Source organism: Moschus berezovskii, chromosome 6 (genome assembly GCF_049115385.1).
Source record: "Moschus berezovskii isolate FMDL1 chromosome 6, NW_MosBer_1.0, whole genome shotgun sequence".
Classification (NCBI taxonomy): domain Eukaryota; kingdom Metazoa; phylum Chordata; class Mammalia; order Artiodactyla; family Moschidae; genus Moschus; species Moschus berezovskii.
This window is the reverse complement of record NC_142465.1, coordinates 18,363,691-18,435,779: the sequence shown is the minus strand read 5'-3', so window position 1 is coordinate 18,435,779 and position 72,089 is coordinate 18,363,691. Positions and strand designations below refer to the sequence as shown.

Here is a 72,089-nt window from a genome sequence, read left to right as displayed (position 1 = left end):
ACAGCTAGTGGGTTTCTGCGCCTCCAGGAACTGGAGAGGGTGTTGGCGAGGGTGTCGGTGCTGGGATTTAAAGGAGCGGATGGGAGAGATGGGAAAGCCAGACCGTTTCTACGTCTCACGAGCTCGGCGGGTTTGTGCGTGCCTGGGCAAGAGGACCGTTCTGAGACTTTCCGCCGGAACGCGCCTTGCAAATACGGAGGGATCACAACGTCCGACCTTTCCGGGGGACAGGTGTGACCCAGCCGCTCTCAGAGGCCCCAGCGGCGGGAGTCCCTTTCCGTTGAGCGGAGGAGCGGCGTGTGTGGCGCGTCCCCAGCGAGCGCGGACCCCGGGCTCCGTCCCCTCACCTCCGGGAGAAACCGTGGAGTGGGACGCGGCGGGGTCCGCGCTAGGCGCGGTGACGTCAGCAGTGTTTGGGTGCTTATGCAAATGAGGCTGCGACCGCTCTCCGCGGGCCGGCCGTTCCCCCTCCAGGTCTTAAAGGTACACCCGGGCTCGGGCTGCGCCGTTTGTTTGCTTCACTGCCCAGCAACTCGAGAGGACCGGAGGGGTTGCGTTCTGTGCTCCGTTTGGGCTTTTTGTCTCCCAGCTTTTAAAGCAGTCTTATACCTGTCATTGTCTGGTTGTCGTCCCGGAACATAGGGAACAATGTGTTTGCTTTAAGAAATATCATTTTCTGACGAATAACCCAATCACCTAGTCTCAGTTCTGCAAGAACCACTCTCCAGCTTAAGTCTTCAACGCCTAGTATTGGGTTGGACTTGTAGTAGGTGTTTAATAAATACTTGTTGATGGACTCGAGGGTGTGTGGATTTCTCATTAAATCTGGAATATTCAACCAGCAAAATTTTTTTTTTTTTTTGCGAGTATGAGTGACTTTTGCATGATCAATGATCCATCTATATTGGTTAGCGTAAAATATATTATCAATATATTACTGAGTTCTTTGACTTTGCCAACAAGTGAAAAGAACATCGTGCGCTTTTATTTTTTTTCCCCAGAAAGACAGAAATTAAGTGTTTTAAAAGGAAGACAACCTCATCGTTTGTTGACAAATTTTCTTTTTCTGATTGCACGTTATATACTTGATTTGAGAATTACTTTGGTGATTCAGATGGTAAAGAATCTGCCTGCAGTGCAGGAGACTTGAGTTCAATCCCTGGATTGGAAGAGCGCTTGGAGAAGGGAATGAAAACACACTCCAGTATTCTTGCCTGGAGGATTCCATGGACAGAGGAGCCAGGCGGGTACAGTCGATGGGGTGGCAAACAGTCTAACACGACTGAGCGACTTTCACTATATATTTCAATATATGTAACTCGATACTGCATTTTAATGGTATTAAGAAAGATATTTAAGTTTTTAGGAAATAAGTGCTATGCCATCCAATAAATGAAGTAAATCAGAAATACTGTCAGTCTAGTTCAAGTTGCTATAACAAATTACCATAAACTGGATGGCTTATAAATAAAAGAAAGTTATTTATCACAGTTCTAGAGGCTGGTTCAAGATCAAGGTGCATCAGATTCCATGTCTGGTGGGAGCCTGCTTCCTGGTACGCAGAGGATGCTTTCTCACTGTGTTCTCACATGGTGGGAGGGGCTAGTTAGTTCTCTAGAGGCTGATATTAACCCCTAAAGGCTTCACCTCTTAATACCATCACATTGAGGTTAGAATTTCAACATATATAGGATGAGGGGAGGACACAAACATTCAAATCATAGCAAATAGTAAAGAATTTGTAAATTGGATGATAGCTATTTGAGATACCAGTAATCAGGTGAGATGCCTTAGTTATTGAAATGTTAAATTAAGTTAAAATAATTATTAAAACCTAAACTTCTTAAGTATTAGTTTACCCAGTGATCACAGTTCAAATTTCGCTGTGTACGTTAGAAAATAGGCTTCCCCTGTCATAACATAAGACTTTTGTTTGAGATGACAATAAATTTGCATTCCTTTGAACTCTGGGGTTATCATACAGGTAATTAAAAAATCATTGACTTAGAATGATAGACCTGAGACATTTGGTGATGAAAAGCACCACAAACTTTCACTTCTTAATTTACTTCTCAACTTCTTTTGAAGAGTTCTTTAACCCCTTTATTACTGCATACATATACATGATGGGCTGTGTTAATATATTCCTATGCAAAGTCGATTTTAAAATAGTTTCTGAGCAGATGGCATTATTAAAATAATCCATGAGCACAGTTTCATGTGTGCAAACATTCAAGGTTACATAGCAGGAATCCTTAGGTTTATTTCCAGTTTTGCCTGTAACTTAAGTCCTAACTACTCATGTGGATATATTGAGTAAATTTTTAATAAACAAATTTATCTGCTTATACATTAACTTTGACGAATAATAATTGTCTCATATTTCTTTCTGAACAGCAAGCCCTAGATACTGTGGTACAAGGTAGTTTTAAATGCACAGTACTGCTTGACATACTGGGCTTTCCAAGTGGCTTAGTGGTAAAGAATCCACCTGCCATTGCAGGAGACGCAGGAGACGGAGGTTCAATCCCTGGGTTGAAAAGATCCCTTGGAGGAGGGCATGGCAACCCACTTCAGTATTCTTGACTAGAAAATCCCGTGGATAGAGGAGTCTGTCAGTCTAAAGTCTGTAAGGTAAAAAGAATTGGACACAACTTAGGGACTGAGCATGCACACAAGCGTACTACTTGATATAGGATAGAACTGTTTTCAGTTTTGAAGGTCAGTTTATTTACTTGTGGTTAATGTGCCCTTATATCCTTTCATATAAGATTAATTGATGGCCATCTTAGAATGGAATGTTTAACTTGGATGCTTTTTCACCTATCAGATTGACAAAGATCGAAAAGATTAGTCATGCTACTGAAGAAGACAGAGGGAACCAGGCACTATGATACTTTGCTTTTGGTAGTGCAAATTGAGACAGCTTTTATAAACAGTAGATTGTCAATTTTTATTAAAATGATAAAAGCACATACCTTTTGATCAAGCAGTTCCACTTTTAGGAATTTATTCTACAGATACGTAAATATTATATGCATAAAGTGAGTTGCTTGACCATTTGAAGCAAACTTTCAGAAATAACCTGTATATGACATTCTCACCCCATGATCTATCATATAATCATTAAAACACACACACACACACAATAAGCTATTGTATTGAGAGCAAAAGTTTTAAAAGATCTTTAACGTGAAACATCAAGATGCAGAATAATACATATAGTATACAATAATAATGATGTAAAAAGAAAAAGAAGGGTAGGTGGAAAGAAAACACATAGTAGCCTGAATGTACATATTTATTATATACCAAATATCTGTGGAAGAATTTGGTGACATAGAAAGATAGGGGTGGGGCTAGATGTGCTGGGAAGAAAGAGTAGGAAGACATTTTTCACTCTATGCATACCATTTTACTGTGTTCAGTCAGTTCAGTTCAGTTCAGTTGCTCAGTCGTGTTCAACTCTTTGCAACCCCATGGACTGCAGCACACCAGGCTTCCCTGTCCATCACCAACTCCTGGAGCTTGCTCAAACTCATCTCCATTGAGTCGGTGAGGCCATCCAGCCACTCATCCTCTGTCTTCCCTTTCACCTATGGAGTTCAATCATTCCTAGCATCAGGGTCTTTTCAAATGAGTCAGCTGTTCACATCAGATGGTCAAAGTACTGGAGTTTCAGCTTCAGAATCAGTCCTTCCAATGAATATTCAGGACTGATTTCCTTGAAGATGGACTGGTTGGACCTCCTTGTGGTCCAAGGAACTCTCAAGAGTCTTCTCCAACACCACAGTTCAAAAGCATCAATTCTTCGGCGCTCAGCTTTCTTTATAGTCCAACTCTCATATCCATACATGACTACTGGAAAAACCATGGCTTTGACTAGATGGACCTTTGTTGGCAAAGTAATGTCTCTGTTTTTTAATATGCTGTCTAGGTTGGTCATAACTTTTCTTCCAAGCAGCAAGCGTCTTTTAATTTCATGGCTGCAATCACCATCTGCAGTGATTTTCAACACCCCCCCCCCCAAAATAAAGTCTCTCACTGTTTCCATTGTTTCTCCATCTATTTGCCATGAAGTGATGGAACCAGTTGCCATGATCTTAGTTTTCTGAATGTTGAGCTTCAAGCCAACTTTTTCACTCTCCTCTTTCACTTTCATCAAAAAACTCTTTAGTTCTTTGCTTTCTGCCATAAGTGTGGTGTCATCTGCATATCTGAGGTTATTGATATTTCTCCCGGCAATCTTGATTCCAGCTTGTGCTTCATCCAGCTAAGCATTTCTTATGATATACTCTGCATACAAGTTAAATAAGAAGGTTGACAATATATAGCCTTAATGTACTCCTTTCCCAAATTTGAACCAGTCTGTTGTTCCATGTCCAGTTCTGGTGCTTCTTGACCTGCATACAGATTTCTCAGGAGGCAGGTCAGGTGGTCTGTTATTCCCATTTCTTTAAGAATTTTTCAGTTTGTTGTGATCCACACAGTTAGGCTTTGGAATAGTAAATAGGATTATACATTGGAAGTGACAAACAGATTCAAGGGATTAGACCTGATAGAATGCCTGTAGAAGTATGGACAGAGGTTTGTGACATTGTACAGGAGGCAGTGATCAAGACCATCCCCAAGAAAAAGAAATTCAAAAAGGCAAAATGGTTTACTGTGTTACTTATTCTAAATATAGATTTTAAAATATTCTTAAAGTGAAGTGAAAGTTGCTCAGTCGTATCCGACTCTTTGCGACCCCATGGACTACAGAGTCCATGGAATTCTCTAGGCCAGAATACTGGAGTGGGTAGCCCGAAGCCAGTAGCAAATAAAAGATACTCTTGGGAAAACAGTATCTAGGCATCAGATACCATCAAATGAGTAAGGTATAAAAGTCAATGGTTATTTTAACTCTGATTTTTGTCATTTCTAAATTTAAAGAAGTTTCCTATATTCAGTATCCTTAGTAATAAAATTGTATTAGGGAAGCATATGGGAATTAATGGATTCACTAAAATTAACCAGTTATATCAGCATAAAAATGCATATTTTAGTGAGTTGACAGAAATTTTTAAGGAAAAAATTGAGATGGTTATAGATTCATATGTAGTTGTTAAGAAATAATTACATAAGATAATATATGATTGTAAGAAATAATACAGAGAGTCCTTGTGTGCCCTTTATACAGTTTTATGCAAGTGTAACATTTTGCAAAACTATACTATAAATCAAAATTAGAATATTGACATTGATAAAGCATCATGAAGAATAGTTCCATCACTGTAAGGATCCCTGTGTGGCCCTTTCATAAGCACAACCACTTCTTTCCTGTCCCCAATCTCTCCTTAAATTGTGGTAATCACAATCTATTATTCCTTTTTGCTGTCTTGTCTTTTCAAGAATGTTGTGTAAGTAGAATCATATAGTATGCAACCTTTTGGGATTGGCTTCTTCCACTCAGCATAATTGTCTATAGATTCATCTAAGCTGTTGTAAGTATTGGTAGGTTTTTTTTTTTTTTCTGAGTAGTATTCCATGGTATGGATTTACCAGAGTTTCTTTAATCATTCACTCTTTGAAAGACATCTGAGTTGCAGTTTAGGGCTGTTATGAATAAAGCTGCTATAGACAGTTGTTTATAGATTTTATGGAACCTAACTTTTCCTTTCTGCAGGATAAATGCCCAGGAGGGCAACTGCTGGGTTATATGATAGTTGCGTACATTGTTTTCTGGAAAGCTGCACCATGTTACATTCTCACTCCCCAGGTATGAATGATCCATTTGCTCTGTATCCTTGTCAGAATTTGGCTGTCACTCTATTTTAGTCATCCCGATCTGTTTATTGACATTGCATTGTGGTTTTAGTTACCATTTCCTAATGGTAACTAATAATGGCAAACCACATTTCATGTATTCATTTGCCATCCATACATAATATTCAGTGAAATATCCCTTCATACATCATATTCAGTGAAATGTTCCTTCATGTCCCTTGTATGTTTTCGAAATAATTTTTAATTGATGAGTTTTATGAGTTCTTATAGACCCTAAATACTTTTTTCCCCCCTTGGGGTCATGGTTTGCAAATATTTGCAAAATAAGTCTTTAGCTAATTTTTTCATCCAGTTAATAGGATGATTAAAAAATGAGCAGATTAAAAAATTTGAACCAGTCCATTTTACTAAATGCTTTGATGGAGTCTGCTTTTGGTGTCATGTCTAAGAACTCTTTGCTTAGCTCTATACTTCAGACATTTTCTCTGATGATATTTTTTTTAAAGTTTTATAGTTTGATGTTTTACATTTAAGTCCATGATTCACTTTGAGCTAGTTTTTATATTAGGGTATTAGGGTAACTAAAATGCGTCTTTCAAGGCTAATATTTAAATTGTGGTTAAAAGAAAATCACTGCATGGGTTTAAAAACCTAAACTACACCCTTTTTACACAGGTGTAAGATCAGTCTTGGGTGTTCATTGGAAGGACTGATGCTAAAGCTGAAACTCCAATACTTTGGCCACCTCATGCGAAAAGTTGACTCACTGGAAAAGACTCTGATGCTGGGAGGGATTGGGGGCAGGAGGAGAAGGGGACGAGAGAGAATGAGATGGCTGGATGGCATCACCAACTCAAGCCCAGCCCAGAATTAAAAGAAGGAAATAGATTCCATCTTTTAACAGGATGAGTTACAGGGATAATACAGCATTGGGAGGAATTGATAATGTTTGTTTTTGTTTTCTATTATAGGAAATATCTAAGATCATACTTGAAATTCTAGGATGATGGCAATAAAACATGTTAAATGCTTTCAAATTCATTTTTTTCCATAAAGCACAAAAATACAAATATATAAATAAATGTTGTACAATAATATATGCCTATTGTTTTTGTTCAGTTGCCAAGTCATGTCCGACTCTTTGCAACCCCTCTTTCCAGCATGCCAGTTTCCCCTGTCCTTCACTATTTCCCAGAGTTTGCTCAGATTCATGTCCATTGAGTCAGTGATGCTATTTAACTGTCTCATCCTCTCCTGCCCCTTTCTCCTATTGCCTTCAATCTTTCCCAGCATTAGGGTCTTCCAGTGAGTCAGCTCTGCATCAGGTGGTCAAATTATTTGAGCTTCAGCTTCAACATCAGTCCTTCCAGTGAATATTCAGGGTTGATTTCTTTTAGGGTTGACTGTGTGAAAGCTGTCCAGTTGTGTCCAACTTTTTATGACCCAATGGACTGTAGCCCGCCAGACTTCTCTGTGCCTGGGATTCTCCAGGCAAGAATACTAAAGTGGGTTGCCATTTCCTTCTCTAGTTAGGATTGACTGGTATGTGCCTATAATAGGCTACTGCTGCTGCTAAGTTGCTTCAGTCATGTCCGACTCTGTGCGACCCCATAGACGGCAGCCCACCAGGCTCCCCTGTCCCTGGGATTCTCCAGGCAAGAACACTGGAGTGGGTTGGCATTTCCTTCTCCAATGCCTTAAAGTGAAAAGTGAAAGTGAAGTAGCCCAGTTGTGTCCGACTGTTAGCGACCGCATGGACTGCAGCCTACCAGGCTCCTCCATCCATGGGATTTTCCAGGCTACTAATAACTCCTAAAAATATGTCTACCTCTTAATTCCTGGCACTTGTGAATGTTACCATAACTGAAAAAAAGTCATTGCAGAAATTATCTTCAGATGAAAAGATTATCCTAATATGTCTAGATGGGCCCTACATGCCTTGCCATTACAAATGTCCTTATAATGAAAGAAGCAGAAGGAGATTAGACACACACAGAAGAGGAGGAGAGACTGTGAACATGAAGGTATAGATTGGAGTGGTGTGGCTATGAGTGAAGTAACACTGACAGCCCCGGGAGTTAGAAGAGGCCAGGCACAGATTTTCACCTAGAGCCTCCTGAGGGAGCGCAGACCTGCCAACACCTTGATTTTGGTTCATTGAAGCTGATTTTGAATCTCTGGCTTCCAAGAGTTTTGAAAAATTAGATTTCTGTTGTTTCTTTTCTTTTCTTTTTTAAAATGTATTTATTTTAATTGGAGGCTAATTACTTTTCATTATTGTATTGGTTTTGCCATACATTGACATGAATCTGCCCTGGATGTATATGTGTTCCTCATCTTCAAGTCACGAAATTTGAATTTGTTACAGAAGCCTCAGGAAATGAATACAGTGTCTAAATCTGAGGTGTCCTGAATATGTTAATAGAAGCTTACATGTTCAAAAGAGTTTTGTGTATTTTTAAAATGTTTAAAAGACTTTTTGAAAGAGTTCAGTAAGATACATGATCTGTGCTTGGTTCATGGAAGTCAACAGAAATACATTTCAGTTTCTAGAAATCACTTTACAATTAACTTTGAAATAATTGCAGGCTCACGGGAAGGTGCAAAGGGGAGTCCTGTGTATTCTTCTCCTGGCCTCCCCGCTTTATAATCTTATATTAAAGTAGAGTACGATATCAAAACAGCATGTTGATACTGGTATAATTCACAGAGCTTTTCTAGATTGCACAATAATTTTTTTCTATATGTGTGTGTATGTGTCGTTCTTTGCAATTTTATCACATGTATATCCTCATGTAACCCTTATCACAATGAAGACACTAAATGGTGCCATCTTACAAGAGTCCCTTGTGCTACTCTTCTATAGCACACCCACCTGTCCTTCCCTGCTGTAATTCCTCAGAACCACTGTGGTTCATCTCTGTCATAATTCAATTTTACAAATGCTTTATAAGTTGAATCATGAAATATGCATCCTTTTCAAATTGGCTCCCCCCACGATTTTACCCACTTCAGTATTCTCACCTGGAGAATTCCATGGACAGAAGAGCCTGGCAGGCTACAGTCCAGGGGTCACAAAGAGTCGGACATGACTGAGAGAAAAATACTTTCACCACGCCCCTCATTAAGCATCATTTGCTGGAAGTTCATCCAGGGCTTTGCATGTATCAATAGTTCTTTCGTTTTTATGGCTGATATTTCATGATGTGGATGCACTCTGGTTTGTTTAACCACTCATCCATTGAAGGACACTGGGGTAGTTTTCAGTTTGGGGCCATTACGAGTAAAGATTTTTATGTGGTGTTGGAGAAGACTCTTGAGAGTCCCTTGGACTGCAAGGAGATCCAACCAGTCCATTCTAAAGGAGATCAGTCCTGGGTGTTCATTGGAAGGACTAATGCTAAAGCTGAAACTCCAATACTTTGGCCACCTCATGCGAAGAGTTGACTCATTGGAAAAGACCCTGATGGTGGGAAGAACTGGGGGCAGGAGGAGAAGGGGACGACAGAGGATGAGATGGCTGGATGGCATCACCGACTCGATGGACATGAGTTTGAGTGAACTGCGGGAGTTGGTGATGGACAGGGAGGCCTGGCGTGCTGTGATTCATGGGGTCGCAAAGAGCTGAGCAACTGAACTGAACTGAACTGAACTGATGTATAAGTTTCTGCTTGAAAATAAATTTTTATTTCTCTGGGATATACGCCTAAGAATACAAAATGGTAGTCACCCTGGTAATGCTGTTATTAGTGCTAAAAGGAACTGGCAACTATTTTTTTAGAGTTCAGTTCAGTTCAGTCGCTCAGTCGTGTCTGACCCTCCACGACCCCATGAATCACAGCACGCCAGGCCTCCCTGTCCATCACCAACTCCTGGAGTACACTCAAACTCATGTCCACAGAGTCGGTGATGCCATCCAGCCATCTCATTCTCCGTCGTCCCCTTCTCCTCCCGCCCCCAACCTTTCCCAGCATCAGAGTCTTTTCCAGTGAGTCAACTCGTCGCATGAGGTGGCCAAAGTATTGCAGTTTCAGCTTTAGCATCAGTCCCTCCAATGAACATCCAGGATTGATCTCCTTTAGAATGGACTGGTTGGATCTGTAGCTGTACAATTTTACATTTCTATTAGCAACATTGACTGATCTAATTTCTTTACATCCTCACCAATTGTTGGTGTCATCATGTATTTATTTATTTATGCCATGCTGATAGATATGTTATAGCTTTTTTGGGTAAAACATACATTAACAGGTTTAAGTTGTTACTTTGTATTTCACTTGTAAAAGTATTCTCCTTTTGATTTGTTCTGTGATTTTTTGGTCATCTTTTTGTTTAATGCATATGTCAGATGCAAGTGCCTTCCTCCTACTTTAGGATTTTGCATATTTTCACTGGAAATATTAATTAGTGTCTACTATAATTTCAAAAGATTTTGTAACAACAGTAGTTAAAAAGTCTTAAAAGATGAAGCAAAAATTGTGTTGATTGTATAGTGAATTATATCTGCTGCTGCTGCTGCTAAGTCACTTCAGTCGTGTCCGACTCTGTGTGACCCCATAGATGGAAGCCCCCCACGCTCCCCTGTCCCTGGGATTCTCCAAGCAAGAACACTGGAGTGGGTTGCCATTTCCTTCTCCAATGTGTGAAAGTGAAAATTGAAAGTGAAGTCGCTCAGTGGTGTCCGACCCTTAGCGACCCCACGGACTGCAGCCTACCAGGCTGCTCCATCCATGGGATTTTCTAGGCAAGAGTACTGGAGTGGCTTGCCATTGCCTTCTCCGAATTATATCTATTTTGAGTTAATTCTACAGTGATATTTTTAGCAAGACTAATAAAGACGAAGGCAGAGAAAATACCTATTATCTATAATAGGGATGCAAATGATATAAGACTACAAATCCTATAGATGTTAAATAATCTAGGGAATATTTTGAATCACTCTGTGCTGCCAATAAATTTGACAATTTAGATAATATAGATTCTTTGAAAAACACAACCAACTGAAACTAAAACAGTGAAAGAAGAAAAGAAAACCTAAGTAGCTGTATATCAATAAAATAAATTAAATTTTTGATTTCAAATATTGCAAAAAGGAAAACTCGAGGCCTAGATTGTTTTATTGGTGAGTGCTGCAAACGTTTTAGGAAGAAGTGAAACTGATCCTACATATATTCTCTCAGAAAATAAAAACTCTATTTCAAAACTCTTCTTTAGGGGTCCACGAAAAACAGAAGGAAAATATATTGCATATGAAAAAAAAATTTTACAGATCCACTTTCCCATGAATATAGTTGAAAAATATCCTTACCTAAACATTAACAATTTAATTCATTAATATATTAAAAAGGGTAATAAATCTAGACCAAGTGTGGTTTATCCCATAATGAAAGGGATCAATCAATACAATACTTTACATGAACAGATTAAGAAGTTATGTGATTATCTTAATAAAAGCAGAAAATTATATAACAAAAGTCAACAGTTATGCATGATTCAAAAAAAAAATCACTAAACTATGAATAAAAGAAACTTCCAAACAGTTAAAAGACCCAATTGGGGGGAAAAAAAAATCCATCACTAACAGTGTACCTAACAGTAAAATATTGAGTACTTCCCCACTAACATCAGGGCATAGATGAAGTCTGCTCTTAGCACTTCTGTTCAAAATTGTGGTAGATGTCCTAGCCAGAAAATAAGACAAAGAAATTAAGATAAGCAATGAGAGAAAAACTATCTTTATTTACCAATGACATGTATGTAAAAATCCTAAATGATCTTCAAAAAATAAAAACTTGATTAGCATTATTGCAGCAAAGAAAGGGCTTCCCCGGTGACTCAGCAGCAAAGAATTTGCCTGCAATGCAGGAGCTGCAGGAAATGTGGGTTCCCTCGCTAGGTGGGAAGATACCCTGGAGGGGGGCATGGCAACCCACTCCAGTATTCTTGCCTAGAGAATCCTGTGGACAGAGGAGCCTGGTGGGCTACAGAGTCAGACACTACTGAAGTGACTTAGCAGCAGCAGCAGCAGGATAGAAACCCTGTATTAAAAAATCATTGTTTTTTCCTGGATAGAATTTAAAGCAGATACAAATAAATGGAATGATATAATAGGTTCATAGACTGGAAAACTCAATCTTTTAAGATATCACTGTTACCCAAATGGTTATGTAGACTCAGTTAATGTAAACCCATTCAAAATTCCAGCAGACTGTTTTTTGGGGTAGAAATTGACAAGCTGATTTCAGAATTTATGTGGAGGGGCAATGAAACAATCTTAAAAAAGGGAAAACATATTTAAAATGGTTAGGGTTGAGAACCACAAATTAAACATTTATTATGTTGATTTTAAAAGGTTTTGAATCTTGTTTTAAGTGTTTAAAATATAGTTTTTTTTCTGAAGTTACACATGAATATATTAATACAAAAACAGGAGAATGAGAAAAATGTAAAGATAAGTCCAAATTAAATAATGTAACATTTCAAACATTTTAATGTATAAGTCTTTACATAGAATAGATAAATGGTAATGACACACCCATTACATTTATAATGGGTGTGTTATTTTAATAGGTATATTATTTACATTTATGATAGTGTCTAATGAGGTTTTTTGTTTGCAAGCTACAGAAACTGATGCTGGCTAAGAAAGAAAAAAAAGAAATATCAACAGGGTCACAGGGACTCAAAGAAACAATGGGGTGCTTGGCAATAAGAAAGGAAAGGGCAAGAATGAAAAAAGTTCTGAAAACCAGGAAGCGGGATCCATGACTACTGTAGTAGTTACAGCCTGGGCATAATGCCTTTGGAATTAAGAGAGATGCCAACTTTTTGATCTCTTTGTTCCTGTCATCAAGATTCAAAATCCAGGGAAGGGAAATCTAAGTGGATAAATGCAGATTATTTTCCAAGTGATAGTAGTACTTCTGTCTTCCCTATACTCATACCTACTTTAGCGAATTCACTTTATTGCTCCTTTCATCAAAATCTGGAGTTTATTTACTCTCAAGTCATCCAGACTTAGCTGTGTAACTTGCTTTGGGCAGTAAGACATCAGCAATTATGACTCAAACAGGCTTTACTCGTGCTTGTGTGTTGAGCTTACCCCTTTTGGCTAGAGTTGGATTTCTGAGCTTGTCATGGGAACATGTTGAAGCTCCACACATTGGAGAGACTGTGTGTAGGATGACCAAAGTGCTCTGACTTATAGGCAGTTCTTAGTGGCTCAGTCATGTCTGACCTTTTGTGATCCCATGGACTGTAGCCCACCAGGCTCCTCTTGTCTATGGGGATTCTCCAGTCAAAATACTGGAGTGGGTTGTGATGCCCTTCTCTAGGGGGTCTTCCCAACCCAGGGATCGAACCCAGGTCTCCCACATTGAAGTCGTATTTTTTACCATCTTAGTCACCAGGGAAGCTGGACTTACAGGATTCATTCTGCCTCCTGCCAGAATGTGATTTCTACCCTATTAGACCATCCTCCTCCACTTGAGTTGAGAGGTGACTACGATGCAGAAGTGATCCAAGTCAAGTGAAGCAAAGCAACTGATCATCTAAGCCTAATGTAAATTGCTAACCCACAAAATCATGAGCAAATACAGTTTTTGTTTGTTAAGCTATTAATTCTTGAGATAATTTACTATGCAGAGAGAGAAAACTGTTTATGTGTGTGTGTGTGTTTTAAGGGGGTGTAAAAATACCTGAAACATATTGCATTTGCTTTGAATTCACATTAGCCTTAATAGAATAATAGAATAAACTTGTAATATAATACAAACATAAGAGGACTATTATCATAGTAATAAAAGAAAACATACTGAGTACTCTCAATGTGTTGGCATTTATCCAAGCTCTTTGTTATTAGTTAACTCAGTATTTCAGCCAAGGTCATAAAACAATTAGTGATAGAGTTTGGATTTAAATTCAGTCTATTTCTATATCCTAGATGTAAATATTTGGCACCAATACATGGCTTCTCATACCAGTAAAAATTAATTCCTACAAGATCCCATTAAAAGTAGTAAATAAGAAGGATATGAAAACATGAAGAGGTGTGGTCATTATCCAGTTTTGGACCATGAATTTCATATTTACATTTTCATTTTTTTCTGGCCATGACACACAGCATATGGGATCTTAGTTCCCCGAGCAGGGATGGAACCGGTGTTCTCTGCATTAGAAGTGCAGAGTCTTAACCACTGGACCACCAGTGAAGTCCCTCACATCTAGACAGTATCCTAACTTGCTTTCTGCCATGAAAGATGAAGACATTTCCATACCTTTCTTTCTTTCCTTCTCCCATTTAAATTCCTGATTTTGTTAGATTATTTTTGGATTTTAATTTTTATTATACTTATATTTTTCTCCCTATATACTATGTTTGAACCTTATTTCCTTGTTTAAGTTAATGTTTACTCCCATTATTTAACATGGGTATCTGTCCTGGTTGGCTAAGCTTCAAGATCATGTAGCCTGTTCCTCTCCCTCCCCGTAGGGCTCATCAGATCTCTCATGGATTAGACAATTTGCCTGTGACATTTATAATTGAAATATAAAATACTTGAGTATGAAAACTGGAGATCAAGTATTTTTTCTCTTCACTTTTATAGAAGTGACTGAATATCCTGAGAAGTCTGTTTATTTCTCCTTTCTACTTCTGCTTGAAATCCCTAGGAGTTTTTATCTCAGTACCTTCTCGGTGTTGACACTTCTGTATTACATTTTGAAATTATTATTATCTGAATATCTGTTATTTCATCTTTTATTTTGTGTTTCATTAATTTTGTTTCTTGATATACTACATTTATTTTTTGCTTTTGTTTCCCTCTCAACTATTACCCCTGTACCCTCAACTACATCACCCTGTTTCTCTGTAAAACTCATTCATTCTTAGCAGCTCATCTCATAATTACTTAGTAAATAATCTTACCTTTGAATAGGGCGATTTCTATCTTATCATACTATGTGATAAAAAACTTAGTGTCATGAAAATGACGCATATATGCAGTGACTTGGAGCACTCTGCATCTTCAATTCAGATTTAATTTCTGGAAGAGTGGTTGTCAGGCTTCCCAGGTGGCACTAGTGGTAAAGAGCCAATGCAGGAGATGCAAAGGACTTGGGTTCTATCCCTGGGTTGGGATGATCCCCTGGAGGAGGACATGGGAACCCACTCCAGTAATATTGCCTGGAAATTTCCATGGACAGAGGAGCCTGGTGGGCTACAGTCCATGGGGCTGCAAAGAATCGGACAGGTCTGAGCATACACAGTTGTTATTAAATTTTTTCAATGGTAAATATTTCAAGCTTTGCAATGCATTCGAAGTGATTCAGCTGTTGCAGCACAAAATTAGCCATAGGAGATATGGGCATGACTGTGCCAATAAAATTCTCTCTACGAAATCAGACAGTGGGCTGCATTGGACCCACGGGCAATGTTTTTGACCCAGCTCTTGACTATCTGTTGCTCCATTGTAGATAGGAGGCTTTTTGCCTGGTAATGATGACAGATAATGCAGCTCCTTGGTACAGACAAAGAGCAGTCATGACAGCTTGTTGCCCAGTTGACTCTCACAGGAGTAATGATGCTAACGTGGGAGAGACTGTGCAGTTACTTGATTCTGATGATCCTACTGCTCGTGTGACCTGTAGAATACCAATACTTTATCACTCACTACTTCATGTCCTTCCTGGATATTCCTGTTTTGAAGTGACAGTAATACACTTTTGGAGATAGTCAATTATATTTTCAAACCTTCATCTCTGCCATACTTTTATGGACTAAGTTCTTCAGGCAAGCTTTTGGCATCCATAAAAATTTTCTCTTTCAAAAAAGTTGGGTCTTAAAATTTTGAAATTTATTTGATTTACAAATTGTTGTCTCATATACTAAGGTTTTATAATTCCACTCAGAAACTCAATTTATATTTGTTGGCTATATGCAGGCTCTGTATAAGAAAGGAATGCCTCTGACTCAGTAAATACAGGGCCTTGGGGCGAAAGGAAAAAAAACAAAAAACACATGAAACCAAATGTGTAATAATGCAAAATACTTGTAGTTATTATACAATGTAATTCGCCATACTTTCAGTTCATACAGTTGACAGAGTTAAACATTGAGAATGTGAGATTGGTAAAATAAAGTCATTCTCCAAGGAGAGATTATGGCCTATTGAAGAAGAGATATACTTTTCCCCAAAAAAACTCACTTGTTATTGTGGAAGTTTCAATGTTAACTGCAACCCCACCCCATAGTATCCTATAGTGATCCCGTCCCACATTATCCTGTAGCAGTCCCTAAGAGGAGGAGGTGGGTAAGAAACAGTGAGAAAAGAGAGTATAAATTATTTCACTTTGACATTATTAATGTACTCTCACTTTTGTTTTTGCTTATAATGGAAAAGGAACTGTAAGTGCATGCAAAAAGATATATAATATTCCTTTTTAAGTTTTAAATTTTATAAAGTTTGCTAAGATTATTGCATTATAAATCTGTATATGTAGTTAAGTGTACTTTAGGAATTTAAAATATAAAATTGTGTTTAAATTTTGTTTCTGTTAGACACTGATTTTTTTCATAGAAAATATGAACTTTGGGTTGTTGTGTAGGAATTTTCAAGTTCAGTTCAGTTCAGTCGCTCAGTCGTGTCCGACTCTTTGCGACCCCATGAATCACAGCATGCCAGGCCTCCTTGTCCATCACCAACTCCCGGAGTTCACTCAAACTCATGTCCATTGAGTCGGTGATGCCATCCAGCCATCTCATCCTCTGTCGTCCCCTTCTCCTCCCGCCCCCAATCCTTCCCAGCATCAGAGTCTTTCCCAGTGAGTCAACTTGTCGCATGAAGTGGCCAAAGTATTGGAGTTTCAGCTTTAGCATCAGTCCAACTTTGCCAAAAGATATACTATGTAAAGCTGGTATGATTATCTGTTGGATATGTACAAAACATACAATAGTGTCTAATTATGTTGTTTTGTTTTTTCCTGCAAAGATGAGAAATATATAGAAGAAATACAGTTCTGAGATAACTAATTTGGGGGAGACTCATGAGTAACACTTTTTAATTTTTTTTTCTTTCTGAAGAAGAGTTTTAGTGTAATAGGACTTTACACTTCAATACATTCCTTTCTATTTTATAGAAAAAAGCAAAAGGAATAACAGATAAATGTTTACTGAGGAAACTGAATCACGTAACTGTGAGAAGTTATATAACTAAGTAAAAAGGTTAGGACACAACTCCAAACTTGTCAAATTAAAACAAATGCCCTTATCCTTGTATCAGTAAAGTTATTATGCAAACGGTGTATCATTAGATGATCCCCAAAATGTAGACTGTTAGATAATTTATGTCTCACAAATCACGCTTTCTTATGTCAGATTGTTTTCTTCCAGCAAAAAATATTTGGAAACAGCTTTTTTCAGCTTTCAGTGATTATATGTTTTCATTTATTGAACTAATACTTACTGAGCTTTAGAGGGAAATAATGCAAATTAAACAGACATAATCCCTAACTTCATGAAACTATTTCCTTATTCAAACCTTGTTGGCCTCTTTAAAATAGTTAGCTTTAGAAGTTTTTCACTTATGCTAGAGATGTTTCTATTATTCAGAATATTTTGGGAATGCTTCTTCAAGAATTTCCTTCACAGTCTGTCTCTTAATATTCACCATGTCCTAAATTAGTGTTTTTCCTTGAGGTACATTTTAATTTTGTAATCAATGAAACACCTCCAAATCTAAAATGACAAATAGATGATCAAGTTAAAGAATTTTTTTTTCTATTGGTTACCCAGTACTCTTTTTATTAAGGTTATAAGATAAAGTATGACAGAATGTTTCTCTGACTTTTTTAATGTAAATCTAACAGCAGTTCCATTAAAGAATTCCATTCTTTTTCCAGCAGTGAATTGCAGAATCCTTTTGGATATCACTTTTCAAGCTTCCTGATCTAGTTTTGAGGAGAAACTCTCATACATTTAGTTACTTTTTAAAACAGATAATTTCACACTGGTCAGAATGGCTACCATCAAAAAGTCTATAAATAAGTTCTGGAGAAGGTGTGGAAAAATGGGAACCTTTATACACTGTTGGTGGGAATGTAGATTTGTACAGCAACTATGGAAAACAGTTTCAACGTTCCTTCAAAAAACCAAAAAAGAGAACTACCATATGATCCAGCAGTTCCACTTGTAGGTATATATTTGGAAAGATGGAAAACTTTACTTCAAAAGGATGCATAAACCCCACTGTTCAATGCAGTACTATCTACAATAGCTAAGGCTTGGAGGCAGCCCATCAGCAGGCATTTGGCTTATGAAGATGTGGTGTATACATATACACACAATGGAATATTACTGAGCCATAAAAAGAATGAAATATTGCCATTTGTAGCAAGATGGATGAACCTAGAGAATATTATGCTTAGTGAAGTAAGACAAAGAAAGACAAATACCAAATGATATCACTTATATATGGAATCTGAAAAATAACACAAATGAATACAAAACAGAAATAGGCTCACAAACATAGAAAACACTTATTCGCTACCAAAGGGTGTTAAGAGAGGAAAGGAGAAATTTCCCTTCCTGAAGTATATCCCTTAATGACTTTTCCCTTAATAGCAAATGAATGGGTAGATGAATATGCTAACAGAAGAAATTATATATAAGACACATTTAGAGGGATGGCATGCAATTGTTTATGTAATTTTATAAGTGATAAAATTAGAATGTACTTTAGTCAGAGAGGGAAGAAGGAATTAAGAAAAGGTTTCAAAATTCTACTTACAAATGAACTGAGTATACATTATGCAATGGGGTATATCTGAGGCTGAAGTAGATTTTTGCAAGAAGGAAGAAGTTAGCTAAAGGAAAATGTGTGTGAAGCTCTTGTGTACTTTACAATTCTTATACTTCTGTGAATATTAAGCTTTGAAAGGTCAAGGACAAGCATATATTTTATACTATGCAAAAAGAATTTGCATCGCAAAAATTAAGAAGACTGAGTCTTTGGTATTTTAAATATTTTCCTCATTAAATATTGTTTTTCAACTTAAAATTTTACAGATTCCTACAGAATATTGAACAAACAGATCCAAGATCCATCAGACTTTATCACCTTGAATCAAAGATTTCTTTGATATCCTCCTCCATCTTTTATTCATATCAACTAACATATTTTTAAAAATAATTAAGCAGTTTGCCAAAAGGAAAGTAAAAAAAAAAAAGTTACTACTACCCACACTTTCCAATGCCGAAGAATAGCAAGGTGGTAAAAAGAGAATTAGACGATGAGGTTATTGAGTCTGTCAAAGACCTTCTTTCCAATGAAGACTCAGCTGATGATGCTTTTAAGAAAAGTGAACTAATTGTTGATGTCCAAGAAGAGAAAGACACAGATGTTGAAGAAAGATCTGAAGTCAAAGATCAAAGACCGGCTTGGAACAGCAAGCTACAATACATCCTGGCCCAGGTTGGATTTTCTGTAGGATTAGGGAACGTGTGGCGGTTCCCATACCTCTGTCAGAAGAACGGGGGCGGTAAGTTTCTGTTTTCTGCCTTTTTTTTTTTTTTTTGAGTGATACATTGCTGAGTAAATTGCAGTTGATTATGTCAAATAGCAATCATTGTTGCTGCAGTCTCAGTATTTTAGAAACTATGAATTCCGTTGTAAAACCAGGGAGACGCCTTTGTTGAAAGTGAGTTGAGCTCTGTTTTCAGATTAGGTTTCCATAGGAGCCGATGACTTGCTGTGAACACACAGGGATTGCTTAAGGTCATAGTCTCAAATTCTTTCTGTGGATCCTGTTAACATCTCTAAATTACTGCCTTTTCTAACCATCGATCCATTCCTTGTTCCTGTCAGCTATTCACTTTGGAGAAAATCCTCAAGTTTCTGATAAAATAGATATTGCTGAACAAGAGAGAGAATGTTCTATCCACAGTGCATTAACTCTGAATTTTAAGTTGTTTCATTCTTCAATGAAACAAAGTTACATATAATTTAGAATGATTATAGTCTTCAGTTGCCAACCAGAACTTTGTAGATCCCAGTAGAAGGAATTTAACCGGATAATTAGTATAATACCAGATAGTCTTCATCCTTAGATATCAGCACCCTTAAGATGCTGTAAAGAAATTAGCATTTTTTATTTCAAACAAATTATCTCCATCAGCATATTTAGCTATTTGTATTTGTGCATATAATTGCAAGGGTTATTTAGTGAAAACTGTCTTAAAATCAAGAAAAAAAAACATATACAAAAGAATAGATAGTTCCTATAGGAAACAGGCTCAATAATACACTTGAGAAAAACTGAATATTACCTAACATTAGGGTTATTAAATTAAAATAACTTTAATATTTGCTTTACTTTCTTTACCTTTACTATTTTTACTATATGCATATATGGAAGCTGTTAAAACAAGTGTGTTTAAATACTGAATATTCTGTTATGTGGCATTTCAGCACATAAAGGAAAGAATGACTATTTTGGTATTTGATCCCAGTTTGTGATAGGTTTGGTGACAGGACAAAAACATGGTTTTATTTTATTTTTGATTTAATTACCAACCTATAGATCAGTTGAAGTAATAAAACCATTCACATGTGAAGTGGTTTCTTTTAGTCACTAAGATAAAAAGCTAAGGTGTCAGGTGGCAAAATACGTTTAATGTCTTGCTTAGTTAATTCAACCAGGGGAAGACTAACAGGTTTGGGGAAAAGCCCATGTGTGATGGGCTTCCCAGGTGGCGCTAGTGGTAAAGAACCTGCCTGCCAATGCAGGAGACATAAGACATGTGGGTTCTAATCCCTGGCTTGGGAAGATCCCTGGAGAAGGAAATGGCAACCTCCTCCAGTATTCTTGCTTGGAGAATCCCATGGACAGGAGTCTGGCGGGTTATAGTCCATGGGGTTGCCGAGAGTAGGACATGACTGAAGCAACTTAGCCCAGCACACATAGCCTGTGTGATAAATCTGCCTGAGAGGTAAGAATCAATACCTGGAGTTGGTGGTACACTACCCATCACTCCACTGAACCTGCAAGCTCCTTAGCTAGTCTTTAACATCACAAGTGAATTGTTTACCAAATCAGCCACAAGCAACTAAGTACTACCCTGCTTTATATTTCACAACAAATTATCCCATTTGCAAGATGGGCAGAAGATGAATTCTGAATTTCAGACCTTTTGCCTTATGCACTTTGTTGACCATACTATTAAGGAACAGGCTATCTGGGCTGAAAACTCAGGTTGCTTTCTGTTTAATACAGTATTAGTCTTGGTGGAAAACTCTAAAGGATTTCATAGTTATCTGTTAGCAAAAATGGCTCTTACTCCTTACTTTTATATGTAAAGAAAATCAAGATGCCTTTCCAAGAATTGTGTGCTCTCTTCTAATTACAAGTGCTAGAGAAAGATATTATAAAACACCAATGGACTTCATCATTTTGAGATTGCTGTTGGAGTTCAAAAGGTGGTACTAAGCATGCGGTATAGCTTTGAGCATCTAGGTATTTAACTAGTTAAACAGTTAAATCTCAACTTGCGTAAATCTTATTCATCATTTGAGGTACTTTATGAATAATAGAATAAAAGTAATAGACCAATATAAGTTGATCTGTCTGAAGATATTACTTAAAGCACAATGATTAAGCTTGAGAGTGAAAGGGAAAATGTTAGTTGCTCAGTCATGTCTGACTCTTTGCTGCCCAGTGGACTGTAGCCTGCCAGTTTCCTCTGTCCATGGGATTTCCCAGGCAAGAGTTCTGAAGTGGGTAGCCATTCCCTTCTCCAGAGGATATTCCCAGCGCAGGGATCAGACCCAGCTCTCCCGCGTTGCAGGCAGATTCTTTACCATCTGAGAGACCAGGGTAGCTCTGATTAAGTTTAGTAAGTGTTATAATATAGAAACTACCAGCTCAGGTTTTGAAGCCAATTTGGCTGTTAAGCCTGGATACAGGTGACTTTTCACAGATTAACTTACTATTTCTGGCTTCATTTCCACACCTGTAAAATGAGGATAGTAATTGTGCTTAACACACTGGATTCTTGTAAAGAATAAATGAGCGACTACATATAACATGGATAGAAGTATGCCCGGCAAGTATTAAGTGCTCAGTTGTATTTAAACTAGGACTATTTTTATTTCCAGAACTGTAGAGTAATTTGAGTCCAAAGAAATGGCTAGGTATCTAATAACATGTCATGTGCACGTAACTGAGAAAATGTTCCCAATGAGTCCAGTCTTCACTCATTCTCTTTTTTATCTCCTAGTCGCTCACACACACATAAACCTATTCACACCCCAGGATTTCATGCAGCTGTTAAAGTGCATTTTCAGTCCTTCAGGAAACATTCTCAGGTCATTAGTGCCTGAATGCTATTAGTCATCTTAGGGTTTGAATTTTTATAATTCTGTTTTATAATCTCATGCATCGATGCTTTACATTATATACTCCTTTGTAGAATCAACTCATGTCTCAAAGTCTGAAAATCAGCTGTAAGAGAGTAGAGATTTTCTACCAACCACCATATTAAAGGAAATTCTTACACATGGAAATTATTTAAGAGGCGTATAGACACAGAGATAAATGACTTGAAAAAACAAATCATTAATATTTACTTCTTCAACAGAAAAGGTACCAGAAAAATTTGAACAGTTTCCGAAATCTATTCAATACCATTAAACATTTTCTTTTTAATGAGAGAAATATAATGAATGGCCTCCTCTTTAAAAAGGGCATTAGTCCCCACTTGGTAGTATCTGGTTGGAAAAAACTAGGTTTTAAGACTTTGTGTTTTTGTTATCTTTCTGTAATGATCTTATTTTTAAATGCCATGTACTCAGTGAGTGATATAAACACATTGTAAATTTGTTTTCTAATAAAATATTTTGAAAAAAAAACATGAAGTTTGAATGTAGCAAGTCCATTTTAAAGGTTATCTAATGAATAATTTGCATATGTATTCTCATTTAGAAATGAGTACAGGTTTCATATTTGACTTTATCAATAATAGAGTCTAATATTAACATTGTCAATTGATTTAGTACATTTTTAAGTCACTGGGCATATGTGTTGAGATTTAGCTGTAAAATAATACATATATATATTTAAGTATGAAAACTTTACTATGAAAAAATAGCACATATATTTTATCCGTTCCGTTCCGTCGCTCAGTCGTGTCCGACTCTTTGCGACCCCGTGGAATGTAGCCTACCAGGCTTCTCCGTCCATGGGATTCTCCAGGCAAGAATACTGGAGTGGGTTACCGGTTCCTTCTCCAGGGGATCTTCCCGACCCAGGGATCGAACCCAAGTCTCCCGCATTGGAGGCAGACGCTTTAACCTCTGAGCCACCAGGGAAGCCATATATTTTATAATAGCTATTAATTATCTTTTTTTTTTTTTAATTAGTGTTACCTACCCCGTAACAGAATTTTGGAAAACCAAAAATTACTTATTTCCCGAAGTGAACTTTTTCTGTAACATATATATGGGAAAAATGCCATTTGTCTGTGGTAGACGTTCTTGTTCTTTCTTCTTCTCTTTCAGTCTAAGCAGGCATTTCTTCTTCCCTGTTGTTACTTAGGGAAAAAGTGTTTAATATCATAACATCTCATTCATTTTGATTTATCAGATTTGAAATGTATGATTTAGATGAGTTTGAGTAAAATTTAATAAATGACTTCATTAACATTTTTTAAATAAGACTTCCAGGAGCTTTTGAAACCTATTTGAGAAAATATTTTAAGGAATCAGTTATTTTTACAAAAAGTAAAGTTCTTTTACTTTTTCAATAAAATGAAACTAAAGCTATTCATTGATATCCTTACTTTTTTCATAATTATTTTTTATCAGAAACTCTTGGTAGCAGTCAAATTCAGGTTTCAAATACCAGAAAGCTTAAAGTAATGAAATTGCATATTCTTTAAAGTCTTTTATAATTATACTTATGGAAGTTTAAATGTCATCTTTCTTGAGATAATCAGAATTAGTGTATTCTCTACTGTGGCTGTTGACAATATAATCTATTTTATTTGTTCTTCTCTCTATAGGTGCCTATCTTTTGCCATATTTAATACTACTTCTGGTAATAGGTATTCCCCTTTTTTTCCTGGAACTTTCTGTGGGTCAAAGAATTCGGCGAGGAAGCATTGGTGTGTGGAATTACATAAGCCCTCAATTGGGAGGGATTGGATTTGCAAGTTGTGTTGTAAGTTTCCTGTATGGTATATGCCATATAATTTTTTACAGGGTTTGTAATTATATAGTCTGAAGTTAAATGCAGCCTTGGAGTGTGTATTTCTACTCAACTCTTTAAAAAACCACTACTGGAGCTTGCACTGATACCCAAAATATGCTGTAATGTGAATGTAGTACAGTCTTGGTAATGCATTTTCTTAAGGCCTACGAGAGTCATCATTTTAGAAAAGATAATGTGTTTCAAATAAAAATTTAAAAAGTTTTCTTTTTAAGTATTAAGTGGGCTTTGATGCATTTCATCTCATTGTTTCAAAGGTAGGGACAGGAGACTTTTAGTGTAATCAATCACACTATTTTATTTTGCAGGTGTGCTTTTTTGTGGCTCTCTACTACAATGTCATCATTGGCTGGAGTCTGTTTTATTTTTCTCAATCTTTTCAGCAGCCTCTGCCTTGGGATCAGTGTCCTTTGGTGAAAAACGCTTCACACACTTGTAAGATATCTACAATATAGAGTTTTTGTTTCTAAAGATCATAAAGTTAGTAAAGCTGGGAGCTTTCAAGATATTTTTTCTAAAATCTTTTGAAGTTATTATAACAAACCTTCCTTGACATATTCAGAAAGATAGATGTTTGGCATCATTTATCTAGCTTTTTATTTTATTGTGTTATTTTATAAGTTATTTTATTGTGCCCCAAGATGTTAGGATAAAAAATTATCAGCCTTAAGTTACAAACTTAGACAATATTTTATTTTGTTCGTCTTTATTGATGTCTTATATTTGCATTAAAATAAAAAAGAGGAGAGAAAGAATAATTTAGATTGAAGAAATTGTTTTTATGTCTTGGGTTCTGTTGTTTTATGTTTTTCTTATCTTTTAATTTTATGTCCTAGAATATAAAGAATAATTCCATAGCACTGTCTGGTAAATATCGAACGTAACATACATATGTAGTCTAAAATGTCCTTAGTAGCCATATTTACAAAAAGTAAAAAGGGACAGGTGAAATATTTTATTTAATCCAATATATCCAATATATTAACATTCTAACATAAAATTGATATAAAATGGTAGTGTAATAATTTACATTGTTTTTCTCATACTAAGTCTCCAAATACCCCTTTGTGATTTATGTTTATAGCACAAGTCACTTCCAACTAGCTCCATTTCTAAGGTCACATATGCCAAGCAGCTAGCGTTTTTGATGGCTCTGCCCCCAGGAAGTCAATCAGATAATTTTCGGGGCAAAAGGGGCTATAAAACTGATTTGTTTTAATCACCTTGATAAAAGCTTGTGCATTCATCCTCAGTCTTGTCTGACTGTTTGTGACACTTTGAACTATATAGCTATTGAGGCTCCTCTGTCCATAGGCTCTTCCAGGCAAGAATACTGGGGTGGGTTGCCATTTCCTCCTCCAGGGGATCTAACCCAGGGATGGAACCCCATCTCCTGTGTCTCCTGCATTGCAGGCAGGTTCTTTACCTGCTGAGCCATCAGGAAAACCCCTGATAGAAGCCCCACACATTCCTATTTTAGAAGTGTGTAACAAGATAATCATCAAAGAGGATTTGTGTTTGTTGATTTTTTTTTCATATTTTTGCACAGGAGATTTCATTGTGGATTTTAATGCTTCTGTAGAATAGTAGTACTTTTCTAGGAAATGTTAAGAATTGATTTACAGGCTTACTGGGGGAAAAATAGCCTCGTCACTCTTTCTAGTCTGAAATGATTGTTACCTTTCTTTCTACAGTTGTAGAGCCAGAATGTGAAAAAAGTTCCGCCACTACCTATTATTGGTACAGAGAAGCACTGAATATTTCCAGTTCCATTTCTGAAAGCGGTGGCTTAAACTGGAAGATGACCATCTGCTTGCTGGCTGCCTGGGTTGTGGTGTGCTTGGCTATGATCAAAGGCATTCAGTCTTCTGGAAAAGTTAGTATGTCATAGCCCCTCCTGCTTCTGCTAAACATCTAATCGCCATTCCTGGGAACTGTTCCCACCCCCAGCCCCTCTCAACCCCATATAAATAAATCTGTCTGAGCAACCTGCAAGTAACACTTCAATCTAGGCATTTAATTAAAGACTGGTAAAAAGTGGTGTTTAAAAAAAAAATGTTAGACCAAGGAAAGGACACAAACAAAGATGTAAGTTTTTTTTATAATGAAATCTAAAGTCATTTATAATCTTTCCCTGTTCTATCAAGATCTGTTTTGAACTTTTTTGTCAACACTAAACAGTCCTTTCTTTTTGCTGGTATTCAGTTGAACCTAATGTTTTAGTTGTCTGATTAGTTCCAATCATGGAAATTGGGAAATGTAGTAGAATAAAGAATTTGTTTATGTTATTTGTGTTATATCATTTTTTTCTCTGCTAGAGGTGCTCTAGGGAATAGATGCTTACAAGATTTTAAAAGTCCATTCTGGAGTGTTTCTAAAAATCTGAACATTAGGCAGTTATAATAATCTCAACAACAAACTTAGAGTAATACAAAAGACTAAAGGGCATGTGGCCAGGGCAAATGGAAAATTTTATGAGATTGTGGTTGAAAAAGACACTAAGTGAGTTCTAGATCCCCTAGGAAGTCAATCAGATAATTTTTTAAAAGGATGTATTAGGAAAGTAATTGTTATTCACTATTTTGCTTTCATAGTACATTCCCCCCTCCCCATTGCCACTGTTTTAAAACTCTCTATTTCTTTTGTCTGGTTCACAGCAGGAATTAATTTTGATTCTTCTCTCTGCCCTGTAACAATCCATCTCTGTTGTTTTTTCTTTCCCAAGTATAGATCTGATCATATATCTTTCCAGGTTAATATATTGCCACTTACCATCATATACTGACTAATAAGAGTGGGAATAATTGTAATAATATAGCAGCAGTAGTAATAGTGGTAATAAATGACGATGAAGATGATTCTGACAATGATCAGAGCAAGAACAATAACAGAAGCCAATATTTATTACATGTTTACTTTGCAGTAGGCACTGTGAAAAGTGCTTCATATACTTTATCCCATTTAAATCTAAAAAAAAAAAAACCCCAAAAAACAAAAACCTCTAAGAAGTAATTGCTACTTTCAGACCTGCTTTACAGATAAAAAACAAGTTTGTGGAAACAGGTAAGTAGCCCAAAGAACAATGGTTAGTAAATGTTGGTACCTGGAGTCAAACATAGCTCGGTCGGAAGCTAACGCCCACGTTCCGTTCCGTCGCTCAGTCGTGTCCGACTCTTTGCGACCCCGTGGACTGTAGCCTACCAGGCTTCTCCGTCCATGGGATTCTCCAGGCAAGAATACCGGAGTGGGTTACCGTTTCCTTCTCCAGGGGATCTTCCCGACCCAGGGATCGAACCCGGGTCTCCCGCATTGGAGGCAGACGCTTTAACCTCTGAGCCACCAGGGAAGCCCACGATATTGAATTGCAACGCTGTAACCTCTCTCGCTGTGACAGCTTTCCCCCACTAAATAGTGAACTCTTTTAGGCAAAGTGTGTGTACATCATCTTTGCTTCCTGTTGGTTCATATTTAATTAGAAATGTTTGACAGTTTTTACAGCTTGTAAATCACAGCTGATTTTACATTTAGCTTCCTAATGGAACTTTACCATTTTCCTTTGCAGAAATGAATATGGTAGATAACACACCTGAGTATTTTTTGGTCTTTTATAAATGTTAGTGTATTCTGTGATTAAATAAGTTCAGTTAGTTGGTTCCACTTTGTGTGTCTTCTGTAATGTCACAGCCCCAATATAGTCAGGTTTTAAATAAAGGAATAGATTCCTAAGCCAAATCTAACCACATTTATAGGCTTCCTAAGATAATGTCATTTGATAGAATAAGAACCAACTGTGGCCAGCCAGGGAAGTCCAAACATCCCTCTGCTCAAGTCTTAATACCACATTTTATGTTTTCTTTGTCTGAGTATGTGTCTTATCATTTAAAGAAAATACTCATACTTTTCTTATCACATATTCGGGATGTTTTTCTTATGTAAAACAACTTTTCTAGAAAATCTAATACAATTTCTAGACTATATGTGATTTATTATTTCAATGAGAAGGCTTAGGGAGAGGCTAGCTTTTCAGGAGAGTTTGAAGAAAAAATTTAGTAGGCACAGATAAGAGAGAAAGCTGTAAGTAATATGAACAAAGTTATGAAAGTCTAAATATATATTTGCTTATTCTGAACCAATGAGCTGAATACAATAAGAAATTTATTAGGAATATATGTAAAGCTCTATTTGTCTGCCAAACAAAAATGCCTCTGAATAAACACACCATTGCAGTATAGAGAAGTATGGTTTAAGGATAATGAAGTTTAAGGTTAGTATGTGGAAAAAAAAAACTTAAAGAGTATTTAGCAGCTAAAAGTCTTCGCCAGTACACACACACACACACATACAAACAGAATGCTAATTTGAAACTGCATGAATTAAGACAGGATTATGACAGTCTCATTTTCCTTTAGGTCAGTCAATTTAATTATACCTGTAATACTGGATTTTTCCCGAAATCCTTATTTTCTCCTTTGTTATGGAGAAGAGCTATCTTAGCTTCATAATCACAATCTTCAAGTAGTTGAAGAAAAAAGAATAAGCCTTACTTATCCTGTGTGGTCACAAAGAGTAGAACCATGCTCAAATAGGGGGGATTATGGAGAGTGGTGGGGTAGTGGTGACTCTTCAAGGAAAGGAAGATCTTTCGGGAATCAAGCCTGCTAACAATGAAATTAGTCGTCTGCAGTGGTAGAGACTCGGCAGTAGCCTAGGTGGTCCAATGGAGGATGTATGGCTGCATGTCCTTTGTTGGGTCTTCTGTGAAGGGGATGCCTGCCTCCAGGGAGATGGATAGAAATGAGAAGCTCCAGGCTTTCTTTATCTCAAAAAGTAATATTTTCCACTGATACTGCTTTGCGATCAGTACTACAACTGTGCCAAGTAAACGCTTGTTTAATCTTTCTGTCAACCAGATGATTTACATGTTCATATCCCCATCTGACTGCAAAGTTAAGCTTAGGAAGAATAAATAGAATTAAACAACTGGTAAGTAGCAGAGCTAGAACTGGTCTATGAAATCCTCAGAGAGAATGACTGTCTGAAGGTATGTTTAAACATTTTAATATAAAAAAAGAGAAAAACAACTAAATGATTTCATATGTTTACTGTTTTTCCATAGTTGAGTAGAATGAAAGTATTTTCATGTAACATTTTGATTTGTAAACTTATCTCTTTTATTGAATGTCCTTGCTGTGAAAGGCAGTTCAGGTTTGGAATTCTCCAGGTCAGAATACTGGAGTGGGTCGCCTTTCCCTCCTCCAGGGGATCTTCTCAACCCAGGGATCAAACCCAGATCTCCCACATTGCAGGCAGATTCTTTACTAGCTGAGCCACAAGGGAAGCACTTTTAAGGCCCAGGGAGTGTTAAAACCAGCCAAAGAAACATATTTCATTGTTTTAGTTCCTAGGTCTTAAGAAAAATACTTGAGTCATTCATGTACTCACTGAACACATATTTATTGAGCACCTGCTATGTGCTGGGCACTAACTCTGGAAGTGCAGCGGTAAATAAGGCAGACAAAATACCTGTCCTCATGGAATGTCCATTCCAGTGGGAGAGGCAGGCAATAAATCATAAAATATTAACAGGTAACAATGCAAAAAATAAGGAGAAAGTGCTGGAGGGGTAGCATTTTACATATAATCAATTAGATAGAATTTAAACTATTTTTAATAATATTACGCAACTGATAATTTTAGTATTCTGAGACTCATTAAATGAGAAGAATTTGGGTTTAAAAACACAAAATGGATACCTCTGTAAAATACTGACGTAAGACACATCTTTAAATCTCAGAATTAATAAGTAAATATTTTATAAGTAAATATTAATAAGTAAATATTTAATAAGTAATAAGTAAATATTATTAATAAGTAAATTAATAATAATAAGTAAATATTTTATTCTTTAATAAATATAAGTAAATTTTTTAAGTATTTTATTTAATAAAATAAATAATAATTTAATAGTAAATAAGTTAATAAGTAAATATTTTACTTATAAGTAAATAATAATAAGTAAATATTTAATAAGTAAATATTTTATTCTTTTACCTGTTCACAGAAGAAGAAAATTCAGGTGTGACCTACCTAATACTGCTTAAATGTTTTCATGTTTAACGTCTTGACTGTCACTTTTCTTTATGTTATATCCAACATGAAAGCTTCGTGTTTGTTTTTGGATGAAACTAAGCTAGAATCTTACCACTGAAGCCACATGAGTGTCTTTAAGAACTCAAATACTTGCTGAATTAATAAATGAAGCTTGAATTGTCTGATCATATAATTAGTACATCATTTTTTTTAGAGAATGTGTACAGAAAAGAAAATTTCCTATGAATTGGCTCTTAATGTACAATATTTTTGAGTATCAAAGAATGTGCAAAGGATAATAGGCCACCCCACCTTTATTCACATAGAAACTATAACTTAATGGGTGAGACAGATAATTACAGCAGAGTATATGCAGTTCAGTTCAGTTCAGTTCAGTCGCTCAGTCGTGTCCGACTCTTTGCGACCCCATGAATCACAGCATGCCAGGCCTCCCTGTCCATCACCAACTCCCGGAGTTCACTCAAACTCATGTCCATCGAGTCGGTGATGCCATCCAGCCATCTCATTCTCTGTCGTCCCCGTCTCCTCCCACCCCAATTCTTCCTAGCATCAGACTCTTTTTCCAGTGAGTCAGTAAAGAGTTGCAAATAAGTGCATGATAGCATAGAGGCAGCCACTGAAATTAACCTGGATTTGGTGGGGGGGGCTTCACAGAGGAGGTGAATTTGGGGTCCGAGTTTGGTGGTTGAAGAAGAGTTCACCAGAAAGTTCAGAGAGAAGACACCTGAGGCATGGAAAACAGCGTGTGCCAAGCCCAAAGGCTGCTCAGTAACGCTGTGCGACCTTTACATGCAGTTCGCGCAGCTTGTGGGAGGTGAGGCTTGGAAGGCTACGTTGACTGCAGATATTAAAGTGTTTATGGACACTGGTAAAATGACTGGCTGTTCCTTAACAAACAGGCTGAAGTATTTGAGGGTTTTTTTTAGCCGTTCATTAACACCCTCAGATCTTTAGAAAGATCATTCTGGTAGTAGTCTGGGTGATGAATTTCCGAGATGGAGAGGAGAGCTGGCAGGGAAAATCTAGAGGCAAAATGAGCAGGAAGCTAATAGTGAAGTGACACATCATTGAGGATGAAAGCAAAGGGGCTTGCATTAAATTTGGAGTCAGTTTGACAGTTGGTTATGGGATGTGGAAAAATAACCATATTCTGGTGATTTAGAGTTGTTTAGCATGGGCAAATATAGCTCCTGGAAGAATCATTTACTTTGTTAGCTTCTAATTTGAAATTGTTAAAAATATACCAAGGTATATCATATCAATTGGAAAAAAATCATTACCAAACTATCCGGATTATTTTAGTGTGCAGACTTCATTTTCACTTTTGAAATAAATGGGTTAATAGAAGTCCTATAAGTCACTTTGTTGTTGTTTAGTCACTCATTCAGGTCCGACTCTTTGTGACCCCATGGACTACATGCAACCCACCAGACTCCTCTGTCCATGGGATTTCCAGGCAAGAATACTGGAGTGGGTTGCCAAAGGCACCAAATTTGAGTTCTGTTAAAAAAAAAAAGACAACAAAAAGATAAACTATTGCGCAGAAGTGAATCCACCCTTCTAGTTACCTTCAAGATTTGAAAGAAGAATCATAAAAGGAATAGCTGCAATTCAAGTGAGACCAAGGCTACTTGAATAGATACTATAGACCCACAAATTTAAAGGATGCTAAAAGTTGGCAGAAAGAAAAAAGTACTCCATCTGAAAGCATTTTTTAAAAATCAAGAAATGTGGATGAATGGATGCAATTAAAAATTTAGACCATTCTGAATTGATTGAAAAATTATATTTATAATTAAATTAGAATATAAATACTTTTAGAGAAATATAGGTTCCTAATTATGCAGATATTTTATTGTAATATTTTTAATAATATTAAAATACAGTTACAAAGTATACAGAAGTGCAAATTATTGTGCTGACTTCTCTGTTGTCTGTCTGCAATTATTATAGGATTCAGTATCTCTGACCTGCCTGAGTCATCCTCTGCTATGGCAGTTTTTCAGTTTTTTCCTCCATTCTTCTCACCTTGCCTCTATTCCTTCCCCCACAGATACATATCATATACCTAATATGGGTTAACAACTCTGTTAAATGTTTGGAATTTTTTAGTGAGCAAGAGAGAAAAGGTTCTTGCCTTCACAGAGCTTATACTTCAGTAAGGGAGACTGAAAATTAACAAGTAAACACAGATTTACTTTACTTTAATTTAATTTAATTTCAGCAGTGTTAAGTGCTGTCAAACCAAATCAAAATAATATAATTGAAGGTTCATGGGACATAGGGAAGGGCATTTGGGGGCCTATTGGATGGGGAAAAAAGGAACAGTCTTATTCTGAGTGTTCTATGAAGATTTGAAAAGATGAAGATAAGTTAATAATAAAGAGGAGCAAGTCATAGACAGGCAAGGAAAGACAAGTGCCTCAGACTGAGGGCACAGTCTGCTCTGGCCCTGAAGCTGCAGAGCTTGGTTTCCTCAGGGCTGAAGCTCAGGGAGGAGTGGGAGGGCAGGCAGCCTAGCGTAAGGCTTTGCAGGACAGAGCCGTTTGCATTTTGTTCCTACTGTATTAGAGATTCCTGGAGAGCAGGTAAGCAGGGAATGAAATAGCCCGGGTGATAGTCTGGAAACCAGGAAATTATAAACCGTGCAGAACTACTTCTGGATGTTTGACTTTAACAACTGTTGGGTGGTGGGAGATGAAGATCGGTGGGGACAGCTCTGGGGGAAACCCAGGGTTTTAGAAACCATGTGTAGATGTCAAGGAAGCAGTACATGTCTGGTTAGGACAACTGCTTTTCTGTGATAAACATTTGTTTAATGATGAAGACTTCTGAGGTAGAAAGTAAAACCTTTATTATGCAAGTTCTTAACAGGGACCACTGTCTAGAAGGTTTACAGAATTATAATGGAACTTTGCTTAATTTTTTTTTTTTTAAAGGACTTTTGCTATCTAAAACTATAAAGTAGGTACTTGTTAAGGAGGTGGTGTCCTTTTGTTTCTCTTAAATACTGCTTGTTTGTGAACTGTGTGAACTGTGAGGAATCAACACCAATCAAGTTACATCACACCTACGGACTATTTTAAAGGAGATTAGATAAGGAAGATTTCCCATTTTTCATTATATCCCCAACAGATCTTAATGGATCACACCAAATCAAAATAATAAGTCATTCCACTATGGTGACTAAACAATGTACTAATAGTATTAATTATTATATTATAAAAGGGTCATTTTCACAGTATGAAGATATGAAGTGAAAGTGTTGGTCACTCAGTTGTATTGAACTCTTTGCAGCTCCATGGACTGCAGCCCGCCAGACTCCGGTCCATGGCATTTTCCAGGCAAGAATACTGGAGTGGGTAGCCATTCCCTTCTCCAGGGAATCTTCCTGACCCAGGGATCAAACCCAGGTCTCCTGCATTGCAGGCAGATTCGTTACCATCTGAGCCACCAGGGAAGTCCAGTAGAGAGTGGCACCAATAATCTCTAAGTGTGAGAAGGAATATAGTTGTTAGTGTGTCTCACCTATTTTCATCTTTCTTTCTTTGCAGATCATGTATTTTAGTTCTCTGTTCCCGTATGTGGTACTTATGTGCTTCCTAATCAGAGCACTCCTTTTAAATGGTTCAGTTGATGGCATCCGTCACATGTTTACCCCTGAGGTATGTACTGTATTTCCAGTTAAGGCTTATGATCACAAAAGTTTTATGTTGTCAAAATATTCCCACAGTTAAATTTAAGCGATAATTGTTCGAACCTACGTACAGCAATGTGCACTAAACTATTAAATTATAACTGTTATGTTAACCAGCCTAGTAAAACCAAGGCTTTTAGATATCTATAATTATATCCAACTCTCTCCAATTTTAAATGTCCCACTTTATCTAGAGTAAGTTTCACTATTTAAACTTCAGAAGTTCCTCTTTTACAATAAATTAACTTCCCATTTTTACACCGGTACAGTTGAGAACTTATCAATCTTCACTCTTCCTCTTCTATTTCAGTGGTTTTTAACCTTTTGTGACATGGACTCCTTTGAAGGAAAAACCCAAAACTGATAATAGGATCTTCTTACCAGAAAAAATAATGAGCGTATTAACTTGTTTAGTGTCTTAGGAGGTTGACAGAATTCCTAAAGTCCGTGGACCCAGGTTAAGAATGCTATTGCACTCGAAATCCTGTCTTAGAAAAAATTCAAGATTTCTTGTTTTGTTTTGAGGTTTTGTATTTTCTAGAGTAGTATTTATATTAGTATGTTTGGGAAGTCCTGCAATTTTTATAAATGCATATGCATTTTAGGAAAATTCCATTAGTTTTCCTAAAAGGCTCAGAACTAAACTCTGTCATTCAGCTTAGAGCTGACCTCAATGTCGGGCTCTTTGAACCTGAGTAATCAATCCTTGTCATATTGGTTTGATAGGAAAAAATCAAAAACATATTTTAGGTGCATATAGATTTTGATTATTCACTGAAATGAAATCATACTTCAATTAGTGTGCTAACACTATCATAATCAGACAATGAGTTATAAACACACAATCTCAATTTAGTTCAGAAATTGGAAGTTGTCTGAGGGATGACTGCAGCCAAGCATCATGCTGAGAGACTTGGGGAGAAGATTTTAGCCTCCCTGGAATTGCCACTCCTGGCAGCTGCCGTGATACTGTGAAAAAGAGGCTGTGTTTTTGAGTATCTGGTTCGAAGTGGTGTTTTGTTCATTCTCAAGTAGCAAAAATGTTGACATTGTGATCTGCTTCTCTTCTATTGTTCAAAAGTCCTGTAGAGTTGTTGGAATTCCTCAGTGAGTAATTAGTTCACATTTATGAATTTCAGCTATATTATCATTTAAATCAGGCACAAATGGGCCATACTTAGTGACCACAAATATTTCTTTTTTACAAGATAGAAAAGAAAAAGTTTTCTGAGTTTAAAACAACCATCTTTGGTGTGAATTCCTGGAATATCACCTTTCTCTAAGTTGGTAATTGTTTGTGACATGATTCTAAATATTTGATTTAAATAGATATTTTAGAATCTAGATACTTGAATATGAAACTTTTACATGGTCCCCATGTTTAAAACTGCAATACATGGTTAACATTTAAACCAAAACTGGAAAGAACTACTAAAATACAGTGAATTACTTCTTCAGCTCACTTTGGACTGTTGATGATTGGTATTAGGCCATTGTAGGATGTGATAGTTAATATAATAACAATAAAAAGTTGTCAGTTTCCTTTAAATTTAAGTTGTTTATGTAAGGGAGAAAGTACCTAAGTACACAAAATATTCTTAGTGAATGGAGATTTAATTTCTGAATTGGTAATCATCAGAATGTCTTTAGAAATAGGTATTGTCTGCCATCTAGTGGGTAAAATAGAGATAGTTGAATGAGTTCGGTTTTCATTTGCTGATTATGTCCAACTCTTTGAGACCTCCTGGACCACAGCATGCCCGGCTTCCCTGTCCTTCACTATCTCCTGGAGTTTGCTCATGACCGTTGAGTCAGTAATACCACTCAACCATTTCATCCTCTGTCACCCCCTTCTCCTCCTGTCCTCAGTCTTTCCCAGCATCAGGGTCTTTTCCAATGCTTATCAGCATAGCTGTTACTATAGCCCATATGTTAGCAGTTATTGAGGACTCAGTGTGGTAGGCAATGTGATGAGTAGTATTTACATGCTTTGTTACTCGCATCTTTCAGTTGAAAAAAAGTAAACTCAGAGTGGACAGGCCACTCATCCTAGGATGCACTATTTTTAGATTAAATGACTGTCTATGGAAGTCATGCTCTTAACCACATCTGGGTTTGTTCCCAATAAAGGCAATTTCATTGCAAAGGTAAAAAGAGATAAAATGCAATTTTAAGTACTACTGTTACTGAAATCAGAGTTAACTGTTTATTGAGGTCTTTGCCCAATATGGCTAATATTAATTGTTTAAAAGGTTTAGTTACATAGTGATAATTGTTTAAGAAGTAAAGCAGAGTTACTTGAAAAATATGTTCAGCACAGATTCCAAACTTTAGAACTTTGAATTACTTCAATTTTCAAAGGAAAAGCTTTCAGGAAACTACAAAATGAAAGAATAATACCTATGTGAATATGCAAAGTACAAATTGTTCAACTCTACCCAGCTTATAATTATTATCTGCTTTGGCTGTTAGACTTTACCAGAAAACACAAAACTTAGGGCATTCGTTAAATAAAATTTATAACTTTTATGGCTAACTGGTTTATGTTGCTTTGGAAAGAAAAAAAAAACAGAAAGAAGTGAAGGTAGTTCATTTCTCTCTCAAGTTGTCCTTTGATTTGTCCTAAAGATATTTAAAATTTCCCATATGATTTTTTTCTCCATGTAACTAATATCTCCATCTAAAGTTTTGATAGTCTATGGCCTTTCTTATTCATTTTCCTTGTATAATTCCTCAATGAAAAGTTTGTTCTTTCTCCTTAAGAACAGATAATCCTCTGTTTTGAATTATCTTTGGATGTGTGTCATTGTGATATAATTAAACAACAGAATTGATTCCTTGTAGATTATTGAGAAATAATATTTTGCAGCTGACTTCTGTTCTGTTGAATTTTAAACAGCTTGAAATCATGCTGGAGCCGAAGGTGTGGAGAGAAGCTGCAGCTCAGGTGTTCTTTGCCTTAGGTCTGGGGTTCGGTGGTGTCATCGCCTTTTCAAGCTACAACAAGAGAGACAACAATTGCCACTTCGATGCCGTCCTGGTGTCCTTCATCAATTTTTTTACTTCTATCCTGGCAACGCTGGTGGTGTTTGCAGTTCTGGGCTTCAAAGCAAATGTCATAAATGAGAAATGCATTGCAGAGTATGGTTATTAATTTCCTTTAGATTTGATGGCATAATTGTCTTTCAAAAAAATCTCCTTCCAAACCCACAAGTATTTATTAATGCTGTTTTGCTTTTCAGAAATTCAGAAATGATCATCAAACTTGTGAAAATGGGCAACATTAGTCAAGATATTATTCCCCGTCATATCAACTTTTCAGCTATTACTGCAGAAGATTATGACTTAGTTTATGACATCATTCAAAAAGTGAAAGAAGAGGAGTTTCCTGCGCTTCATCTCAATGCCTGTCAAATTGAAGATGAGCTCAATAAAGTTAGTAGTCTATGTTTAAGCACTAAAACAATTCTCATTAACTTAAAATATGCCTTACCCAGAAGGCTTCTTTTCGGAAAAGGACCTTTAAAATGCCTATGGAAGAGCGTGCTGTTTCAAAATTCATCTTTATTTCAGAGAGTGTATTTTCTTAAATCAAAAAGGTTTGCTTTACCTTAAAAAGTAGTTTCACTGATGAAGCCACAATAATTTAAAATATGAATATAAATAAGGTGATTTTCACATAGAAAATGAAATTAGATACATTTGCCGGTATAATACTTAACACAAAACTTGAATTATGATGACCATTTACATATTGCAGAATTGTTTGGACACATGAATGATATTTCCCATCTTAATAGTTGTGTTTGTTAAGTCATGATTAAGTCCTTTTTCTAGCCACTGTCATATATTTGATTAAACACGATATAGGGGAACGTGAATAAATAGCTTTGCATAAATTGTCACCCTCTCTTTGCTTTGCCAAAAAGGAAAATATAATGAAGAAATTGGCCATTAATCACTCGCTTTAAGATAGCTAAATGTACCTGAGACTAAACATAAAGAATCGTGTGCAGGAAGTTACAGATGAAGCCATCATTAACACAACAATCTTAAATTCCATAAGGAAAGATTTAAATACTAACTCTTAAATTTTTAAATTTTGGCTCTATCTGTGGTCTTTATGAGATAACATGATCACCCTGAATTTTGTTTAGAGTCACATTTCTTAGGAGACAACCTGATGATATCAGTGTGCTTATTTCCAGTAACTGCCCCGCATTATTCAGTTTCCCTGCCTTTTCATATACATAGCCAGCGCTGCACGTGGCTCTGACTAACGTGGCTATTCTGTATATCTTACAGGCTGTTCAGGGGACTGGTTTAGCTTTTATTGCCTTTACAGAAGCGATGACACATTTCCCCGCATCTCCCTTCTGGTCGGTGATGTTCTTCCTCATGCTGGTAAATCTAGGGCTTGGCAGCATGTTTGGAACCATTGAAGGGATCATCACACCCGTTGTGGACACTTTCAAAGTGAGGAAAGAAATCCTCACCGGTGAGTTTCTATGTATTTGACTTTTCATTGAACTGATAGCAGGTCATTTTACTCTTGGTGACTGATCAGAGATGGAAATAGGAAAAGTGTTTATTTTTAAAGCCCACTTATTAATATGTTTCAGAAGTATTTGTTATTTAGGGATGGACAGGGAGGCCTGGTGTGCTGTGATTCATGGGGTCGCAAAGAGTTGGACACGACTGAGCGACTGAACTGAACTGAGGGATTTATTTATGTAATAGACGAAACCCAATGTATATCATATTAATTATTATTAATTACTTATTAGTTATCATTTATTATATTGCTCTTTATTAGTAGTAATGTCATTATGAAGTGCTGGTACTAGAACAAAGTCAAAGAATGTTCATGTATAATTTTGTATTCAAGTCAAATAATTATAAAAAAAAGTTCAGATCATTGGATTTTTCAAAAGCGTATAGCTGACATTGACAAACCTAAATTTAGTTTCCATTTGAAATAGCAATTATAGCCTGATAGAAGCTAATATATCTAGGAAGGAAAGATAATAACATGATTTATCAATATTGATGGTTGTTAATAAGTACAATCTGCAAACAGTTATTAAAGTACTGGCTGTGTATTGCATCATCCTTGCATTTGAGGGATACCAAGGATGTAAGAGAAATTACAACAGAGATGCAGACTTATAGGAGAACCTCTCCTCTAATTATCAGAATAGGACTGATAATTAAAATCAACACACGTAGATAAAACTTGTGTTATGACAGAATGATAAAGACTTTACATGTTCTGCAAATTAAGAAGCAGCAAAGATCATCTAAATATATGAGGGAACTCTCAGAGAAGGCATGGAAATTGAATGAAAAAAAGGCAAGGGTCTCTCAGGGATCAGAGGATAGTTTTAGTTAGTAAGCACACCCAAACAGAGACAAAGGAAGCAGCAAGGAAGCTGCCAGGCCAGGGTGCAGCAACAGTGTTGGTAAGTGATGCAAAAATTAAGTGGAAAAAAATATACAGATGATCTTGAATGCTCGCCAGTGGTGCACAAGCTCCTCCCCAGGCTCTGTGTTTAGCTCTGAAAGATTCAGTAGCCATTTACGTGTCAATAACTCTCCAATGCATATGTACCCTTATCACTCATTGTTCTGCTTAGTGTGCGTCTAAACAATTTCAGCAGCTTGTCAGATACTTACATCCAGATTTCTTTAATTCAGTTGCACACAAATGAGAAATGTCTCTTCCTTTTCCTGAAAGGCATGCTCTGCTTCTGCAGTTTCTATTTATTTTAAGGCTATCAATATCCTCTGACATGCAGACTAAATAACTGTCATCTTTGCTGCTTTCCTCATCTTGCCCTGTATCTCAACCCTCCTGATGTAAAAAGGCTTGCAAAATTAAGGGAACAGCAACAGCGTTGGAGGCGGGGGCGGGTGGGGAAACACACATGGGAGTATTTGCGAACTCCTAGTGGAAGACTTAGTAGGTCAGAGTAGAGAGGAATATACTCGCTATTCCCTTTACCTGTATTTTGGGATCATACTTTTACTTCAAGTCATTTACTTTGAGGAAATGTTTCCCCGTCATCATTGTCAGGCGTTCTTGTCTCCCTTGGTCTGACAGTAGGACTTCGATCCAAGTTACTTATTATCTGTTCCGCTCACCTCGTCAGCGAGGCTCTCAGAGTCTGTACCAACTGGAGCACACTTTCTTCCTACTTACACTGTGATGCGGTTAGGTGAGAGTGAGTGCGGTACAGGCCATGGTTCAAATCTACGCTCTGCTCCTTCCATCCTGAGACTTTGATTTGCTGCGACAAGCATTTACATATTTCAGTATGTGTTAGGCTCCAAGTGAATGCTCTTAATGCTTTTCCTCTTCTACCTGTTGTGTTTATATATAATATTTACTTATGGGTGATGTAACTCATACCACTAGCCTAGCTTCACATGATGAAGGAAATGGCTTAATTTAACCCATACTTATTGAGATTTCTCGGGAACCTCCATTGGATGGGACCCAGGGCTGCCTGTTTTCTCTCCTTCTGAACTGCCTCCACCTGCCCCACTTCCATCATTTTTACTCACTTCTGCTAATAGGGAGTTGAGAAAGACAGCCCAGTCATGTCTTACTTTTGAGGGCTTCTATACTAACATGCCGGAGAAGGCAATGGCAAGCCACTCCAGTACTCTTGCCTAGAAAATCCCATGGATGGAGGAGCCTGGTAGGCTGCAGTCCATGGGGTCGCTAAGGGTCGGACACGACTGAGCGACTTCACTTTCACTTTTCACTTTCACACATTGGAGAAGGAAATGGCAACCCACTCCAGTGTTCTTGCCTGGAGAATCCCAGGGACGGGGGAGCCTGGTGGGCTTCCGTCTAAGGGGTCACACAGAGTCGGACACTACTGAAGTGACTTAGCAGCAGCAGCAGCATACTAACATGCATGAGAGAATAAAGAGTCTAACAAAAATATGTGAATAGTATATAGATTCCAGAATTCCCTCTAAATTTTTATGGTAATGGTATCTGGTTGGAAGTTTCTTCATCTTTCTCCAATTCTTCTACCGAAACTCCTTTTAGACTATTCTTCTTAATTAATTGGAGAATCTGGTTGGCCAACACTGTCATAACTATATTTCCAACTCATCTGCCCAGACAATATCAAGGTAGAGTATGGGTTACTGCTAAGGGGTCAAAGTTTTTTTTTTTCAGTTATGCTTTAACAATAATCATATTTCAATCAAATATAAAAATATGTTATCATAGTCTTTAAGGCACATTCATCTCATGATTAATTTGAAATTTCAATATTGCTTCCAAAACTAGAAAACATTATTAAAAGTAGAAAGGACCTATGAACATTTGCTGCCTGGAAAGGTCACTTTTCTATTAATAATGAGACATGGGTATGGAGATTTATATTATTATTATCTTCTCTGTTTTGGCTCGTTTGTTATTTGGGCTTGATACATACATTTCCACAGACTCAAGGAGATGAATTGAGTTATTGTCCTACAATGAATTCCTATTAAATCCAGGGCTAAATTCAGGTAACTAATTCCCAATATATTCCATGGTATCAGGAAAAGTATCCTATTCATATTATTGCCAACTTATAAAAAGTAGAAACAAAGTGCATATAATAATTTATAATGCAGTTTAAAAGACTTGATTCTGACAAGGTCTTATATTTTTTTTAAATTTATTCCTTTTGTTCAGTTATCTGCTGTCTTCTGGCATTTTGTATTGGCCTGATATTTGTGCAGCGCTCTGGAAACTACTTTGTTACAATGTTTGATGACTATTCTGCAACCCTGCCTCTGCTAATTGTCGTCATTTTGGAGAATATTGCCGTATCCTTTGTTTATGGCATAGATAAGTAAGTATATTCTCTTATGCATCCATTTTACATCTCTGCTTTGGAAAGACTAATTGTTAATATGTGTTTCACTTAGAAGAGGTGAGAAATGACTGGAGGAAAAAATTCCTTGCTACAAAAATCAAATCTTATGCAGGCTCGTCTCTATTCAACAGTTTTAACAAAGTACATCTCCTTATTAGGGTGGTGAGGTAGAACGGTTTAGATGGTAATGAGGTTTAGGATTCTGGAGCTTTGATTTAATTCTGGTTATCAAATAGGAACTTCCAAGAGCTTGTGTATATTGACTAAGTTCCAAGAATGTTGTTAAGTTGTTTTGAGCCATTGTTATGTCCATTTCACACATAAGAAAATTCAGGCTTAGTGAGACACCAAGTGACTTGCTCATCACACACCTGAACAGAGGCAGAACTGGGATTTATAGCCATTTTTGTGCTGTGCTGTGTTTAGTCACTCAGTTGTGTCCGACTCTTTGTGACCCCATGGACTGTAGCCCACCAAGTTCCTCAGTCCATGGGGGTTCTCCAGGCAAGAAGACTGGAGTGGGTTGCCATGCCCTCCTCCAGAGGCTCTTCCCAACCCAGGGATTGAACCCAGGTCTCCTGTATTGTAGGCGGATTCTTTACCATCTGAGCCACCACAAAAGCCCTTTTTTACTTAACTGTAAAGTCTATACTTCTAATTATGTTGCCAACCTCTTTTACAAGAGGGATTTTATTTTGTTATGCTATACAATGCCTTATCATGTTACACAGTGTTTTGTGCAGCAGGACCATTTTGGGAAGATACATACATACACACATACATATATACATACACATCACTGCTTCAGGATATATATAGCATTCACTAAACACAACATATTTATGGAGTCATGACTTGAATTCACTAGATGGCTGAATCTTTAAATTATACACCTGCTTGGTCTGAAAAGTATATACACTTGTGTGAATGAAGCATTAGAGTAATCTCAGAAGAAACACTTTTCTGGAGGCCTTGTCCAGTATTGTTCAAGTTTGTTGTCTTCAGTTGGCATGTGTGGATTAAGGCAGTAAGACCATCAAGCTTATTGGAGGCTTCTTTGATGCAGGAGTAAGTTCACTGAGTGAGGACCAGGGCCCTCTTCAACAACATGAAGAACACTGTTGTACTGAGTGAGCTTTGTGACAAAACTGAGAGAGTATTTTATTACTGTTAAAAGCTTCAGGCAAGGATAGGTAGGGAAACTTACGTTTAGTGATCATGTACCAAATAGCAATAGTAGTAATAGCTATTTAGTTTAGTTTTTTAGTTATTTACTGTTTAGTTGCTAAGCCGTGTCTGACTCTTGCGACTCCATGGAGTATTACTACATCAAAATAAAATGGCTGCACAGCCAAAGAAATGATCAAGAAAATAAAAAAGTAACCTATTGAATGAGAAAAACATTTGCAAATCAAATATCCAATAAGGGGTTAATATCCACAATTTATAAGGACTTATAACTCAGTAGAAAAAAAAATAAACAAGTCAATTAAACAATGGACAAAGGACCTGAATTTTTCCAAAGAATATATACAGATGATCAACAGAACATGAAAAGTTGTCAATATCACTAATCATCAGGGGAATGCTGTATGCACTGTCTTAATCCTTGTAACAGTATTCTGTGGTGACTAATATTACTCATGTCACAGATGTAAAATTGGCCCGCCTTGCATAGGATACAGTATCTTAGTTGTAATGCCAAGACTTTTAACTTTAATTTCAAAACCAAGTATTTCTATAGTCTACTGACCTACCCGCAACCCCTCACCCGCACTGTGTTGGAATGTTATATTGTTATTGGATTGATCTGTGGATCAGTAGGATCATAATTTAGTTTCCATTTAGACTGTTCATCATTTACAATAGGCATAGTGGTAAATATTTCTTTTTAGTAGCTCCTAAATAGTAATCATTATAACAACAAAAGGAATAATACTACTACTAATACTTGCATCTATAAATTTCTGCTGTTTGTAAGATAGTGTGCTTTGCATATGTTTTCTATGAGCCTAACAATACCTCTCCAAGATGGGTATTATCTTTCTTGAGAATGCCAAAAATGATGTTCAGAAGGACTAAGATATACGTTTAGAAATTATGGAGGTATGATTTGAAACCCGATCTGTTGGCCTCTAAAGCTCATATCTTGTCCAAGGAGCACAATTAAAATTCTCCTGTTTAAAACGCTCTTATTTAATTACTTTTCCCTCCTTTAAATGTCTGCAGGAATCTTATGTTCCTCATGTTCACCTTCAGTAGTGTCATGAGCTCAGTTCTGCTCTGTCATCTGCCATGTTTACCTAAATTTCCAGAGACAGGGTTGAGAGAAAGAAGCCTTCCAAAACCTACATGTTTGAGATAGCAAATTCAAATGCAGGAAAAAAAAATATTGTATGGGCTTCCCTGTAGCTCAGTCGGTAAAGAATCTGCCTGCACTACAGGAGACCTGGGTTTGATCCCTGGGTTAAGAGATTAGGAAGAAATGTGATTGAGAGAAAATGAGAAGGAAGATCCTATGATGCTGAAAGTGATGGCTGCACAGATTGCATTTCCCCAAGTTTCCTATTTAAAATTAAGGAGAAAAAGAATGACTAGAAAGCAAAACCAAATACCCATGGACACCAGAAAGAAGATGTTCTCATGAACCCTCAAATATGAAAGGTTGGGACAAACCACTGGCGGCCACAGAACCTGTGTGGTATCACATCCGTGTGGGTGATGGTAGCGGATATACAGCTGGGCCTCTGTCCTCCCTGCCATGTGTGGTAGGCTGATTAACTTGAAGATAGTGAGCTAAACTGGAGAGATAGTATCTCTGCCCTCATTTAGCAGTTTGCAGAGGGATCCAAACACAACAAGATCATCAGTGCTGGAACAGTCTGGTCTCTAAAATCTTGAAATGAACAACCCAAAGCTCTCTTCCAAGATAAAGCTCTGCACTGAGAGCAAAGTGGTGGGAGCAAAACCTGAGCTGAGCAGGAGATGGGCAGTAGAGGACTCCACAACTACTGAGCCCACATGCCGTAGGATCTGTGCTCCACAACAAGAACGAGAAGCCCACACACTGCAACTCGTAGTCTCTGCTCACCACAACTAGACAAAGTCCGTGCAGCAATGAAGACCCAAATGCACTCAAAAATAACTAAATAAATTAAAAAAAAAAATAAAGAAGAAATGCCTATCTATCCTTCCCTCTCCAAAATTCAGGAAATTTTTTTTCACTTAAATGTGGTTAAATCATAAACAAAAGTCATTAAAAAAAGCAGAAAGGAGCAGAATAATATCCCTTCAGATAACAAATCGACACAAGCAAAACAGATAGAAAACTAATAATATTTCGAAATGAAGTTGAAATAAATGTTGAAAAATGATAGAAGCCACAAAAGAATAGCATATATCAGTTATTTTAAAATTGAGAAATATAATAATTAGAGACAAGGGAGATTTGAAAACAGAGGTGATAGAACTCAGGAAATAATTGTGGATAACAGAAAAATCACTTAATAAATGAAGTCAAAACAAAAACAATAAGTAAAATATATATATATCCTCAAGAATTAGAAGCTAGAAAGGAGGACTACTTTTTAAAATCAAAAAGAAATCACCAAGGATAAGAAAATGAATAGAAACAGCAGTCAAGCAAAGATGATTCAACATTTGTACAATGAGGACCTCTAAACGCAGTGGATGGGAAATAACTCTAAAAACTATAATTAAAGAAACATACCAAAGCAAATAACTTGAGTGTTGAAAGGGCAGATGATATAGTTGGAACAAACAGACATAAAGGCTGACACCAGGACAAAGCCTAGGATGTTACTTGGAGACCAAAAAAAAAAAAAGCACGCAGGTAAAAAACAGTACAAAACAAATTATTTACAATGGAAAAATCTGATAGTCAACAAAATTTTTGTAACAATCTTACATAGACATATTTATGATTTTCGAAGAAAGGAAATGTAAACTACAGATTTTAAAATCAGCTGACCTGACATTCAAATATAGTGAACACAAATAATTTTAAACATGCAAGAAATTAGGAAATATAGTTACTGTGATCCCTTTTTGAAGAATCTACTGGAGAATTAGCTTTAGACAACCAAGAAGTCTACAGAAACATTAGTACAAGGCTGGTAGATGGGCAGTACATATTTTATCTCGAGTTAAATATTAAGGGATATAAACTAGTATGTAATGGCTACATACTCCTGAGAGTGTTAACATCATAAAGTGTGAATGTGGGGAATTCCTTTGTGGTTCGGTGGTTAGGACTTAGTGATCTCGCTTCTGGGGCCCTGGGTTTGATATCTGTTCTGGGAACTAAGATCCCACAAGCTATGCAGTGAAAAAAAGGAAAGAAGAAAAAGGCAAGTCTTATTTCAGGTAAATAATGTATCAGTAACTTGACTTAAAGAAGCAAACACATAAGTCTAAGCATTACTCAGTCTCAGTGCTAATTCACAGGAAATAAGAGGATCAGATGCACTTACGAAGCCAACAGTGTGGGGTTTGCAATTGTTAACAGCAGAATCTAAACTGTGGGAAACTGCAGGACAGAGTGCCCAGCTCATCTAAAAAATGAATGATGGAAATGATACAGAGATGTAGGAGGCGCTTAGCAGAGATGAAAAAAGGACTTCAGAAAAAAATGAAAAATCAAAGAATCATCATGTGTGGATCCTCTTTCAATTAAATGACACCAGACTGAAAACAGAAATGAGAGTTTGGATCAGTTGGATTGGATGATGTGAGTTAATTATCTCTAAATAAAAAAAAAAGAGAGAAACAAGGAAATTTTAATGTATTGCAAATATTGTGTTCATAGCATGAAAGGTCATCAGTTGGAGGAGACTTTCCAATAATTGGCTTATGGGGATTTTCTCCAAATGAAAAGTACAGTACACTGGTTCCATTTTACATTATAATGTTCTTAATTGATAAGTCATCTTCCAATATGACTTTTAGATTCAGTGGAAAGTGTCATAGGGTATCATGTTTAACCCTGGTCAAACCATTGATATAATGCACATTTTAAAGGACATTTAATTTAGCATATTTTAATATAGCTACCTTAACTCGAGGAATAATTAAATTCTTTCTTTCTATTTAGGTTTATGGAAGACCTAACGGACATGCTGGGCTTTGCTCCCAACAGATATTACTACTATATGTGGAAATACATTTCCCCTCTGATGCTGTTATCACTGCTAATTGCTAGCATTGTGAATATGGGATTCAGTCCTCCTGGCTATAATGCATGGATGGAAGATAAGGTAAAATAAAAAGAAGGAAATCAGATAAAGAATACACAAAATGTCACTTTAGAGGTTTTTGGCTTTAACTTTTTTTCAGTCTAGTTTCCTGTTTAATGGGTGGTACTGCTTTTATGCAGGGATCTTAAGATTTATGTTTTATTTGGCCCCAAATATGTATGTTTTTTATTTGTAGTGAATATTTTTAGTACATAAGAAACATTGACTTGTACCTCATTAAAGCAGTTTTATCCACATCACCATAGATGGACTAATAATTATTTAGGCTTTTGACACTAGAGAACATACTGACCAAACCACCAGAAATAATTTTTCCTGCATAAATTTATGAAATCATATCTGAGACACTCTATACCAATGAAAATATGCATCAACCGTGTAGACATAATTTAAATAAATATTGAAGTAGAGTTTTGCTATAACTGCCTTCTATTAGCCGTGAATATTCAGTTTCTGTTCTCAAGCTGCTTTAGCTACATCGTAATGCAGTCACAAGATATATATTATCTATTAGAAAATCAGAATGCTTAATTTTTAGAGCTACCTCTGACCTTTATTCTATGGTCACTAATTCTATATAACAACAACTAAATTCATGACTATTCTAAAAATATAAGTCTGCTATCCTTTATCAAAACCCTTGGGGACAAATGTAGTTCAAAATTTAATTTCAGATTCTAGAAAGGTAATGTGGAGAAGGAAATAGCAACCCACTCCAGTATTCTGGCCTAGAGAATCCTGTGGAGAGGGGAGCCTGGTGGGCTGCTGTCCATGGGGTCTCACAGGGTCGGACACGACTGAAGTGATTTAGCATGCATGCATGCATTGGAGAAGGAAATGGCAACCCACTCCAGTATTCTTGCCTGGAGAATCCCAGGGACGGAGGAGCCTGGTGGGCTGCCATCCATGAGGTCGCACAGAGTCAGACACGACTGAAGCAACTTAGCAGCAGCAGCAGAAAGGTGATGTGGCTCATATAACAGGTATCCGTTGCTTAGTAACAATGACCCACAACTTAATGACTGAAAAGCAGTGCTGACTTATTATTTCTTAGGGTTTTGTGGATAAAATGGACGATTCTTCTCTGAGTCTTGCCTGAGTCAACTCATGCAGTTGACTAAACTTGGAGAGCTGGGCTGTCTCTGTGTGAGCTTTCACTCTTGACTTCTTCCAGGCATTATGGGCTCAGGGCAGCATCTAAGACACAGAGGCAGAAATCATCAGGCTTTTGAGGCTTTTCCTTGGAAGTTGCTCACTGTCACTTCCACAGCAATTTATTAATCACAAGACTAGCCCAGTTTCTTTGCTTATACGCCTGAGATAAATATAATTTTTTTGTGTGTGTCCCTGCAGAGAACGCCAGATGATTAATAATTATTTTTTGACTTTAACAGGCATCTGAGAGATTTCTGAGCTACCCAACGTGGGGGATGGTCGTCTGTATCTCTCTGATGGTCCTGGCAGTATTGCCCATCCCGGTTGTCTTCATCATCCGCCACTGCAACCTGATAGATGACAGTTCTGGTAATTTAGCATCTGTGACCTATAAGAGAGGAAGGGTCCTGAAGGAGCCTGTAAACTTAGAGGGAGATGATGCAAGCCTCATTCATGGCAAGATATCAAGCGAGATGTCCTCTCCAAATTTTGGTAAAAATATTTATCGAAAACAGAGCGGATCGCCAACTCTGGATACAGCTCCCAACGGACGCTATGGGATAGGGTACTTGATGGCCGACATGCCAGACATGCCGGAATCTGACTTATAGCTGGAGGTGGGGGGCGGGGAGTGCAGAAATCAGTGAGTGTTAGTTGGTTCATTTTTATTAATGAACATTGGCTCTATTAAGAGAAGCGTCAGACTTCGCTTATCAGAGGGCGATCTCAGGTGTTCCATGGCTGTGATCTTTAATCCTAACGGCAAGGGGAAATTCAGCTTGACCATTCCTTTGGATTCTCGGTTTACTTTTGAGCAGAAAGAGCCACAGACAAAGCGTACAATAATTGACTGAGGTCCACGTTGGTCGGAAGTTTTAACAATACTTCTGGCGTTTGTCTTTTCCAGGGATTCCTATCTCTCAAAAAACAGGCGTTACCTCAGTTTCCAGCAATTTCTGGCTGTCATGCTAGGGGCAACTCAAAAATGGTGTACTGCAGAAGTGATTAAGTTTGCCTTCAGGGTAACCCCCAGGATTAAAATGAACAGTTCTGTAAGCTGGTGCTGCTCAGCACACTTCCATGAACATATCCTGTAGATAGGCTGCACTTATTTTGGTAGCATTGATACCTTCTTAGGCTATTAGTTGAAGAAAACTGCAAAGTATTTTCTTATGTAATAGCTGTATAGAGCAATAGTATCAAAGAATAAGAAGGCACTGATGCTGGGATGAAAGGTGACATTCAGAAGTGACTGGGGACCGTGTGTGTGATGGCTGTATATTTTGTGTAAAATACATGTGTGTGAAAATGATCTAAGAATGAGTCACTCAGCACTCTCAAGAATTGTGCTGGTTCCGCATTTTTCTATGCCGTGTGCCTAAAAACCTACTTGATATTTATTGTGGTTTCAAGATTACTCATAGTATATTTCTATAATATACTTGCAGTGTACATAGCTGTATATTAGTACTCTTAAGTACTGATTTGAAAACTTTAAGCAGGATGGCATTTTATTTCATATCTTTCTGTTTTGCTTCTGTTTTCTGCAAATATAAATCCTTTTTTAAGTAATTGTTAAAATTGTATGGCACTACACTTTAAGCAACAAATAAAGTTCAAAAATGATGTTTGTTTCCCTCATTGATTTCTCTTGTGCTGCCTGCGTGGGATTGTCTTGCATCTCTGTCAGCACTTAGGCATTTCATAATAATTAATCATCACATTCCAAGGGGGATTAATAGATTGACTAACAGAGTTACCCCCACTTTAGGGGCAAAAGAAAAGGAGAGTATTGTGGCTAAACGGTGTTCTAATGTAGTCTCACGGGCTTCCCAGGAGGCTCAGTGGTAAAGAATTCACCTGAAATTCAGGAGATGTAGCTTCAGTCCCTGGGTTGGGAAGATCCCCTGGAGAAGGAAATGGCAATGCACTCCAGTATTCATGTCTGGGAAATCCTATGGACAGAGGAGTCTGGTGGGCTACAGTGCAGGAGATCGTGAAAGAGTCAGATGAGACCGAGCAACTGAACAGCAACATTAACAACGGAGTCTCGCAATTCTTGGGAAAATACTTATAGGCTCCCAGGAAATCACGTGCAGGGGTGACTGCTTGCTGGATCTGTATTGTCTCCGAAGTGTAAAAAAGTTATGATGATTTCTATGAAAATGTTGCATATATGAGGTTGGATGAAGCAGAACTCCATTGAGTGTCATCTAGTTAAAAAGATTTTATTTAACTGTCCTACCACTATATCGGTCATATTTTAAAAATAATGATGGATAAAGCACCAAAAGAGGAGAGGTAGTGTACGCACTGTATCCATTGATTTATTTTGGCCAAATATTTTTCACCTGCTATGGAATATACTAATAGACTGCATCACTGCATTTAAAATATAATTCCACTGGTGACTAAAACTTTTTTGCATCTTCACTAATACAGTATTTTGTTTCACTTCAATAATATTTTATAGATAAGCAATATATGCACATTATACAGACTCAAAAATTGTCATAATTCAGTGTAAATTAAGTTCCCCCTTCAAAATTTCTCCTTGTCACCCATTTCCCATCCTTGAAGGCAACCATTACCAGTTTCTTAGGTGTCTTTATGGAGATGCTCAACATATACTCTTTACATAATGACCACATTCTGCATTCTTCCCTATGAATCTTACTTATTTCAAGAAATAATTTCTACAGCGTTTCATGTGAAGGCACATAAATCTGCCTCTTTATTTCAGAAGTTGAGGTAATATAAATTTTGTTTTCGTCTTGAAACAGTGTTTTCTTCCATAAGCTATCCCAGTATTAGAACTGCTGTAGCAAATGCCTACTTTACCTGCCAACTTTTAGCTTAACTTGATATTGTACGGCCAAGCAGCACACGTCCCTGTACACTCCCTCTATTGCCAAGAGGGCTGCTGATCTACAATTTGGGTACATGCCTTGCACTAGGGAATAGTGTCTTCTGTTCTCAGGGTAATAGGAAAACTTGCAGGAATCCTTTCAGATGGAAGAGAATCTGAACGCCTTCATAAGACAGAGGAGGAAACTAAGGTCATGGAAACAAAAGCAAAATGAATTCTGCTTTTTTCATTCAGTTAATTCTTCAGCCATTCTTTCATTTCTTCGCCCTTTCTTTCATCATCTACTCACTAAGAGTCTGCCTTATTCTTAGTACCAAGCTGAGAAACCATTGTCATTAAGGTGTAAACAATTCATCTTTTCCCCGCTTTCTCACTTTTACCTGGGAGCTACCCTACCTGCTTTTTCTCCTCAGCCAGTATAGTATTTAATCAATAAATGGTAGTATGAAGCGTCCCAAAATTTGCTTTTGCTTTACTTTCCACTCTCTATAAACTCTGGCCTTAAACTCACACCTAGATGTGACAGAGCCAAAGGTTATTCAAGTGGAAAGCAGCCTGGGGAGTTTGACAGGAGGGCTAGTAGAGTGTTCCGAGTGGATCAAAGGAGATGGAGAAAATGTATTCACTTTTAGGTGTTGAGTCATAGTGAGGAAGCCTAATACCTTAGTGAAAGGACATCTTATGGTATAATTTTATGAAAGTATATTTGCCTTTTACATCTGTTTCTGTTTATGTGCATTGTTGGGTAGATGCTATTTTTTAAATTGAATCTTCAAATGGGTGTGTGATTCCAGAAGATTTCAGATAAGACATAGTACTTCTTAACTACAATTATGATTTTGAGTCACTTGTGACCTTTCTAAAGACATGGTTCTAACCTACTGAACTTGAATCCTTTTGGGATTGGATACAGAATATGAGTATTTTTTAAAAAATATTCTAATATTCATTCTTGGTTAGGAACCATAGGTATGAAGAAGATGAAAAAGAAAATCAAGTAGAATATGAATTCTGTCTTCAGTTAAAATAAAAATGAAGATACAGTAACTGTAATATTGCGGGAGAACAATAATTCAGGTAGATAGAATTTGGAATTCATAATTTAAAAGTACGTGAAAAGTAAAACATCTTTCTCCTTTTGCCTTTTTTTCTGGTCAATGTATTTTCCGGTCACTCCTCAGAGATATACATGTCTATGCCAACTGAATGATTAAAATCACTATTAATTATAGCAATTACATAAATTTTCCCATAGCTTTTAGTTGTAGGTTTTTTGAGTCTAAAAGGGAAAGACATAAAACTCTAGGTAACTACTAGAACTATTGAAGTTGACATTTCATATAAGCTATCCACTGATGCTCTGGTCATAGCAAACACCCTCTTCCCACAACATACAGATGACTCTACACATGGACATCACCAGATGGTCAATATCGAAATCATCTTGATGAAATTTTTTGCAGCCGAAGATGGAGAAGCTGTATACAGTCAGCAAAAACAAGACATGGTTCTGATAGTGGCTCAAATCCTTAAAATCCAGGCTTAAATTGAAGAAAGTAGGAGCACCACTAGACCAGTTCAGTTCAGTTCAGTTCAGTCGCTCAGTCATGTCCGACTCTTTGTGACCCCATGAATCATAGCACGCCAGACCTCCCTGTCCAAATCACTTATGATTACATAGTGGAGGTGACCAATGGATTCAAGTGATTAGACCTGGTAGACAAGATGCCTGAAGAAATATGGAAGGAGGTTCATAACATTGCACAGGATGTGGTTATCAAAACCATCCCCCAAGAAGAGAAATGTGAAAAGCAAAATGGTTGTCTGAGGAGGCCTTACAAATGGCTGAGAAAAGAAGAGAAGGGAAAGGCAAAGGAGAAAGGGAAATATATACCCAACTGAATGCAGAGTTCCAGAGAACAGCAAGGAGACATAAGAAAACCTTCTTAAGGGATCAATGCAGAGAAATAGAAGTAAACAATAGAATGGGAAAGAATGGTCAGTTCTTACTACTCAGTCGTGTCTGACTCTTTGTGATCCCATGGACTGCAGCACGCCAGGCCTCCCTGTCCATCACCCACTCCCGAAGTTCACTCAAACTCATGTCCATCGAGTCGGTGATGGCATCCAACCATCTCAACCTCTGTCGTCCCCTTCTCTTACCCTCAATCTTTGCCAGCATCAAGGTCTTTTCCAATGAGTCAGTTCTTTGCATCAGGTGGCCAAACTATTGGAGTTTCAGCTTCAACATCAGTCCTTCCAATGAATATTTAGGACTGATTTCCTTTAGGATGGACTGGTTGGGTCTCCTTGCAGTCCAAGGGACTCTCAAGAGTCATATCCAACAGCACAGTTCAAAAGCATCAATTCTTCGGTGCTCGGCTTTCTTTATCGTCCAACTCTCATATCCATACATGACCACTGGAAAAACCATACCCTTGACTAGACGGACCTTTGTTGGAAAAGTAATGTCTCTGCTTTTTAATATGCTGTCTAGGTTGGTCTAGGTTTTCTTCCAAGGAACCAGTGTCTTTTAATTTCCTGGCTGCAGTCACCATGTGCAGTGATTTTGGAGCCCCCCAAAATAAAGTCTCTCACCTTTTCCATTGTTTCCCCATCTATTTGCCTTGAAGTGATGGGACAGGATGCCATGATCTTAGTTTTCTGAATGTTGAATTTTAAGCCAACTTTTTCACTCTCCTCTTTCACTTTCATCAAGAGGCTCTTTAGTTCTTCTTCACTTTCTGCCATAAAGGTGGTGTCATCTGCATATCTGAGGGTATTGATATTTCTTCTGGCAATCTTGATTCCAAAAGTAGATGTCAATAAATTAGAAGTAGGGCTTCTAAGAAAATTGGAGATACCAAGGGAATATTTAATGCAAAGATGAACACAATAAAGGATAAAAACAGTAAGGACCTAACAGCAGCAGAATATATTAAGAAGAGGGGGCGAGAATACAAAGAACTGTACAGAAAAGGTCTTAATGACCCAGATAACTATGATGGTGTGATCACTCACCTAGAGCCAGACATCTGGAGTGTGAAGTCAAGTGGGCCTTAGCAAGCATCACTACAAACAAAGCTAGTGGAGTGGATGGAATTCCAGCTGAGTTATTTCAAATCCTCAAAGATGACGCTGTTAGACCACTGCACTCAATATGCCAGCAAATTTGGAAAATGTAGCAGCGGCCATAGGACAATAAAAGATCAGTTTTCATTCCAATGCCAAAGAAGGGCAATGCCAAAGAATGTTAAAACTACCTCACACTTGCATTCGTTTCACCTGCTAGCTAGGTAATGCTCAAAATCTATCAAGCTAGGTTTCAACAATACGTGAACTGAGACCGTCTGGATGTAAATGCTGGATTTAGAAAAGGCATGGGAACCAGAGATCACATTGCCAACATCCGTTGGATCACAGAAAAAACAAGCAAATTACAATTAACATACGCTTCATTGACTAAGCTAAAGTCTTTGACTGTGTGAAGCACAACAAACTGTGGAAAATTCTGAAAGAGATGGGAATACCAGGCTACCTTACCTGTCTCCTGAGCAACCTGTATGCAGGACAGGAAGCAACAGTTAGAACTGAACATGGAACAACAGGCTGGTTCAAAACTGGGAAGGGAGTACAGAAAGGCTCTATACTGTCACCCTGCTTATTTAACTTATATGTGAAATGCTGTACTGGACGAATCACAAGCTGGAATCAAGATTGCTGGGAGAAATATCAACAACCTCAGATATGCAGATGATACCACCCTAATGGTGGAAAGTGAAGAGGACCTAAAGAGACTCTTGATGAAAGAGGAGAGTGAAAAAAACATTCAAAAATACAAGGATCTTGGCATCTGGTCTCATCACTTCATTGAAAATAGATGGGGAGAAATTGGAAGCAATGACAATTTTTATTTCCTTGAGACTCCAAAATCACTGTGGACAGTGGCTGCCCCAGGAAATTAAAAGACACTTGCTCCTTGGAAGAAAAGCTATGACATACCTAGACAGCATACTAAAAAGCAGAGACATTACTTTGCCAACAAAGGTCCATATAGTGAAAGCTATAGTTTTTCTAATAGTCATGTATGGATGTGAAAGCTGGCCCATAAAGAAAGCTGAGTGTTGAAGAGTTGATGTTCTCAAATTGTGGTGCTGGAGAAGAAGACTCTTGAGAGTCCCTTGGATAGCAAGGAGATCAAACCTATCAATCCTAAGGGAAATCAACCCTGATTCCTTGGAAGGACTGATACTGAAGCTGAAGCTCCAATACTTTGGCCACCTGATGCAAAGAGCTGACTCCTTTGAAAAGACCCTGATGTTGAGAAAGATTGAGGGCAGCAGGAGGAGGCTACAGAGGATGAGATGTTTGGGTGGCATCACCGACTCAATGGACATGAGCTTGAGCAAACTCCAGGAGATAGTGAACGACAGGGAACCCTGGCGTGCTGCAGTTCATGGGGTCGCAAATGGTCAGACATGACATAGTGACTGATCAACAACAATAAACTATCCTTTACTGAGTATAGCATGTTATTTCCTTCATAACTTAGGACTGATGTAAAATGTTTCATATGTTAATTTACCTCAAAAGACTAACTCCAAAACTGACTGATCTAGTTATCCTACTATAATTCTCTAAATCATTAAGAAAGCCCATCAAAAGAGGTTAAAACAGAAAAGGAACCAGGACAGTACTCTGTCCTAAATTCAAAGCCTTTTGGATTCTACCATTACTTTAACATAACACAGTCCTCCCAGCACCACCATCAAAACACACACATACAGACACACACACCGCCATCACCATCACCACCACCACCAACAAAACACCTGATCTATATGAACAACAAAGAAAAGCCCTGTGGTGCCTATGTAATCCTATATTTCAGTTCAGTTCAGTCACTCAGTCGTGTCCAACTCTCTGCGACCCCATGAATCACAGCATTCCAGGCCTCCCTGTCCATCACCAACTCCCAGAGTTCACTCAAACTCATGTCCATCAAGTCGGTGATGCCATCCAGCCATCTCATTCTCTGTTGTCCCCGTCTCCTCCCACCCCCAATACCTCCTGATCATATGGACCACAGCCCTGTCTAACTCAATGAAACTAAGCCATGCCATGTGGGGCCACCCAAGACAGACGGGTCATGGTGGAGAGGTTTGACAGAATGTGGTCCACTGGAGAAGGGAATGGCAAACCCCTTCAGTATACTTGCCTTGAAAACCCCATGAACAGTACCAAAAGGCAAAATGATAGGATACTGAATGAGGAATTCCCCAGATCGGTAGGTGCCCAGTATGCTACCGGAGATCCTATATTTGGTTTCATGTAAATAGAAGAAGCCATACCTTGTAGACTAATGATCATATATCAACTGCTTTTCCTTTTCTAATTTATTAACTTTTCACTGGATAGTCAGCTACATAGAGGTTATTTAGAAGAGACAGACAGTTATATTTCTTAGAATACAATTTTCTCAGGAAAAATCCATTAAAAGAGTTGCAACAATATATCATTTCACTGTTTTTTTAAAGAAATGTGTACAAAAAGCAAAAAAAGAAGAACCTTATACAGCATTGTATCCCAATCTGAAAACTTTGGTAAAACTTAACTTCTACCAACTTAAGTTTTTGGTAAAACTTAAAATTTGCAAGCATGGTAGCCAAGTGACATTCATTTGATCTACTCATCACTAGCATTTACCCATATTATTGTTGCTGCTGCTGCTGCTAAGTCGCTTCAGTCGTGTCCAGTTCTGTGCGACCCCATAGACAGCAGCCCACCAGGCTCCCCTATCCCAGAGATTCTCCAGGCAAGTACACTGGAGTGGGTTGCCATTTCCTTCTCCAATGCAGGAAAGTGAAAAGGGAAAGTGAAGTCGCTCAGTCGTGTTTGACTCTTAGCAACCCCAAGGACTGCAGCCAACCAGGCTCCTCCATCTATGGGATTTTCCAGGCAAGAGTACTGGAGTGGGGTTCCATTGCCTTCTATTACTGATGAGTTCAGCAGAATTCATAGATACAGATGCCTGGCTTATATTCACTCATCTAGAACACTGTATGTCTCATGTCTTTTTCCCTTTCGTTTTGAAGCCTTGCTTTAATTTGAGTAAATATTGAAAGGATAAATATGGGATCATTTGAGATCAGTTATATCATTATCTGGTAGGATTGAATGAACAAGATATCTTCTCTGAGCAAGAAGGGGTCTGAATGGCCCAATCTCTCTGCCAAACAAAACAGAAGTTTATTTGCTATAAACTTTCTTAATACACTTCTGAGTAGAATTATTTCCATTCAGTCCTTTTGTAAACAATTTTATGAGATTTGATATCTCAATACTTTTTTTCCCAGTTACTCTATGAAGTAATACAAGGTTGATGAAGACAGGTAAATGTATAGCCAACCAGGCATTCTAAATAGAAATATCAACCCCTGATTTCTTCAGCCAAGTGAGGTCACTGATAAACTGGTTCTAGGACTTAGCTTCAGTGAAATAAACCTAATTATATACATAGTATGCATTTTATTATCATGATATAAAATGCATTACCTATTTTACTTTTTCAACTCATACTCAGAGCTCATATCCATTAAACAGGGGGCATTTTTTCATTCAAAGCTTCTTTCACTTTCATTTTTTTTGCCACCTCTTCATAAAATATTTATATTCAAACAAATCCCAACCCAAGAAAGTAAACTGAGCTACATTTCCTGTTGACGTTTACAGATGAATTTCAATTTAATATGCACTTTTTGTCATCCCTTTTGTGGTGTTCTTTTAGGATATCTTTCTGTGTTCTAAAAATACCATATTTCATATCCTAACCTTGAGTTTCTCAAAGTTTAAAATTTTTCACATTTTCAACTTTTTCAAATAAAACTTTTAAGGGAACTTCCCTGGCGGTTCAGTGGTTAAAAATCTGCTTTGCAATGGAAGGAATATGGGTTTGATTCCTGGCCAGGGAATTAAGATCCCACATGCTGCAGAGCAACTAAGCCCACATGTCACAACTACTGAGCCTGAGAGCCACAGCCATAGAGTCCGTGTACCACGGGGAAAGACCCTGCATGATGCTTCAAGGATCCCACGCGCTGCAACTAAGCCCCTAAGCAGCAAAAAAAAAAAAAAAGTGCACAGAGGCACATTTCTTGTCAAAAACAAACGAACAAACTCCCAACAAATTAGACTGTTAACACTGGTTCTCTGTTTCAGGCAGGCGAGTGAACGTAACACCTCTAGAATGGGGGTGATTGATGGAAGCATCACTATTTTGGTATTCTTGCTAAAAAACTAAACTTTATAAAGCACATAGTGATGGCAAGCACTAGTTCAGACATTGCGTTTGTCATGATTAAATGGAAAAGTACCCGAAATTTCACAAGTAGTTTGTTTCATAGGAATTTAACAGTTGTATATGATTAAGGCATACATGTTCCTTTACTATGGTCAAATAATTTTGGGTAATGTTGAGGCCATTAACAATGCTTTGGAGATAGAAAGAAGATATTTTTGTCATTGGATGATCCTACTTCTGAATAAAATAGTGATGATAATTATTTGATAATAATCTGAGGAAAATTATAAATCTCTGTTCTTTACGTCATTGTCCTAGTCATCAGAAAGGGAAGTAATTTATATGTGAATGTGTCTTTATCTCTTAATAGGAAAAAAAAAAAAGCAGTGCGTGAGCAATATAACTGAAGAAACACAAAACTGTTCTGGTCTGTTCAGAAAAAAAAATATATAGATGTTTCTGGCAAAAGCACTTACCAATGTGTACTAGACAGAGGAGTGGACTGTGGGACCTTGTGTTCCTTTGCTGGGGTGTGATATCCTTCACTGATCACCAGGTATGGCAGCCTCACCTGCCCTTATTGATTACCTCTCAAGGCTGGCCTGGAACCTTTTGCTGTCCAGGTTTCAGAGTTGTCTAGTTGGTTTCACACAAAGGAAATACTAGGAGCTGTCACCTTGAATACAGTCCTAAAAGCAGCCACATCTTAAAAAGCAAGAAGGAATAATTGGGAGAGGATATTGCTTAGCATAACCCATGCTAATTTTAGGAAAGTTAGCTTTCACACATTACTCCTGTTTTAAGAAGCACTGTATACTTTAGATAATTTGGAGACTCTGCTACTGAAAATTAGACTGTAAACTTTTGAAACAGTGAAATGTGATCATTTCTGTTAAGAGATGATCTTAATACTGAGGTTTGGGAGGCTAGGTATAGAGGAGTTATCTATTGCATCCCTACTCTTTATCAATATCTTTTAAGCTGGGTGTATATAGGGTTTACCTGGGGATCCCTAAGCTTCGTGTCAACAAGGTTTCTCTCGACTTTTCCCTCCTCCTTGTCCATTTCTGGCTACAGTGTTCTGCTCTTTCTTTGCTCTTCTCTTTAATTCATATACATTAGTCAAGGAATGTGTGTATGTATGCCCTGGGAAGTCCCAGTCAAGGAATAAATGACTAGCAAAAGTTTTGGGGTTTAGCTTCACTCTCTGTGGCAGCTACTATTTAATACAGAGTGCAGACTTAAATGTATTCCCCCTTTAATCCACAGAGTTCTAGTGTTCAGGAAGGCAGTGGATGAGGCTTTTATACTGACTCCACATTCCATTTTACTCAACTAAAGCAGCATCACTTTTTTCTGTTTACAGGTTGAGTAACATTTCAGTAAAAAAAGTAATTCTAAATTTATAAGAAACGGTATGCAAAGTTCACACACACAGACACACATAGTAAAACTTTGGTCCTAGGAGGCAATTTAATTTTTTTTTTCATATGAGCTCTACCATGAAATATTAGGTGACTCTAGATAATTTACCAAGCTAATCTGAATCTCAGTTTTCAGATCTGTAAAGTGGGATTAATAACCATATCTACCAGTTAGAGCTATTATGAGAATTAGAGAAGATAATGGGATAAAATGCTCAGCACAATTAACATTAATTATAATGGCCCATATAAAGTGGCCATTATATTCAGGAATTTTCCAAAAGTTGAAGATGCTTCTTTACAAACTTGAGGCTTTCCAGATCCCATAAAAGTCAAACAACATACAAGTACTTCCTATTTTTCATAAGTGTAAGACTAGCCTTGAGATGCCAAGATAAGTTAGTCTCTTGATTTAGAAATGGCCAAGACATTATGCTTCTGTTCTATTTAAACAATATTTACTTAATCTATGCCACATACAAATTCCAGTCAAATTAACGAAGACAAATATAAGATCCATCCAATGAATGCAGGGCTGAAGATTAGACACTGTAGCCCCAAAACCCAAAGAATCAGTACCCCAGGGAAGAAATGGAACTAAGAAACATAGGAAAGAATGAAACCTGAGAGGCCAGGTTGACTGTGACTCAAATCTCCTTCATATGAGGGTAACAATAGTTTGTCCTATTGGCTTAAAGAAACCAGATCAGTGTAGACCCTGCCTTGACCTCTATAAGCATAATGTAGCCAGATAACAGGTACATATATTCAAAGCAAAGTGAACAGTGTATAGTGATAAACTCTGATCTTTCAAGTTAAATAAATGTGAAAATTAAAAGAGCTGGAGGGAAAGTTGGAAACTGGACTCCATATCTAATTTCATTCAAAATGATTATTAAAATAATTTAGGAAATACATATTGTGATGAAACAACACACTCTAGTGTCCAGATTCTGCCAACAGTTTACCACATTCATATGCAATATCTCATTTTCTCTTACTACCATCATGGCATCCATATAAAATCTTGAGAATTACCTGGCTAGGAAGTAATTCTTCGTGCACTATTATCTTGGTGGGCTTAAGAGAAGACACTTAGGAAACTTCTTGGGTACTTAGACTATTGTATTTACCTAAACACATACCAATAACCTCAGATATGCAGATGATACCACCCTTATGGCAGAAAGTGAAGAGGAACTAAAAAGCCTCTTGATGAAAGTGAAACAGGAGAGTGAAAAAGTTGGCTTAAAGCTCAACATTCAGAAAACTAAGATCATGGCATCTGGTCCCATCAATTCATGGCAAATAGATGGGGAAACAGTGGAAACAGTGTCAGACTATATTTTGGGGGGCTCCAAAATCACTGTAGATGATGACTGCAGCCATGAAATTAAAAAACGCTTACTCCTTGGAAGGAAAGTTATGACCAACCTAGATAGCATATTAAAAAGCAGAGACATTACTTTGCCAACCAAGGTCTGTCTAGTCAAGGCTATGGTTTTTCCCGTGGTCATGTATGGATGTGAGAGTTGGACTGTGAAGAAAGCTGAGCACCGAAGAATTGATGCTTGGTGTTGGAGAAGACTCTTGAGAGTCCCTTGGACTGCAAGGAGATCCAACCAGTCCATTCTAAAGGAGATCAGACCTGGGTGTTCATTGGAAGGACTGATGCTCAAGCTGAAACTCCAATACTTTGGCCACCTGATGCAAAGAGTTGACTCATTGGAAAAGACCCTGATCCTGGGAGGAATTGGGGACAGGAGGAGAAAGGGATGACAGAGAATGAGATGGCTGGATGGCATCATCGACTCGATGGACATGAGTTTGAGTGAACTCCGGGAGTTGGTGATGGACAGGGAGGCCTGGTGTGCTGCGATTCACGGGGTCGCAGAGTCAGACACGACTGAGCGCCTGAACAGAACTGAACTGAAACACATATCCATATAGAAAATTCAGAGAGAGGAAAATATGGGAAAATGTCTTAGCAAATATAACGATGGCCTTTTCTCATGAGCCAACTAACTGCATATCACCTGCTGAATTCTGTAGTGATCTGTAGTGACCTGCTATGAAGGTCTAAGGGCAGAACTAGGCACGATGTTGTATTAGTTTTCTAAGGCTGTCATAACAGTACATCACACTGGGTGGCTTAAAACATCAGAAATCTATTCTCTCACAGTTCTGAAGCTGCAGGTCTGAAATCAAGCCATGCTCTCTCTGAAGGTTCTAGAGGAGTGTCTTTTTTCACACCTTTTTTCTTATTTCCAGTGGCATTGGGCAATCCATGTTATCGACATGAAGATGCTTCACTCCAATCTCTACTTTTATCATCATATGGTGTTTTCCCTTCATCTACGTCTCTTCTCCTTTTGTAAGGACAATTGTGTTATTGGACTGGGGCCCATCTTGATCCAATATGACCTCATCTTAGCTTAACTTGACCTGCAGTGGCCTATTTCCAGCAGAGGTCACATTCACAGGTACCTGGGGTTAGGACTTCAACATACCCTTTTGGAGACACACTTGAGCCCACAAACAGGAGACTGAAGCTTAGTTCATTTTTATTTGTCTTCCCTGGTAGATATAAATCTTATGCTGCTAAAAGTAAAAAAAAAAAAAAATACAGACTTCCCAATTATCCTTTATTTCTAAAGAAAAAAGCAGATAAGTGGAGCACTCAAAAGTGTACTTCCGCTCTGATTCGTCTCTTAAAAATCCCTCAGGATAAAGTTCAAAGTGCTATTGATGGTAGACAGACTTGGCTGTTCTCAACAATCTCTGCATCACCTCTGGTTCATCTCTTTCCTAGCACATTCTACATCCCGGCCACATGCTGTATTTGCACTTTGAATGTTCTGAATTCCTTCTAATCCATTTCTTTCCACATGTTCTTTGTGTCCAGATTGCTCTCCACCCTTCCCATTTCCCCCTTAATCTTTGGCTAGAATCAACACATCTTTCAGTTTAGAAGATATTTTCCTCCGTGGAATTGTTTGCCCTGCTATGTAGAGATAACTATGATAGAGTTATCTTTGGAACTGCATAATCACGCTATACTCAAATTCTCTGTTTTCTGCTTTAGCTTGTATACTTCCAAATGTTAGAGGTTTCGTTTTATTCAGAAATGTATTTTCCAGGCCTTAAACACAGTGCTTGGCACAGAACAGACATGCAATTTTTCCTTTTTTCTTTCCTTTTTTTTTTTTTAAGAAAGTAAGAATAGGTGAGAAGGAGATAATGAAGGTGGAAGAAACATTAGAGAAGAATAAACAAGGCCATTTCTAAACATCCATGTTCTTATTCTAGACCAAACCTAGAATCTACCCACCTCTTAGCTAAAATGATCCAATTTATAATGAGCTGACAGTGTCTGGGGTTTTTCAGGGGTTTTAGACAGATATAGCAAATATTTTAAGAAATTATCTTGATCATAGAGAAACAGAATTTTGTAGTTAAAAACAGGAAACCAGCTTGCTGTTTCAAATGCCAGCTCTGCTACTTTATCTCCAGGTGACTAATTCACATCCTTCTTATGCCTCCTTTGCCTCATCTGTAAATGAGGGATGGCAACAATGCCTAACTCATAAGGTTGACGTGAGCATACAATGAGTTAATATATGTAGAATGCGTTGTACCTAGAATGATGCATATAAAATACATTGTTACATAAAGTTACCTATTATTTTCAACATTTTCTTATTTTATCCAGTTCTATCTAGATTAATCAGGCATATTAACCAGTAATAGTTTAATATTAAAATGAATATTGTTACCCACCCTCAAAATTAAATGGTCAGTTATTATATTTCAGTTTTCCATTAGATATATTACTGTCATTCTGACACAAATTCAAAGGATACTACGTGGGAAGGGAATTTGTAGAAATTCTGTATTGATAAGATTAAGGGAAAATTACACCAATAAAAACTGTAAGTGTTGTTTTAAAAATATAGTTAATATTTCTCTCCACTTCAAAAGAGATATATAAAACCACTGAGTGTCATTAAAGTATTTTCCATAAGGGGGCACTATTACATTTCCCATATCAATAGAAAGTTTTCAACTATTTTTATTCACATTATACCCAAGTAAATTGACAGTAACAATCCGTGCTTTCGAAGCTGTACATTTATGTTAAAATTTTGTTTTTATGGCTTAAGGCTTTCTTTTTTACATATCTATTACCATGTAAATTTTAAATTTTTGATAGAATTAAAACCTTTATAAAAATATTAAACAAAACCATAATTGATTCTTCAAAACAAAATACACATAAACAACGACTAAAAATCTTGTTTTCCTAAATTGAAACAACTATCAAGAGAATTATAATATATATTGATATTTCAGTAGCAATTTTTTGGACATTAGTAAAATATTTTTCTTTTATTAAAATAAAACTTGCTAAAATATATTAGTCAATTTTTCCATCATTGTTTAGGCATTTTTTATGTGTGTGTGTAGTTGTATGTGTGGAAATACATGAATTATTATATTTTACATGAATTACTTAAAAAAATAAATAGAACCTTTTTGAAATAGTCTGGTAAAATCAATTTACTCACATTACCGTCTATGATTTACTCACATGTATGCATACTTTTCACTGCTGTAAGTTTACAATATCTTTAAAAATTGTTAAAATTGAGGGATACACAAATTCTTAAAGTGAAAAAGTCTGAAGAGTGCTAAAGATAGTATTAATAGGAGTGTTAAAGTATATTTCTACAAAATACTTCAGTTATCATCAATAAATGTGTTTAGTAGCTAACTCTGCAGTGAAGAAAGCTTGTACTCTCTTAACCAAATGATGAAAGTCAGTATCACCAATAATATGGCAATTATCCATGGTGTACTTTCTAATACAGTGTATTGAGCAGAACAAAATCGATATAAAACATTCTTTGAAGTTCAGTTCGGTCACTTAGTCATGTCCGACTCTTTGCGACCCCATGAACCACAGCACGCCAGGCCTCCCTGTCCCTCACCAACTCCCGGAGTTCACTCATACTCACGTCCATCGAGTCGGTGATGCCATCCAGCCATCTCATTCTCTGCCGTCCCCATCTCCTCCTACCCCCAATCCCTCCTAGCATCAGACTCTTTTCCAGTGAGTCAACTCGTCCCATGAGGTGGCCAAAGTATTGGAGTTTCAGCTTTAGCATCAGTCCTTCCAATGAACACCCAGGACTGATCTCCTTTAGAATGGACTGGTTGGATCTCCTTGCAGTCCAAGGGACTCTCAAGAGTCTTCTCCAGCACCACAGTTCAAAAGCATCAATTCTTCGGCGATCAGCTTTCTTCACAATCCAACTCTCACATCCATACATGACCACGGGAAAAACCATAGCCTTGACTAGACGGACCTTTGTTGACAAAGTAATGTCTCTGCTTTTTAATATGCTATCTAGGCTGGTCATAACTTTCCTTCCAAGGAGCAAGCGTCTTTTAATTTCATGGCTGCAATCAGCATCTGCAGTGATTTTGGAGCCCCAAAAAATAAAGTCTGACACTGTTTCCACTGTTTCCCCATCTATTTCCCATGAAGTAATGGGACACAGATGCCATGATCTTCGTTTTCTGAATATTGAGCTTCAAGCCAACCTTTTCACTCTCCTCTTTCACGTTCATCAAAAGGCCTTTGAGTTCCTCTTCACTTTCTGCCATAAGGGTGGTGTCATCTGGATATCTGAGGTTATTGATATTTCTCCCGGCAATCTTGATTCCAGCTTGTGCTTCTTCCAGCCCAGCATTCCTCATGATGTACTCTGCATAGAAGTTAAATAAGCAGGGTGACAATAGACAACCTTGACGTACTCCTTTTCCTATTTGGAACCAGTCTGCTGTTCCATGTCCAGTTCTAACTGTTGCTTCCTGACCTGCATACAGGTTTCTCAAGAGGCAGGTCAGGTGGTCTGGGATTCCCATCTCTTTCAGAATTTTCCACACTTTATTGTGATCGACACAGTCAAAGGCTTTGGCATAGTCAATGAAGCAGGAATAGATGTTTTCTGGAACTCTCTTGCTTTCTCCATGATCTAGCTGATGTTGGCAATTTGATCTCTGGTGCCTCTGCCTTTTCTAAAACCTGCTTGAACATCTGGAAGTTCACGATTCACATATTGCTGAAGCCTAGCTTGGAGAATTTTGAGCATGACTTTACTAGTGTGTGAGATGAGTGCAATTGTGTGGTAGTTTGAGCATTCTTTGAAGTAACTGTCCTCTATTTTTTAAACCTATTAAAGACAAGAAGAATCGAGGGACTGTTTTAGATTTTAAAAAGACTAATGAAACATACCTGGAGAAGGCAATGGCAAGCCACTCCAGTACTCTTGCCTAGAAAATCCCATGGATGGAGGAGCCTAGTAGGCTGCAGTCTGTGGGGTCGCTATGGGTCGGACACGACTGAGCAACTTCACTTTCACTTTTCACTTTCACACATTGGAGAAGGAAATGGCAACCCACTCCAGTGTTCTTGCCTGGAGAATCCCAGGGACGGGGGAGCCTGGTGGGCTTCCGTCTATGGGGTCACACAGAGTCGGACACGACTGAAGTGACTTAGCAGCAGTAGCAGCAATGAAACATACCAATTAAGTGCATCATAAAGTTCGGTGTTGGATTTCAGCACTTTACAGGAAATTGTTAGGTCAATCACTGAAATCTAATTGAGGTTTATGGATTAGATAGCAATATTTAATCAGTATTCGATCAATGGGGATTTCCTGACTATCATCATTTTACTGTGGTCACGACAGCAAATATCCTAGTTTGGGAAAAGGGTACATGGGAGCTCTTAATACTATTCAACAAATTTTATATATATTTGAAATTATTTTAAAATAAAAAGTTTTTTTTAAAAAAAAAAAGAATTAGGGGAGAGGGGAGAGGTTACTAGGGAGAGAAAACAAGCAAAGCCTGAGGCCCTAAACCGGAGAACGCAGGCTGAGAGAGAAGGCTTAGGGGGCTGAGCACAGCGAGGAAAGGGGTATGATATGCACCAGATGAGGTTTGAGAAGGATGCAGGAACTGTTACTTTGTAAGCTTCAGTGTCCAAAGGCCTTTGAAAGTTGTGCAACAGGTAACTGACATGACCTGATTCATGCTTTACTCTGTGTGTGCCGAGTGTAGATTGGATTGTGGTGTGGCATGGAGGGGAGGAAATGAAGAAGCAGGAGTGAGGAGGTAGGTTCCTGGAAGATCATGATTGCTTAGCCAGGGTGACTGTAATATAGATGAAAAGGAATAGATAGATAGGAGATGTATTTTGGAGTTAGAACATACAGCTACAGGCTCATGGATTGAAGGAAGGGATTAAGGATGACTCAGGTTCTCTGTGAAATCAGCAAGCATGTAAATTATAACTTTGATATGTCCCAAAGTCCATGTGTAACATAAGGTCTTGCATATAAGAAAGATGAAAAGGAACAGATAGATTTGAGATATATTTTGGAGTTAGAACATACAGCTACAAGCTGATGGATTGAATGAAGGAATTAAGGATGACTCAGGTGCTCTGTAAAATCAGGAAGCACATACATTATCACTTTGATATGGCCCAAAGTGCTGCTTAGCATAAGGTTTTGCATATAAGAAATATTCACTGTATATATGTTCATTGATAAATTTAATATCAGTTGAAAACAATTATAAAGGTGGACATAATTATAGAATAAAGCTTCAATAGTGAATGTTTTGGAGAAGGCAATGTCACCCCACTCCAGTACTCTTGCCTGGAAAATCCCATGGATGGAGGAGCCTGGTGGGCTGAAGTCCATGGGGTCGCGAAGAGTCGGACACGACTGAGCGACTTCACTTTCACTTTTCACTTTCATGAACTGGAGAAGGAAATGGCAATCCACTCCAGTGTTCTTGCCTGGAGAATCCCAGGGACGGGGGAGCCTGGTGGGCTGCCATCTATGGGGTTGCACAGAGTCGGACATGACTGAAGAACCAAGGTCCGTCTAGTCAAGGCTATGGCTTTTCCCGTGGTCATGTATGGATGTGAGAGTTGTACTGTGAAGAAAGCTGATCGCCGAAGCATTGATGCTTTCGAACTGTGGTGCTGGAGAAGACTCTTGAGAGTCCCTTGGACTGCAAGGAGATCCAAACAGTCCATTCTAAAGGAGATCAATCCTGGGTGTTCATCGGAGGGTCTGATGCTGAAGCTGAAACTCCAATACTTTGGCCACCTCATGGGACGAGTTGACTCACTGGAAAAGACTCTGATGCTAGGAGAGATTGGGGGTAGGAGGAGACGAGGACGACAGAGAATGAGATGGGTGGATGGCATCACCGACTCGATGGACATGAGTTTGAGTGAACTCCAGGAGTTGGTGAGGGACAAGGGGGCCTGGCGTGCTGTGATTCATGGGGTCGCAAAGAGTCGGACACGACTGAGCGACTGAACTGAACTGAACTGAACTGAAGCGACTTAGCAGCAGCAGCAGCAGTGAATGTTTTATGAGGAAATTATGCAGGTTTGTAACTTGAAGCATTTTTAAGTGATAACATCAGGTATCAATGTGATTACTGCTAATATTCTATCACATTTTAGATAATATGGTAACGATTCCATAATAATTCAGAACACCCATTCGTTGGTTGCTACCTCATAGGTAATAGAATTACAACATTGTAGCATTTAAAGTAATTTCAAAAGTGACTTCTAAAGCAATACTTTATTTCAGTGTTTTACAACAAACATTCATCTAATCCATCTCTGAAGATGCCTGGGCCTAGGAAATCTTAGTGTTAGTTTCAAAGACGAATCAACAAACGTTTATCTCTGCTTCCTTCTCTTTTACTGTTTCTTTCTGCTCCATCCATCTCCATCACATCATTCGTAAGGGAAGAAGTATGGGATAGGACTGTATTATAAAGAGGTGATTCTACATTAGTGTGATAATAGGAAAGGCATTTACATGGGTAACTAGAGGCTTTCCAAACCATTGCAAGGGCAGAGAATGTGACCACTAGGAAAGACACTTTCAGGATATGGGAAAATGAAGGTAGAACTGGGAAATCAACACAGTGAACTTAGCTGCCTGAAGTACCAGTGGGTTCTTTTCAGGATGGCTTGGGAAAGCCTTGGGACGCTTTCAGTATGATCTTAAAGGCATAGAGCAATGAAATGCATACACTCAGGAGAAATTCCTGTGGCTGCCGACAATACCCTTCATTTGCTGCTTACCTGCTCATGCGCACAAACCTGTCTGCAGCTGCAGTAAGATACTCACTCTCCTCTCCTTCTTTACTTCCCAGGTGTGAAGGGGGGCCTGGGAAAATGGATTTTCATTTTCTTCCCCCGCATTCTTTGAGAGAAGTCTGAAGGTCAGGGATTATACTGAGAACCAGCAAATGATATCGATCACAGGTGTGATGTTTTCCTTTCTTTGAGCTCAATATCCAAGTTAATGGTTTGCTATTTCTCTGTTCAGTTCAGTTCAGTTGCTCAATCGAATCCAACTCCTTGTGATTCCATGAATCACAGCACGCCAGGCCTCCCTGTCCATCACCAACTCCCGGAGTTCACTCAAACTCATGTCCATCGAGTCGGTGATGCCATCCATCCATCTCATTCTCTATCGTCCCCTTCTCCTCCTGCCCCCCAATCCGTCCCAGCATCAGTCTTTTCCAGTGAGTCAACTCTTCACATGAGGTGGCCAAAGTGTTGGAGTTTCAGCTTTAGCATCAGCCTTTCCAATGAACACCCAGGACTTATCTCCTTTAGAATGGACTGGTTGGATCTCCTTGCAGTCCAAGGGACTCTCAAGAGTCTTCTCCAACACCACAGTTCAAAAATATCAATTCTTTGGTGATCAGTTTTCTTCAGAGTCCAAATCTCACATCCATACATGACCACTGGCAAAACCATAGCCTTGACTAGATGGACGTTTGTTGGCAAAGTAATGTCTCTGCTTTTTAATATGCTATCTGCTGCTGCTGCTGCTGCTGCTAAGCCGCTTTAGTCGTGTTGGACTCTGCGTGACCGAGAGATGGCAGCCCACCAGGCTCCCCCGTCCCTGGGATTCTCCAGGCAAGAACACTGGAGTGGGTTGCCATGTCCTTCTCCAATGCATGAAAGTGAAAAGTGAAAGTGAAGTTGCGCAGTCGTGTCCGACTCTTAGCAACCCCATGGACTGCAGCCTACCAGGCTCCTATGTTCATGGGATTTTCCAGGTTGGTCATAACTTTCCTTCCAAGGAGTAAGCATCTTTTAATTTCATGGCTGCAATCAATATCTACAGTGATTATGGAGCCCAGAAAAATAAAGTCTGACACTGTTTCCACTGTTTCCCCATCTATTTCCCATGAAGTAATGGGACACAGATGCCATGATTTTTGTTTTCTGAATGTTGAGCTTTAAGCTAACTTTTTCACTCTCCTCTTTCACTTTGATCAAGAGGCTTTTTAGTTCCTCTTCACTTTCTGTGGTAAGGGTGGTGTCATCTGCACATCTGGGGTTATTGATATTTCTCCCAATAATCTTGATTCCAGTGCTTCTTCCCGCCCAATGTTCCTCATGATGTAGTCTGTATAGAAGTTAAATAAGCACGGTGACAATATACAATTTGACGTACTCCTTTTCCTATTTGGAACCAGTCTGTTGTTCCATGTCCAGTTCTAACTGTTGCTTCCTGAGCTGCTTATAGGTTTCTCAAGAGGCAGGTCAGGTGGTCTGGGATTCCCATCTCTTTCAGAATTATCCACAGTTTATTGTGACCCACACAGTCAAAGGTTTTGGCATAGTCAATGAAGCAGAAATAGATGTTTTTCTGGAACTCTCTTGCTTTCTCCATGATCCAGCGGATGTTGGCAATTTGGTCTCTGGTTCCTCTGTCTTTTCTAAAAGCAGCTTGACCATCTGGAAGTTCATGGTTCACATATTGCTGAAGCCTGGCTTGGAGAATTTTGAGCATGACTTCACTAGTGTGAGATGAGTGCAATTGTGCAATAGTTTGAGCATTCTTTGGCATTGCCTTTCTTTGGGATTGGAATGAAAACTGACCTTTTCCAGACCTGTGGCCACTGCTGAGTTTTCCAAATTTGCTGGCATATTGAGTTCAGCCCTTTCACAGCATCATCTTTCAGGATTTGAAACATCTCAACTGGAATTCCATCACCTCCACTAGCTTTGTTCGTAGTGATGCTTTCTAAGGCCTACTTGACTTCGCATGCCAAGATGTCTGGCTCTAGGTCAGTGATCACGTTATCGTGACTATCTTGGTCGTGAAGATCTTTTCTGTACAGTTCTTCTGTGTATTCTTGCCACCTCTTCTTAATATCTTCTGCTTCTGTTAGGTCCATACCATTTCTGTCCTTTATCAAGCCCATTTTTGCATGACATGTTCCCTTGGTATCTGCAATTTTCTTGAAGAGATCTCTAGTCTTTCCTATTCTGTTGTTTTCCTCTATTTCTTTGCACTGATCACTGAGGAAGGCTTTCTTATCTCTCCTTGCTATTCTTTGGAACTCTGCATTCAGATGCTTATATCTTTCCTTTTCTCCTTTGCTTTTCGCTTCTCTTCTTTTCACAGCTATTTGTAAGGCCTCCTCAGACAGCCATTTTGCTTTTTTGCATTTCTTTTCCATGGGGATGGTCTTGGTCCCCGTCTTCTGTACAATGTCACGAACCTCCAACCAGAGTTCATCAGGCACTCTATCTATCAGATCTAGTCCCTTTAATCTATTTCTCACTTCCACTGTGTAATCATAAGGGATTTGATTGAGGTCATATCTGAATGGTCTAGTGGTTTTCCCTACTTTCTTCAATTTCAGTCTGAATTTGGAAATAAGGAGTTCATGGTCTGAGCCACAGTCAGCACCTGGTCTTGTTTTTGCTAACTGTATAGAGCTTCTCCATCTTTGGATGCAAAGAATATAATCAATCTGATTTCGGTGTTGACCATCTGGTGATGTCCATGTGTAAAGTCTTCTCTTGTGTTGTTTGAAGAGGGTGTTTGCTATGACCCAGTGCATTCTCTTGGCAAAACTCTATTAGCCTTTGCCCTGCTTCATTCTGTACTCCAAGGCCAAATTTGCCTGTTACTCCAGGTGTTTCTTGACTTCCTACTTTTGCATTCCAGTTCCCTATAATGAAAAGGACATCTTTTTTGGGTGTTAGTTCTAAGAGGTCTTGTAGGTCTTCATAGAACCGTCAATGTCTACTGGTTGGGGCATAGGCTTGGATTACTGTAATATTGAATGGTTTGCCTTGGAAACGAACAGAGAGCATTCTTTCATTTTCGAGAATGCATCCAATTACTGCATTTTGGACTCTTTTGTTGACCATGATGGCTACTCCATTTCTTCTAAAGGATTCCTGCTCACAGTAGTAAATA

The 72,089-nt window shown here is 37.9% G+C and overlaps 1 protein-coding gene and 1 pseudogene across 1 annotated transcript; one reads left to right on the top strand and one right to left on the bottom strand.

Moving 5' to 3' along the window:
• LOC148777549 (uncharacterized) overlaps nucleotides 1–975 on the bottom strand; it is a 2,326-nt pseudogene extending 1,351 nt beyond the window's left edge.
• Nucleotides 976–18,878: 17,903 nt separating this feature from the next.
• SLC6A15 (solute carrier family 6 member 15) lies at nucleotides 18,879–49,748 on the top strand. The gene is made up of 11 exons (XM_055394897.2): nucleotides 18,879–19,302; nucleotides 23,822–23,979; nucleotides 24,336–24,462; nucleotides 25,722–25,903; nucleotides 33,693–33,803; nucleotides 36,735–36,976; nucleotides 37,078–37,270; nucleotides 38,141–38,333; nucleotides 41,538–41,697; nucleotides 46,835–46,997; nucleotides 48,392–49,748. The coding sequence occupies exons 1-11, from the start codon at nucleotides 19,014–19,016 to the stop codon at nucleotides 48,761–48,763; spliced, it is 2,190 nt and encodes a 729-aa protein (XP_055250872.2). The 5' UTR covers nucleotides 18,879–19,013; the 3' UTR covers nucleotides 48,764–49,748.
• Nucleotides 49,749–72,089: the final 22,341 nt, after the last annotated feature.

Coding starts and splice junctions, on each gene's coding strand:
- SLC6A15 (XM_055394897.2), top strand. CDS start 19,014: ATGCCGAAGAATAGCAAGGTGGTAAAAAGAGAATTAGACGATGAGGTT. Junction 25,904..33,692: donor GCATTCAGTCTTCTGGAAAA/GTTAGTATGTCA, acceptor CTTTCTTTGCAG/ATCATGTATTTTAGTTCTCT. Junction 41,698..46,834: donor TTTGTTTATGGCATAGATAA/GTAAGTATATTC, acceptor CTTTCTATTTAG/GTTTATGGAAGACCTAACGG.